This window comes from Erinaceus europaeus, unplaced genomic scaffold (assembly GCF_950295315.1).
Source record: "Erinaceus europaeus unplaced genomic scaffold, mEriEur2.1 scaffold_461, whole genome shotgun sequence".
NCBI classification, from domain to species: Eukaryota; Metazoa; Chordata; class Mammalia; order Eulipotyphla; family Erinaceidae; genus Erinaceus; species Erinaceus europaeus.
This window is the reverse complement of record NW_026648061.1, coordinates 29,110-92,511: the sequence shown is the minus strand read 5'-3', so window position 1 is coordinate 92,511 and position 63,402 is coordinate 29,110. Positions and strand designations below refer to the sequence as shown.

The 63,402-nt window shown below is 50.3% G+C and overlaps 2 protein-coding genes across 9 annotated transcripts; one reads left to right on the top strand and one right to left on the bottom strand.

Annotated features, from left to right (window-relative positions):
• Positions 1–2,693: 2,693 nt before the first annotated feature.
• On the top strand, positions 2,694–19,997 carry LOC103125287 (MBL associated serine protease 2; the record flags this gene model as incomplete). The annotated part of the gene is made up of 7 exons (XM_060184696.1): positions 2,694–2,894; positions 2,985–3,132; positions 6,800–6,918; positions 12,732–12,810; positions 17,307–17,438; positions 17,932–18,006; positions 19,164–19,997. Coding segments are annotated over 7 exons (1,518 nt in total), but the record flags the coding sequence as incomplete, so codon positions are not given.
• Positions 19,998–20,986: 989 nt separating this feature from the next.
• On the bottom strand, positions 20,987–29,272 carry TARDBP (TAR DNA binding protein). 8 transcript variants are annotated; one of them, XR_009548111.1, is made up of 8 exons: positions 28,993–29,272; positions 27,895–28,138; positions 26,323–26,486; positions 25,910–26,050; positions 24,410–24,580; positions 23,689–24,112; positions 22,889–23,037; positions 20,987–22,166 (listed from the first exon to the last, which is right to left on the bottom strand). XR_009548111.1 is itself a non-coding variant. In XM_060184693.1 (7 exons), the coding sequence occupies exons 2-6, from the start codon at positions 28,130–28,132 to the stop codon at positions 22,891–22,893; spliced, it is 861 nt and encodes a 286-aa protein (XP_060040676.1). In that variant the 5' UTR covers positions 28,133–28,138; positions 28,993–29,272; the 3' UTR covers positions 20,987–22,166; positions 22,889–22,890. The 8 variants fall into 8 exon arrangements, 7 of the variants coding, with proteins under 7 accessions (XP_060040676.1, XP_060040673.1, XP_060040674.1 ...); XM_060184693.1 differs by lacking the exon at positions 23,689–24,112; XM_060184690.1 differs by lacking the exon at positions 20,987–22,166 and having other exon boundaries at positions 22,187–23,037.
• Positions 29,273–63,402: the final 34,130 nt, after the last annotated feature.

The following is a 63,402-nucleotide window of genomic DNA, read 5'->3' as shown; positions in this document are numbered from 1 at the left end:
TACCCCTCCCATCATTGACTGGACAGAGACGCCCAACAATCAAGAGGGAGGGAGAGATAGAGAGAGACACCTGCAGCCCTGCTTCACTACTCGCAAAGCTCTCCCCTGCAGGTGGGGGGACCCAGGGGCTTGAACCTGGGTCCTTGCGCACTGTAACCTGTGCACTCAACCAGGTGCGCCACCATCCAGTTCCCTCTTATTATTTTATTTGAACTTTTCCCCTTAAAATATTTTATTATTTTTAATAAATAAAATGGGAGTTGGGCAGTAGTGCAGCGGGTTAAGCTCACACGCAAAGCACAAGGACCAGCATTAAGGATCCCAGTTCAAGCCCCTGGCTCCCCACCTACAGGGGAGTCGCTTCACAGGCGGTGAGGCAGGTCTGCAGGTGTCTGTCTTTCTCTCCCCTCTCTCTGCCTTCCCTCCTCCCTCCATTTCTCTCTGTCCTATCTAACAAAGGGAACATAAATAATAACAATAATAACTAAAAACAAGAGCAACAAAAAAGAGAAAATAAATTTTAAAATATATATTATTATTATTATTTACCCAGAGCACTGCTCAGCTCTGACTCTTGGTGGTGCTGGGGATTGAACCTGGGTCTTTAGATTCGCAGGCACAAAAGGCTTTTTTAAAAAAAATTATTTATTCCCTTTTGTTTCCCTTGTTTTTATTGTTGTTGTTATTGATGTCATTGTTGTTGGATAGGACAGAGAGAAATGGAGAGAGGAGGGGAAGACAGAGAAGGGGAGAGAAAGACAGACACCCGCAGACCTGCTTCACCGCCTGTGAAGCGACTCCCCTGCAAGTGGGGGCCCGGGGGCTTGAACTGGGATCCTTACGCAGGTCCTTGCACTTTGCGCCACATGTGCTTAACCCACTGCGCTACAGCCCGACTCCCATGAAAGACTTTTTGTATGATGGTCTGTTCTCTCTCCCAGCACCTTTTTCTTCTTTGTTTAAATTCGATTTATTTACTTTAATGAGAAAAATACAGAAATATACAGGAGAGAGAAAGACACCAGAATATGGGAAACTGGGGAATGTTATGCATGTACAAACTATTGTATTTACTGTTGAATGTAAAACATTAATTCCCCAATAAATAAATAAATAAATAAATAAATAAATAAATACACCAGAGCCCTGCTCAGCTCTGGTTTATGGTGGTGCTGGGGATTGAACCCGGGACCTGGGAGCTGCAGGTCTTTTTGCAGAACCACTGTGCTGTTCCTAGCCAGGCCATCCTACCCTTCTTGAGGGGTCTGCGGCCAGCTCCAGGGCCGTGGGGGGGACTCAGTCTGGCTCCAGTGTCTCCCTCCCTCCACATGCGCAGCTCACACAGCCGATCATCCTGCAGCTCAACACAGCCCCCTGCCCCCACCAGCTGGGTGTCTCCCTTTCTCTGTTCTCTCTTTCAGAGAAGAGCCTCTAGCCTCCCCTTCCAGGCCGCCTGCCCAGCAGGTCGGAGCCAGAGAGAGAATCCGCTGAGAATTCTGCTACCTGTGGCCCCCACCTACCCCCAGGACCCGACAATAAACCTGGCTGCCCCCCCACCCCCCATGGCTCTGTCTCTCTGGGGAAGGGTGCTGGGTGGGTGGCGGTGCGTCCTAGTGGGGGTGGGGAGGACCTCGTCCACTCCCTGGGACAGCCGCTCCTTTTCCAGAAGGGCCTGCCCTGCACCCATCTCTCCTAAGGCGTGTGGTGTGTGAGGCCCAGCAAAGCGTGAAGTCTGTCGGCTCCGCGGGGGCCCAGGGTCTGAGCCGGGAGCATCCTTGGGCCCTGTTCCCAGAGCACCTTGGAGTCTGATCAGGCTACGCTGGAGCCCTGGAATTGGGGTCTTCCCGGGGACCTGGCAGCGGCTGAGTGCTCTCAGTCCAGTGCGTCAGGACCTGGGTTCGAGCCCCCGGCCCGCCCCCTGCCCCTGCAGTGGAGGAAGCTTCCCCAGTAGTGAAGCTGGGCTGCAGGCGTCCGTCTGCTCCTTCCTCTCCCCCTTGCCTCTCAACTTCTCTGTCTCTGTTGGGTGATGGTAGGAAAGAGGCTCTCAAGAGACATCTGCCCCTCTGCCCCACGGGGAGCAGCCACACAGCGAGAGCCCCTTTCTCGTTTCCTAGGCCACCAGCTCCCGTTGGCCAGAGCCGCAAGCCGGTGGGCACAAGGGGCCTAGACTCCAGAGTTCCCTCCCCCGCCCCTGCTAGGCCACCCCTGCAAGGGTGGGTGGGCAGAGCCCCCTCTGAGGCTGGGGTGGGGGCAGGGGAGGCTAGGCTGGCCCGAGAGGTGTGGACGGGGGTTCCCTAGACAATGAACTTGGGAGCTGGAGCTGGTGGGCAAGGGCCCTCAGCCGGATTCCTGGGCTAGTAAGGAGTGCCCCTCCTCTGGGCACTTCCTCCCTCCTGGCAGAGGCTGGACTCTGCCCTCACACCTAGGGCCGTCAGTCTGGCCTGTTGGAAGCCTCGAAGCCTTGACTGGACTCTGTGTCTCTGGAGGTGTGAGTGGGAGGGGGCCCAGAACTGAAACCCAAGCACTGCCTGTTACGGAGAAAACCCCTCCCTCGACTTCCTCCCAGCTCTGGGGTGAGGCCTGGCCTCTGAGCACAGAGCACCAAGCTGGCAGGAGACAGCCGTGGTCAGCTTAGACCTCGCCCACCCGCTGTCCCTCCCCTCTCACGCCCCCTCTCCCTCTCTCTCTCCCCCCCAGCCCTGTGTTCAGGCCAGGTCCTCACCCAGCGGTCTGGGGTGCTCAGCAGCCCTGAGTACCCCCAGCCGTACCCCAGACTCTCCAGCTGCAGCTACCGCATCCAGCTGGAGGAGGGCTTCAGCGTCACCCTGGACTTCGTGGAATCCTTTGACGTGGAGACACACCCCGAAGCCCGGTGTCCCTATGACTCGCTCCAGGTCTGCTTCCTCAGACCCACCCCCCCCTGCTCCCACGGCCTCTGGGTGGCCTGAGGCGCCAGCAGGGTGTGTGTCCACGTCTGTCCGCAGATTCAAGCAGGCGGGGAGGAGTACGGCCCGTTTTGCGGGCAGACGCTGCCCAGCAGAATTGACACCAAGAGCAACGCCGTGAACATCTCCTTTGTCACCGACCAGTCAGGGGACAACACCGGCTGGAAGATTCACTACAGCAGCACAGGTGCTCAGGCCTCGGCCTGCTTTTAAATATTTATATATTTATTGATTCTCTTTTGTTGCCCTGTTGTTTTATTGTTGTAGTTATTATTGATGTCGTTGTTGTTGGATAAGACAGAGAGAAACGGAGAGAGGAGGGGAAGACAGAGAGGGGGAGAGAAAGACAGACACCTGCAGACCTGCTTCACCGCCTGTGAAGCGACTCCCCTGTAGGTGGGGAGCCGGGGGCTCGAACCGGGATCCTTACGCCGGTCCTTGCGCTTTGCGCCACGTGTGCTTAACCCACTGTGCTACCACCTGACTCCCTCTGGCTGCCTTTTAAAGATGTACTCATTTTATTTTAAAGTAGCAAATTATTTTCATTTTTTTCATTATCTTTATTTATTTATTGGATGGAGGCAGCTGAGAGGGAAGGGAGAGAGGGAGAGAGAGAGAGAGAGAGAGAGATAGGAGATACCTGCAGCCCTGCATCACCAATTGCAAAGCTTTCCTGCAACAGGTGGGGGCCGGGGGCTTGAATCTGGGTCCTTGTGCCCTGTAACCTGTGCTCAGCCAGGTGCGCCACCACCCAGCCCCTTGTTATTTTAATGAGAGAATCAGAAGAGCCCTGCTCAGCTCTGACTGATGGTGGTGCTGGGGATTGAAGGTGGACTTCAGAGCCTCAGGAAGGAAAGTCTTTATTTTATTTTACCTTATTTATTACTGGGTAGAGACAGAGAGAAATTGAGAGGGGAGGGAGAGATAGAGAAGGAGAGAGACAGAGAGACACCTGCAGCCCTGCTCCACCACTCGTGAAGCTTTCCTCCCTGCAGGTGGGGACCGGGGGCTTGAACCTGGGTCCTTGTGCACTATAACATGTGTGCTCAACCAGGTGTGCCACCACCTCCCCATCCGTGTGTGTGTGTGTGTGTGTGTGTGTGTGTGTGTGTGTGTACCTTTACACCAGAGTTATTGCTGGGCTTCAGTGCCTGTGTGATGAATCCACCGTTCCTGGTGGCTTTTTTTCTTTCTTTTATTTTGATAAGATGGAGGGAAATTGAGAGCGGGTGGGGAGATAAAGAGAGACACCTTGGGCGGGGGTAGATAGCACAATGGTTATACAAAGAGACTCTCATGGCTGAGCCTCCAAAGTCTCAGGTTCAGTCCCCTACACCACCCTAAGCCAGAGCTGAGCAGTGCTCTGGTAAATAATAATAATGATAATGATAATAATAGTAAAGAGAGACACCTGCAGCCCTGCTTCACCACTTGTGAAGCTTCATCCCTGCAGGTGGGGCCGGGGATTTGAACCCGGGGCTTTGAGCGCTCATGTGGGTGTCCCACCTCCCGGCCCGTACCCAGAACTCAGAACCTCGTGCTTGAGAGCCCAGTGCTCCTGCTCCACTGCCCAGACACCCAAAATGCTGTTTCTTTACATTTAAGTTTTATTGATTCATATGAGACAGTTGCACATGAGACAGAACTCAGGGGCTGGGTGGAGGTGGCACACCTGGTGGAGCGCACATGTCACAGGGCACAAAGACTCGGGTTCGAGCCCCCGGTCCCCACCTGCAGGGGGAGAGCTTTGTGAGTGGTGGAGCAGGGCTGCAGCTGTCTCTGTTTCTCTCCTCCCTCTACTCCCTTTCCTCTCAATTTATGGCTGTCTATCCAATAAATAAAAAGAGATAATAATAAAAAAAAATTTAGAGAGAGAACTCAGTGACACTCTGGGAGAGGTGGTGTTCGGGTTCGAACTGGGAGCGTCTGACATGTGGATCCTGCTCTGCCGACTTGAGCCACTGTCCACACTGTGGCTGAGCTTCTGTCTCTCTGGGGTGTCCAGGGGGCTCTGTGCAGCTGCAACGCCTGCTGGAAGGGGCAGGGAGGGGCAGGGAGGACAGGTCCCTGCTGCCCCCTCAGGCTTTTGGCTGGGCCTGAAGAGGGGACCAGTGAAGACAGATGAAGATTTTAAAAAATATTTATTTCCTTTTGTTGCCCTTGTTTTTCATTGTTGCTGTAGTTATTATTGTTTTTGTTAGTGATGTCATCGTTGTTGTACAGAACAGAGAGAAATGGAGAGAGGAGGGGAAGACAGAGAGGGGGAGAGAAAGACAGACACCTGCAGACCTGCTTCACCTCCTGTGAAGTGACTCCCCTGAAGGTGGGGGGCTGGGGGCTCGAACCGAGGTCCTTATGCCACTCCTTGCGCTTTGCACCACGTGCGCTTAACCTGCGGCGCTACCGCCTGACTCCCTAGATGAAGACTTTTTATTAAGTGAGTCAAAAGGCTTAATTAAAGCCCACAGACCTGGGGCCAGGTGGCGCACCTGGTTAAGCGCTCACACTACAGGGCACAAAGATCCAGGTTCAAGTCCCTGGTCCCCACCTGCAGAGGGAAAGCTTCACAAGTGGTGAAGCAGGGCTGCAGGTGTCTCTCTGCCTATCTCCCTTCCTCTCTCAATTTCTCTGTCTCTATCCAATAATAATTTTTTAAAAAAAGTCCTTGGACCCCATGTGAGCTTTGGGAGGCAGGGAGGACCTGGGACACGGGGCTGGAGCTTTGTGCCAGCCCGGCAGCTCCAGGAGCAGTGAACTAGACGGCCAGGCCGGGCCTGCAGGCTCCGATTGTGATCGTCTCTGGAGCTGAGGGTGTTCTTTTTTTTTTTTTAAGATTTTATTTATTTATGAGAAAGACAGGAGGAGAGAGAAAGAACAGACATCACTGGCGCACGTGCGCTGGGGATTGAACTCGGCACCTCATGCTTGAGAGTCCAAAGCTTTACCACTGCACCACCTCCCGGACCACAGAGCTGAGGGTGTTCTTGTGCCTCTCCAGAGAGGAAGGGCACCTCTCACATGAAGAAAAGATGGGAGGGAGGAGGGAGGGAGGCAGAGAAAGGGAAGGAGAGGGAGAGCGAGAGCGAGAGAAAGAGAGAGAGAGAGAGAAGCACGTCACCACTCTGACACCTGTGATGCTGGGCATTAGACTTGGAAGCTCACACTTGAGTCCAGTACGTTGCCCACTGTGCCAGCACCCGGCCCTGGTTTTCTTTCTTTCAAAAAATTTTAATTAGGGAATTGGGCGGTGGCACAGCGGGTTAAATACAGGTGGCACAAAGCACAAGGACCGGCATCAGGATCCCGGTTCGAGCCCCCGGCTCCCCACCTGCAGGGGAGTCGCTTCACAGGCGGTGAAGCAGGTCTGCAGGTGTCTGTCTTTCTCTCCACCCTCTCTGTCTTCCCCTCCTCTCTCCATTTCTCTCTGTCCTATCCAACAACGACGACAGCAATAACCACAACAATGTTAAACAAGGGCAACAAAAGGGAAAATAAATAAATATAAAACGGTAATTATCTTTATTTATTGGAGAGAGATAGCCAGAAATTAAGAGGGAGGGAGGTGATAGAGAGGGGGAGAGACAGAGAGACACCTGCAGCCCTGCTTCAACTCCTGAAGCTTCCCCCTGCAGGTGGGGTGGTGAAGCAGGTCTGCAGGTGTCTGTCTTTCTCCCCCCCTCTCTGTCTTCCTCCCTCCTCTCTCCATTTCTCTCTGTCCTGTCCAACAACGATGACATCAGTAACAACAACAATAATAACTACAGCAACAATAAAAACAACAAGGGCAACAAAAGGGTAAATAAAAAAAGGTTAAAAAAAAACAAAAAGAACCAATAGGCTTGGTTCCCCTGCAGCCCAGCCTTGTCCTGACCCTGTGGCGCCTCCTCATGGCCACATCTCGCCCATGCAAGACAGATACGTCCTGAGGGACAGCTTCTCCGTCTCCTGTGACCCTGGGTACGAGCTGCTGCGGGTGAGTTGGTGCCAAGTCAGTGGCACAGAGCAGGCAGGACGCCTCAGAATGTGTGCACTCAGCATGTTTAAAATCACTTTTCAAGGCTAGTTTGTTTGTTAGCGAGAGAAATGCAGAGCAAACCAGAGCAGTGTGTGTGTGTGTGCGCGTGTTTGTGTATATATGTGTATGTGTGCGTGTGTGTATGTGTGTGTATATGTGTATGAGTGTGTGTATATATGTGCATGTGTGCGTGTGTATGTGTGTATATGTGTATGTGTATGTGTGTATGTGTGCATGTGTATATACGTGTATGTGTGTATGTCTATGTGTGTGTATGTGTGTATAAATGTGTATGTGTGTATATGTATATATATATGTGTATGTGTATGTATGTATATATGTGTATATGTGTATGTTTATGTGTGTATGTGTGCATGTGTATATACGTGTATGTGTGTGTATGTTTATGTGTGTGTATGTGTGTATAAATGTGTATGTGTGAGTGTATGTGTGTATATGTGTGTATATGTGTGTATATATGTGTATGTGTGTATATGTGTATGTGTGTATATATGTGTATGTGTGTATATGTGTATGTGTGCATGTGTATATACGTGTATGTGTGTGTATATTTATATGTGTATGTCTATGTGTGTGTATGTGTGTATAAATGTGTGTGTGAGTGTATGTGTGTATATGTGTATGTGTGTGTATATATGTGTATGTGTGTATATATGTGTATGTGTGTGCGTGTGTGTATATGCGTGTGTGTGTGTTCGACTAGAAGCTGGCACAGTGGGCAGAGTGTCGGACTCGCAAGTATGATGTCCCAAGTTTGATCCCTGGCATCACATGTAGCCCTGAGTTCACTCCAATGTTGGTTATTACTCCAGGTCCCCTGCATTGCTTAACGCTGTGGTCTATTTACGTAATCACTGTTGTGTCTGAGACCCGCCCTGCCTGCAGGGCATTGGTTTAATCCTCACTGTTAGATGGAAGCCTGCTACCTTTGTGCCCCCTCTCCTAGTCGTTATCCCCCCCCCCACCTGCCACTTCTGCCTCGGAAGATATAAAGGCAGATTCTTTTCTGATTAATAAACACATTGCATTGCGTTCCGCTCAGCCATGAGAGTTCCTGGTTCCTCTCCCGCGTTGCTGAGTAGGCAGCAGCCTAGGCTGGCTCCGGCAGAGTTCTCTCCAAACCAGAGAGCACGTGCCCGGGAAGAAATACCCTCAGGCTAGCCCGGCAGTCCCCCCAAGATGACACACACACACACACACACACACACACACACACACACACACACACACACACATATATATATATATGTTCTCTGGGTCGAGGGTGAGAGGCAGAGATAGGCAGGGAGAGACAGAGAGAAGAGAGACACCGTAGCGCTGGTCCATCCGTGAGTTTCTCCCCTGCAGGGACTCCCACATACTGAGCTGGGGCTTGAACCTGGGTCCCTGCTCCTGTCCCAAAGATGCATATGTCTGGTGAGATGAAACAGGGAAATAGCCCGTCAGCTCAGTGACTTCCTTATCACCGAAGAGCAAGCTCAAGTGGTCCGGGAGGTGGCGCAGTAGGTGAGCATGGGGCCCTCAGGCAGGAGGTCGTGAGTTCAGTCCCCAGCAGCACTGTCCCATCAGCCTAGTGTGCCTGATCTCCCTCTCTCTCTTTGCACCTATCTTCCTCATGAATAAATAACACAGCTTAAAAAGTAAAAATAGGGAGTCGGGCGGATAAGCACACATGGCGCTAAGCACAAGGACAGACCTAAGGATCCCGGTTCGAGCCCCTGGCTCCCCACCTGCAGGGAGTTGCTTCACAGGTAGTGAAGCAGGTCTGCAGGTGTCTGTCTTTCTCTCCCCCTCTCTGTCTTCCCCTCCTCTCTCCATTTCTCTCTGTCCTATCCAACAACGAACGACATCAACAATAACGATAATAACCACAACAAGGCTACAACAAAAAGGGCAACAAAAGGGGAAAAAAATGGCCTCCAGGAGCAGTGGATTCATGGTGCAGGCACCGAGCCCAGCAATAACCCTGGAGGCAATAAATAAATAAATAATAAAAATAAAGAATAGGGTTTGAGCCCCCGGTTCCCCACCTGCAGGGGAGCCGCTTCACAGGCGGTGAAGCAGGTCTGCAGGTGCCTGTCTTTCTCTCCCCCTCTTTGTCTTCCTCTCCTCTCTCCATTTCTCTCTGTCCTAGCCAACAACAACAACAATAAAACAAGGGCAACAAAAGGAAATGAATAAATATTTTTTAAAAAAAGGTAAAAAAAAAAGAATAGAACTCAATGACAGAGGACCTAGTGGGGGTCCTATTGTTATGTGGAAAACTGAGGAATGTTATACACATACAAACTATTGTGTTTACTGTCAAATGTAAAGCATTAATCCAATAAAGGAAAAAAAGAAAGAAAAAAAAAGAAAAAGAAGAAACAGTATGGCTAATCCAGCTTTCAGAGTGAATGTCTCCACTCCATCATTTGGAAAAAGTTTTTTTTTTTAATTTATTTAATTTTTTTGAGAGAGATGCAGAGAGAGACACACACAGAGAGAGAAACACAAGAACACTGCTCAGCTCTGGCTTATGGTGCTGCAGGGGATTGAACCTGGGACTTAGGAGCCTCAGGCATGAGAGTCTGTTTGCATAACCATTATGCTGTTTCCCCCCACACCCTTAAAAAATTTTTTTTGAATATTTATTTTCCCTTTTGTTGCCCTTGTTTTTTATTGTTGCTGTAGTTATTATTGTTGTTGGATAGGACAGAGAGAAATGGAGAGAAGAGGGGAAGACAGAGAGGGGGAGAGAAAGACAGACACCTGCAGACCTGCTTCACCGCCTGTGAAGCGACTCCCCTGCAGGTGGGGAGCCGGGGGCTCGAACCGGGATCCTTATGCCGGTCCTTGTGCTTTGCGCCACGTGTGTGCTTAACCCACTGCGCTACAGCCCGACCCCCAACCCCTCATCTTTTTCCCTTCCTCCCTTCCTTCCTTCCTTCCTTCCTTCCTTCCTTCCTTCCTTCCTTCCTTCCTTCCTCTCTCTCTCTCTCTCTTTCTTCCTCTCTCTCTTTCACCAGAGCCCTGCTTAGCTCTGGTTGACGTTGGTGTGGGGAATTGCATAACCATTATGCTACTCTTCCTGCACCCCCCACACACACCTTAAAAGCTTTTTTTTTTTTTTTTTTGTATTTTTTTGTTTACTTTCGTATTGGATAGAGACAGAAATTGAGAGAGAAGGGGTATAGAGAGAGACACCTGCATCAGCACTCGTGACACTGTCTCCCTGCAGGTGGGGACCAGGATCTTGAGCTCAGGTCCTAGCACAGTGTAACGTGTGTGCCCTACCAGGTGCACCACCACCCAGCACCTAGTCTTTAAAATTTTTATAGAGAGAGAAAGAGGAAGAGAGGGAAGGATCAAAGGTCTTTCAAGTGTGGTGGAGGCTGGGTTTGAACCTGGGTTGACCAGGAAACCAGTACACTGTTCATACTATTTTGTCAGCCCATAAATAGTTTTATTTTATTTATTTTCTTTTAAATATTTATTTGCTTTTGCTGCCCTTGTTTTATTGTTGTAGTTTTTATTGTTATTGTTGTCATAGTCATCATTGTTGGATAGGATGGAGAGAAATGGAGAGAGGAGGGGAAGACAGAGAGGGGGAGAGAAAGACAGACACCTGCAGACCTGCTTCACTGCCTGTGAAGTGACTCCCCTGCAGGTGGGGAGCTGGGGGCTCGAACCGGGATCCTTACGCCGGTCCCTGCGCTTTGTGCCACGTGCGCTTAACCCACTTCGCTACCGCCTGACTCCCTCATTTTATTTATTTATTTATTTATTTATTTATTTATTTATTTATTTCCAGAGCACTGCTCAGCTCTGATTTGTGGTGGTGCAGGGAATTGAACCTGGGACTGTGGAGCCTCAGGCATGGGAGTCTGTTTGCATAGCCATTATGCTGTCTACCTGCCCCCTCATTTTACTTTTTTGAACCTGAAAACTCTGTCTGTCTGTCTCCTAGTCTCATTTTACTTTTTAACCCTTTTTGGAAAGCTGGCTCTGGAACAGCTTTGGTCTGTTCACCACCACACGGCACTGAAGCAACGCAGACTGAGCTCCCCTGTGCCCTGTGCTGCCACTCAGCCTTCGCTAAATTCTTCTGGTCACCCGAGGACTTTCCGGGCTGCGCCCCGGGGCCCGCAGAAAATTAAGTGGCCCTAGGAAGCAGCACATTCTGCAAAGTTATAAATAGTGCAGTTAAGGGAGGGGAGGCAGTTTTTAAACATGCTTAGTGCGTTACTTTAGGGGCACAGGTGAGAGATTACTGTGACCTCTTTATGGCCTTCAAAATCATCACCAAATCCCAGTGGCCAAAAGTAATAACCTCAGAATGCCAGCTAACCATGTGAGCTGGTCGGTCCTTGGAGGGGTGACACCAGACATACAGACAAAAGGGAGACACTTTTCCCGCTTTGCAAACTTTCCCACAACTCTTAGACCGCCAAGCAGGTCCATTTCTGGACTGGAAGGTGGCACCGTGGGTCTAGTGCTGGACTCTCAAGCCTGTGGCCCTGAGTTTGATCCCCGGCACTGCGTGTACCAGAGTGAATCTCTCTCTCTCTCTCTCTCTCTCTCTCTCTCTCTTCCTCTCTCATTAATAAACAAACAGACCTTTATCAAATAATAAAAAAGAAGTTAGTCTATGGACATAGCATAATGGTTATGTAAAAAGACTGGGGGAGGGGGGGCAGGCTGTAGTGCAAAGTGCAAGGACCGGCGGCGTAAGGATCCTGGTTTGATCCCCAGCTCCCCACCTGCAGGGGGTCACTTTCCTTAAAGTTGTATTTATTTATCTGATGGGACAGAAAGGAATTGAAAAGGGAGAGGGAGGTTGGGAAGGAGGGAGTCACCTGCAGCTTCAGTGCTAGCAAAGCTTCCTTTTGCAGGTGGGGCTGGGGCTTGAATCCGGGTCCTTGTGTTTTAAAAAATTATATTTATTTATTTTAATGAAAGGGGGTGGACAGTAGCACAGCAGGTTAAGCGCACGTGGTGCAAAGTACAAGGACCGTTGGAAGGATCCTGGTTCGAGCCCCCAGCTCCCCACCTGCAGGGGAGTTGCTTCACAGGTGGTGAAGCAGGTCTGCAGGTGTCTGTCTGTCTCTCCTGCCAGTCCCTGTTCAGGGCGCCATTTGCCGGGCTGGGCTAGCTTCATGGGCGGTAGAGAGACGACCAGGGACTCCTGGCCGAGCTGGGAATGCAGTTCAATCTTTATTGATGAGCGGGGATGCAGTTCAACAATCTAATCTCTAATCACAATTCTGTCCTATATATCTCTTGAGGCGGAAGTGTCAGGAAGAGGAAGTAAGTAGGATAGGAGGTGGGGAGAACCAGTGAACCAGTGGGGATTAAACCAATGATTATGTAAATAGACAACAGCCTCAAGCAATGCAACAGAAGGGGTCTTAGAAGCAGGATTTAGAAGCAGACCAACACTCTCCCCCTCTCTGTCTTCCCTTCCTTGCTCCATTTCTCTCTGTCCTATCCCACAACGACAGCAATAACAACAATAACAACGATAAACAACAAGGGCAACAAACGGGAAAAAATAGCCTCCAGGAGCCTCCAGGAGTGGTGGATTTGTAGTCTCTGGAGCTGTTCTTTCATTCTGTCTTCCTCTCACCAGAGCGCGGCTGTGCTGGGCTGTGTGTCCCGGCCTCTTGGGGCATCTCCTGAGGTGCAGAAGGGGAGCCCCCGAGGCAGCTCAGCTGTGGCCGGTGACCGGCTGCCCAGAAGGACACTGACATTGCCCGTCTCCTCTCCAGGGCCCTTTGGCGCTGAGGTCATTCACGGCAGTGTGTCAGAAAGATGGCTCCTGGGACCAGCGGATGCCAGAGTGCAGCGGTATGGTATGGTCACGGCTGCCCCGGCACTGCTTCCGGCTGGCCCGGCCCTTGCCTTCTCTTCCTCCCTCTTCTCTTCCCTTCCTCGTCCCTCTTTGTCATAACTGCGTATCTTATTTATTAGAGACGGAAGCTGGGAGGGAAGGTGGGGGAGACAGCATAATGGTTCTGCAAAAAAGACTTTCATGGCAGAGGCACCCAAGGTCCCAGGTTCAATCCACAGCACCGCCACAAGCTAGAGCTGAGTAGTGCTCTGGTTTAAAAAAAAAAAAACAAATAAATAAAAAAAAGTTGGGGGGGAGGGGGAGGCGGAGATCATGATGGAGAGAGAGAGAGACACTTGCAGCCCTGGGGAGTTCCCCACAGGGGAGCTGGTGACTGGAGGCTGGCACTTGGGACGTGCGCTACCCTTCTTCCCTGCCTCCCTTTCTCCATTCCTTTTTATCTCCTTGTTTTTTTGTTTTTTTTTAATTTATTATCTTTATTTATTGGAGACAGCCAGAAATCAAGAGGGTGGTAGAGAGGGAGAGAGAGAGAGAGAGAGAGACGCCCGCAGCCCTCCTTCACCACTTGCAAAGCTTTCCCCCTGCAGGTAGGGACCAGGGGCTCGAACCCAGGTCCTTGCACATTGTAATATGAACGCTCAACCAGGTGCGCCACCACCCAGCCCCTCATCTCCCCCCCCTCTCTCTATATATATATAATTTTTATTATTTTTATTTTTTTAACCAGAGCACTGTTCAGCTCTGGCTTATGGTGGTGCGGGGGATTGAACCTGGGACTTTGGAGCCTCAGGCGTGAGAGTCTGTTTGCATAGCCATTATGCTGTCTACCCTCCACCCATCATTTCCCTTTCTTTTTAAAGATTTTATTTATTTATAAATGAGAGAGATAGGAGAGAGAGAGAAAGAGCTGGCCATCACTCTGGTCGGTACATGGGCTGCCAGTGATTGAACTTAGGACCTCATGCTTGAGTGTCCAATGCTTTAACCACTGCGCCACCTCCCAGACCACTCCTTTCTTTCTTTCTTTCTTTCTTTCTTTCTTTCTTTCTTTCTTTCTTTCTTTCTTTTTAAACCAGAGCACTGTTCAGCTCTGATTTATGGTGGTGCCGGGGATTGACTTTGGAGCCTCAGACATGAGAGTCTGTTTGCATAACCATTATGCTATCTACCCTCCGCCCCTTTTTTTAAAAAAAAAAAAAAATCTTTTTTTAATCTTTATTTATTGGGTAGAGACAGCCAGATATGGAGAGGGAAGGGGGTGATAGGGAGAGAGAGACAGAGATAACCTGCAGCCCTGCTTTACCACTTGCAAAGCTTTCCCCATTTGTAAGTGGGGACTGGGTGCTCGAACCTGGGTCCTTGCGCACTGTAATATGTGCACTCAACCAGGTGCGCCACCACCCAGCCCCTCACTCCTTTTTTTTTTTTTTTAATTATAGTTATTTTCCCTTTTGTTGCCTTTGTTTTTTATTGTTGTAGTTATTATTACTGTTGTTGATGTTGTCCTTGTTGGCTAGGACAGAGAGAAATGGAGAGAGGAGGGGAAGACAGAGAGGGGGAGAGAAAGACAGCCACCTGCAGACCTGCTTCACCGCCTGTGAAGCGACTCCCCTGCAGGTGGGGAGCCAGGGGCTCGAACCGGGATCCTTATGCAGGTCCTTGTGCTTTGTGCCACCTGTGCTTAACCCGCTGCGCTACCGCCCGACTCTCCTTCACTCTTTTTTAAGATATATTTGGGTTCGCAAAACAGCTCACTTGGGTAGTGTACTGAGTGCGCATTGAAGGAAGCCTCAGTGCTGTGGTGTCTGTTTCTCTTTGGCCCTCTGTCTCTGCAAAGAAAAGACTTGTGTATTTGGAGAGAGAGACAGAGAGAGACTGAGCGTCCCTCAGGCAACATGCAGTGTTGGGAAATGAACCCAGGATCTCTTGCTGGAGGGTCCAACACTTTATCCACTGCTCCACCTTCCAGGCTGTTTATTTATAGAGACAGTGGGGGGGGGGGAGAGAGATAGAGACACCACAGCACCAAAGCTTTCTTTCCTTTTTTTGCCTCCAGGGTTGTCACTGGGGCTCGGTGCCTGCACTATGAATCCACTGCTCCTGGAGGCCACTTTTTCCTTTTGTTGCTCTTGTTGTTTATCATTGTTATTGTTGTTGGATAGGACAGAGAGAAATGGAGAAAGGAGGGGAAGACAGAGAGGGGGAGAGAAAGACAGACACCTGCAGACCTGCTTCACCGCCTGTGAAGAAACCCCCCGAGCCAGGGGCTCGGACAGGGATCCTTGTGCTTTGCGCCATGTGTGCTTAACCTGCTGTGCCACCGCCCAGCAACACTCCCACCCTTTTTTTAACCAGAGCACTGCTCAGCTCAGGCTTACGGTGTTGTGTGTGATAGAACCTGGGACCCTGGAGCCTCAGACATGAAAGTCTTTTTTGCATAATAAGATGTTTTCCCCACACCCCTGTGGTCTCTTAAAAAATTATTTTTTAATTTGATAGGACAGAGATAAATTGGGATGGAGAGCTAGGGAGAGAGACACTTGCAGCCCTGCTTCACCACTCATGAAGCTTTCCCCCTGCAGGTGGGGACTGGGGTCTTGAACCTGGGTCCTTACACACTGTAACGTGAGCTCAACTGGGTGCACCACCGACCGACCAGCACCCCCCCCCCCATTTGCTTTAGTCAAGCTTGGCCTTTTAAAATACTTATATCCAAAGTTGGGAGGTAGGGAACTACAAGTATTTAAAAAAATATTTATTTATTTATTCCCTTTTGTTGCCCTTGTTTTATTGTTGTAGTTTTTAAAATATTTATTTCCTTTTGTTGCCCTTGTTTTATTGTTGTAGTTATTATTGTTAGTGATGTTGTCATTGTTGGATAGGACAGAGAGAAATGGAGAGAGGAGGGGAAGACAGAGAGGGGGAGAGAAAGATAGACACACCTGCAGACCTGCTTCACCGCCTGTGAAGCGACCCCCCTGCAGGTGGGGAGCCAGGGGCTCGAACCGGGATCCTTAGCTGGTCCTTGTGCTTTGCGCCATGGGCGCTTAGCCTGTTGTGCTAGCGCCCGACTCCCCACGTCAACTATTTTAATATACACAACCCTACTCTATAAAAGTAAATTGGTGGGAGTCGGGCGGTAGCGCAGTGGGTTAAGTGCACGTGGTGCGAAGCGCAGGGACCGGCATAAGGATCCCGGTTCGAGCCCCCGGCTCCCCACCTGCAGGGGGGTCACTTCACAGGTGGTGAAGCAAGTCTGCAGGTGTCTGTCTTTCTCTCCCCCTCTGTCTTCCCCTCCTCTTTCCATTTCTGTCCTATCTAACAACAACAATATCAATAACAACAACAATAACTACAACAATAAAAACAAGGGCTACAAAAGGGAAAATAAATAAAAATTAAAAAAAATTAAAAAAATTAAAAAAAAAGTAAATTGGTGTGTAATCCTTCAAGCAACGGGACTCACAGGGGTGGGAGAAAGCATATGGTTATGCAGACTTGCAGGGTGAGGTGGTGAGGCCCTGCACCACCACAAACCAGAGCAGAGCTGCTCTCGTTAAAAAGAAAAGTCAAGGGAGTCGGGCGGTAGCGCAGCAGGTTAAGCGCAGGTGGCGCAAAGCTCAAGGACCAGTCTAAGGATCCCGGTTCGAGCCCCCGGCTCCCCACCTGCAGGGGAGTCGCTTCACAGGCGGTGAAGCAGGTCTGCAGGTGTCTGTCTTTCTCTCCCCCTCTCTGTCTTCCCCTCCTCTCTGCATTTCTCTCTGTCCTATCCAGCAATGATGACATCAATAACTACAACAATGAAAAACAACAAGGGCAACAAAAGGGAAAATAAATAATAAATATAATTAAAAAAAAAAAAAAGAAAATCATTTCTTAAAAAAAAAAAAAAAAAGGTCAAGGGGCCGGGCGGCGGTGGCACCGCAGCTTCAGTGCACGCGGGTCCGGTCCCTCCTTTGATCCTGGTCTCTGCCCGAGCGGCGCCTGGCAGTGCAGGCGCCATGTGCTCCGTCTGGAGGCGGCTGGGCGGTACCGTGCCCGTGAGCCCCTCGGAGCCGGCCCGCCAGCGGGGGCGACTGTGCGTGCGCGTGTGCGGCCGGCACCAGCGGGCCTTGGGGTCTCCACCTGCAACCGGGTGCCCGCCTGGCCCCCTCCGTGGAGAGCGCAGAAAAGCTTCAGCGCTGTCTCCCACTGAAGGGAGTCACAAGTCCCCCTCCTTCAGAGAGGCTCTGAAGTCCCAGGTTCAAACCCACCCCCCGCCACACCAGAGCTAAGCAGTTCTGTGGTAAGAGGCGGCTTCTTACTCCTCCTCCCCGGGTACCCCCCCCCAGGCCTGCTCACTGGGTGGGAACGGGGTGCGAGGGTGCTCTGAAGCCCCACCGTCGTAGATGGCAGCACCTCCGGGGTGAAATCGAGTGTCCACCGGAGAGGGAGACACACCGTCCGTCCGTCCGTCCGTCAGTCTCCACGTCCTCTCCTGTGTCTCTCTCAGTGGTCGACTGCGGCCCTCCTGATGGTCTGCCTAACGGCGAGGCCGCGTACCTGTCAGGCCCAGAAGCCACCACGTACAAAGCCGCGATTCAGTACCGCTGCAAGGACTTGTACTCGATGAGAGCTGGTGACGGTGAGTAGGATCCATGCTGAGGAGAGGAGGGGCGACACTCAGGACTCAAGTTGGCACCACCTCAGAATTAAGGGGAGCCATTCTTTTTGGCTGAGGCGAGAGAGGATTCAGAGGCACTTCTCCACCTACTGAGTGAGTGATTGCAGTGGGAGGCGAGAATCTGAAGAGATCTCACCTAGTAAGTGACGCCCACACACAAGGCGAGGCACATGTCCCCGATGGTTTACTCTAACAAGGCAGACCTCATCACCAAGCATGCTGAGGCCTTGGTACATATTCAAGTCGCACGTCTAAAAGGTTTCCACTTTTTACCGCAGGCAAGAGCGGTAATGTGGAGACCGTCTTATTTATTTATGAGATCATGGAACATGGTGATGCAGACACCTCAGTGTCCCAGACATTCAAAACCAACATTTTTCAAGGGGGTATTCGGGCAAGTAACAAGCACTGCAGACATGCAGTTAGACATTTCTGCTTTCCCAATGATTTGCAGGGAAGTATCTGTGTGAGGCTGATGGATTCTGGACCAACTCCCAAGGAGAAAAATCACTCCCAGTCTGTGAGCCTGGTAATGGAGACATTTATCCAAGAAATTGGTGATTGATGGGAGTGGAAGCGGGGAGGAGACAGTCAGCAGCTGTGGTGAGCAGACACGTGACTTCTGCACCGGGCCCCTGCGCCAAGTGTGTCCTCATCAGCCCCTGCCAGGCGAGAGGCTGTAGGTGTCGATTCTCCCAGGAATGTGATCACTTTTGATCTTTCAAGACAAAGATTTTTTTTTCTTTAAATTTTTAAAAAAATATTTATCTATCCCCTTTTGTTGCCTGTTTTATTGTTGTAATTGTTGTTGTTGATGTCATTGTTGTTGGATAGGACAGAGAGAAATGGAGAGAGGAGGGGAAGACAGAGAGGGGGAGAGAAAGACAGACACCTGCAGACCTGCTTCACCGCCTGTGAAGTGACTCCCCTGCAGGTGGGGAGCCGGGGCTCGAACCGGGATCCTTACGCCGGTCCTCGCGTTTTGCGCCACCTGCGCTCAACCTGCTGTGCTATTGCCCGACTCCTGACAAAGATTTTTAAGTATCTAGACCCATTTATAAATGATTTCCTGTGAGTTGTGTTTCTTCTCTGTGAAAATGCTCTTCAAACCCAAAAGCTTTTAATATTTCCCTAGGTAACTGTTTTCTAGGCTATCTAGTTTTTAAACATTAATGCAATCTGCCTTTTAAATAGTACTTATTTTCTTTTCAAACCAAACTTGGCTCTGAAGTTACAGTTGAGTAATTAAAAAATCAGAAGGTTGTAATAAATGATGTTATTTAGCTTAGTCAAAAACACCGTTTTAGTCGACACAATATTGGTACATCTTAATACAAGTACTGTGCCAAAAACAACAAGACCTGTTCGATTCATGAATGTTTCCTTAGCAATCTACAATCTACTACCTGGAAAAACCCACCAGACCCAAAACACTGAGCTTGAAGGTTCCTGGCTGTACCTGTGACATCCCGCCTTTTAAAGCAATCACATTTTCCAGGCCGGGTGGTGGTGGCGCACCTGGTTGGGTGCATGTGTTACAATGCACAGGGACCAAGGTTCGAGACCCCAGTCCCCACCTGCAGGGGGAATGCTTTGCGAGTGGTGAAGCAGGGCCGCAGCTGTCTCTCTCCCTGTCACCCCCTTCCCTCTCAATTTCTGGCTGTGTCTATTCAATTCTCTCCTCAGTCTGTGGGCTGTCCACCCGCACCACGGAGGGCCGCATCTTCGGAGGGCAAGCCGCAAAGCCGGGCCACTTCCCTTGGCAGGTGCTGCTGGCGGGGGAGACGCAGGCGGCGGGCGCGCTCCTGGGCGACAGCTGGGTGCTCACGGCGGCTCACGCCGTGTATGAGCAGAGAGGGGCGGCCGGTGCCTTGGACATCAGGATGGGCGTCCTCAGGAGGCTGTCGCCCCAGCACGTGCGAGCCCGGGCCCAGGCCGTCTTCATACACGATCGCTACACCCATGGCGCCGGGTTCGACAACGACATCGCGTTGATCAAACTGCAGGACGCCGTGGCCATCAGTGAAGACGTCCTGCCGGTCTGTCTGCCGAAGGAAGCGGCAGAGTCCTTTGCGGGGACGGGCGACATCGGCACCGTCTCTGGGTGGGGACTGACTCAGAGGGGCTTTCCGGCCAGGAACCTGATGTTTGTGGACGTGCCCGTCGTCGACCACGGGCAATGTGCTGCCGCTTACGAGAAGGCGGCCTACCCCGGCGTCCGGGTGACGGAGAACATGCTCTGCGCGGGCGTCGAGGGCGGGGGCAAGGACAGCTGCCGGGGGGACAGCGGCGGGGCGCTCGTGTTTCTCGACGACGAGACCGAGAGGTGGTGTGTAGGGGGCATAGTGTCCTGGGGCTCCATGCGCTGTGGGGAGGCAGACCAGTATGGGGTCTACACAAAAGTGGCCAACTATCTTCCCTGGATCAGGAACATCACTAGTAGTTTCTAATTTGTCTTTCATCAGAAACGGCTGCTTGAAACTATTAACTATTGAACTATTAAAACAGTTTTGGCATTTATGTGACTCGAGAAGCATCACTAAGGCCTCGTGGTCCGGGGACGGTCGTAGTGACTGGAGCTCACCTCAGCAAGCCTGGGCTTAATACCTCACGTATTGGCCGTTGGCATTTCTGTAAAACTGTCTTGTTCTTGAATCTCTCCTACTCTTTTCTTTGTACTTGTTTTTACTAGTCCCCTAAGTGAGCTTCAAATAGGTTAGAGCTGTTGGCTCAGGAATTACCTTGCATTCTAGTTTTGCTAGTGACTCATTTCCACACTAAAACCCAACACCATAAAATAGTGATACATACTTTTCCTAAAATATTTATTTACTAATGACAAACATAGGAGGAGAGAACCATTCTGGTCCATGTGCTTGCTGCTTGAGTCCAGTGCTTTATCCACTGCACTGCGCCACCTCCTGGACTGCACGATACACACTTTTCCACTCAACAAACGGGCAAGACAAGAGCAGCTCTATCTCAACTGTCAACGTTCCAAAGGAAATTCTGATGACATACTCAAGTCTCAGTCTGACCCAGTGCTTCAGCTGTGAGGCTGATGCAGCACCTGAACCAAGTCTGTTCATGTTTCGAGCCAGCCGAGGCTTCCCACGAGGTCTGATGCCAGGGAAGGCAGTGGCGACAGCAGTCTTTCCCTTTTCCTTCTGACAGAGACCACGACCTCCACGGGCCCTGAAGCGGCCGAGTACCCAGCCCTCACTCAGGAGGAGTTAGCTCCCGGCTCAGCCATCAAGGTACTCCACACACACGGTCTGGTTTAATCAACGTCATTTTCCAAGGACCAGACTGAAGTAAGTTCTACTCAACTGTAAACCCTCAGTTCTGTTCCAGCCAGGCAGTCACCGCTTTGTCAACACCGTCCTCGGGTTCTAGGCTGACTTCACCCATGCACCAGAGCGGAACGGCGAGACTCATGTTTTAAAACGACTCGCAAGCATCTCTGTCACATCAGGGAAGTTTTACCAGTAAGACTCCAGACACTGAACTGTGGTGGCAACAAAACATTTTATTCAACTGGTTTCCAGGTCTTTCTTGCTCTCTCTTTTTCAGAATGAATGCATTTAGATGACCAAACAGACTTAACTTACGCAGAGGTCAAAGCCCGGAGCTAAGCGGGGCCAGAGGCGCCTCCAGTGCGGACAAGTGGACTTACCGGCTCCTTGCAGCCTGCTGTTATCTCTGCGGTCCCGAGGGCAGAAAGCATCCTAGTGCCACCACACTACTGCTGCTGCAACAGTGCAAGTGCTAGGGTGCGAAATTCACACGCACAGGGTTCAGGTCACGCGGTGTAGGTGCAGAGAGAGAAAACAAGAGCCTTTACAGAGGAAACGGCTGACGCAACAGTGCGGAGAGCAGGCCTAGCAGGCGGGCCCCTTCCTAAAGTCAGCGACAAACCGCTGAGCATCTTTAGACACAGACCGTCAGTCTCCCCATGAAAACGGAGCTCAGCCCGCACGCTTGGGAGTTACACAGGAAGTACAGCCGAGCGTGTGGTGGCCATGCCGAGGGCCCAGTCTGCTTCGGCCCGTGCCCCCCGCCCGCGGAGGACGCAGAGCCCACTCACTAACGCCCCCCCGGCAGGCAACCTGCTCTGCCAGTTCTTAAAGCTCTCAGCTTCTGAATGGACTTCAGGCACAAGATCGCTTGTGGGCCCTTCTAGTTGACCCCTACTGCGATTAATTTCACTTTTCAGATGCTGAACTAGGAAGACGCAGACACCCCCTTCTTTGAAAGGGACAGTGCTTTGCTACAAGCACCTGAAAGTAATTCCTGAGCCCGCTGCCCCAGGGCATGACCTCCCCATGGAGATTCAGCCTGGCCATGTAAACAGAACATCACCCAATGCACAGAGGCACTAAGAAAAGAGCGGGAGGGCGCTGCTTACCATTTTAGGTGTGGTCACCAGACTTATTTAAAACTAGACTTGAAAAGAAAAAGAGAAAAAAAAAAAGCTTTTCACTTTGGGCAATGCAAGAACAAATAGCAATTAAGTCTGGGTATCAGGTGTCAATGCATGACAGGTGGTGAATCCATTTGACTTGAGACAACTTTTCAAATCAGTTTATTTGAAGCAAAATAAACTATTGTCAAGAAACTTTATGAAAGTTCCATCTCAAAAGGGTCAAAAAAGGGGAATTAACTGCTATGGATTCTTTGCATTCAGGGCTGCAAAACAAAGACACATATTATTTAAATCAGTTTTATTTAAGAATTTCCAACATTGACAACTCTTATAAAAAGCATTCAAGCACAGGACACAGAACTGCAGCAAACAGCATTCTTAGGAGTAGCTAACAGACATGAGAACTTCCACCCTCCTGGGAGTCACCCCGGACTCCCCGGTGAACTCTGCTTCAAGTACTCCTGCAAAGCACACAAGCTCAGCCCATGTTCTCACCCCAGCAGCTTCAGTTCACATGACCACACTTGCATGTCAGTGACAGGAGAGAACACACGCCATACAGCATTCGCAGCGGCTGACGGGGGCCGGCAAGTACAAGTATCGTTTCACGGAACACATTCAACTGGTGTGGGGAACCCAGGACAGAACTCACTTCAAGTCTTCCAACAGAGGCGGACGTCTGTCCTTTGAATGCAAAGACATTCGTCCATCCTTTGCTATCACCGCCCTCTGCACACTCTCTCACCAGAGCCACAGGGTTGAGAGACACATCTCGCCCAGTTCAGAGTATCCAAGACGCACCACAAGGCCCCGCACGCGCTCCGTCCCTCGCTCACACCAGCCTTTCATGCCTCGGCACCACCATCAATCCACACAAGGTCTCAAAAGTCCAAGCAGCCTTCTGGTTCCATATCACAGCCTTGCGTTCACAGCGTGGATACGACTCCATGAAATAAAGAGTAGCGGATAAAAATGGAACACCCACCGTCAGAGACGCAGCCTGTGCGGTGCGATGGCGGTGGCGGATTCTCGAAGGAGAAAGCGTGTAGACAGAAGCTGTCCTGCGGCACGGGGAGTTGCTACAGCACTACGCTCAGTAAGTGCTTCTTCCACAGACATTTGAAATGAGATGAACTGCAGAGATCAAACGAAGGCTTCCTATTGTACTTTTGCATACGGAGGGGGAGACAGGGTTAACAAGCCAAACAAAAGCAGCGGACAGGGACAGGGACAGTGGGACAGCAGGTCTGTCCCCGGAGACCTCCCTAAGGGAGAGTCTGGGTGGTGGGGCTCAAATCCAAACAAGGAGAAAGCGATGTAGTTCTAACCAATGGTTTCCGTTCTGAACATGCAAAGAATTCACTCGACAAGTCCAGGGGCAAAGTATCACAGGAGAAACCTTTCCATAGACACTGTAGTGTTGGTTCACCAACCAGGCAGACAGCAGCTCACTCCCAGACACTCAGTATTCCAACCCTTGTGTAACAAAACCTAGAAAATTCTTTTACTTCTTCCTTTTCTAAAGAAAAATCTCAAAAATACTGCTGAATATACTCCACACCCAACAAACCAATTTTGGAAAATTCTTAGGACGTACGTATTTTACAATATACTTACCACGTGAGTCTAGAAAAACCGGAACCCCACCAGCCCGCACCGGCTACCTGTGGCTCACTGCCTACATGCCCCAGCCGGAAGACTTGGAGTCCATGCTGGACCCGAAGCCGCCGTTAAAGCCACTGCCCGAGCCCGCGTTGGATGCCGACCCCCAGCCAATCGCCGCACCTGAATTGGAACCGCTGTAAGAATTGTTCCCAGAACCGAAGGCCTGGTTTGGTTCCCTCTGCATGTTGCCTTGGCTCTGGTTGTTCCCCGACGGGCCCGACTGATTCTGCTGACTGGCTAACATGCCCATCATGCCCCAGCTGCTCTGCAGTGCCGCCTGGGCCGCGGCCATCATCGCCGGGTTGATGCTGAAAGCGCCGAAGTTCATCCCCCCGCCCATGTTACTGCCCTGGTTGTTGCCCAGCCCGGCCCCCCCCCCTCGACTGTTCCCAAAGCCGCCCTGGTTCCCAAAGCCACCTGGATTACCACCAAATCTTCCACTGCGCTCTAACTGCCTATTACTATTGTGCTTAGGCTCAGCATTGGATATATGCACGCTGATTCCTTTAATGATCAAGTCCTCTCCACAAAGAGACTGGGCAACCTATAAGAGATGGGAATGTGAACAGGAGATTACACCGCTGCTCGGACATCAGGGCAGCAATCAAACCGAGGCGAGACTTGAGGGAAACAAGCGAGGATGCCCCATCGTCACACCGGCCACGGGGCGTCAGCGGCAGGGTGGCCGCAGCAACCGCTGTACGTGGCCTCCAGGCCCCTTTACTTCAGAGACCCACCGCCGATAGCTACCCCAGGACGCCATGCTCCCCGGGCCGCGGACACCACCCCAGGACGCCACCGGCCGGGCAGAAGCTCCGAGAGGAGAGCCCTTGCCTAGTACCTGGTCATCTGCAAAGGTGACGAAGGCGAAGGCCCTGAAGGGCTTGGGGATGAAGACGTCCACCACCTCCCCGTACTGGCAGAAGAACTGACGTAGCTCGTCGGCCGTCATGTCCTCCGTGCAGCGCCCCACAAACACCTTCCGGCTCCGCAGGGGCTCGTCTGGGCTTTGCTGATCGAGGTCGGGGGAAAACACGAGAAAGAAACCGTCACCGTGCAGGCAGAGACGGCGGCGTGGGGCTGCCCAGTCCACGCCCGGGGGCCCTCTCGCATGGTGTACAGGAGGGCCGGCCGCCTCGCTGCTCCCGCACAGAAAGGAAGCCGCTGCAACAGAGCCACGCCCTCTGAGGCCTGCGTCTGGCCCAGCACTCACTGACTTCAGTGAGACAGGAAGGTGAGGGGCCGGGTGGGGCACATGTTACAGCAGGCAGGGACCCAGAATTCCTGGTCCTCACCTGCAGGGGGGAAGCCAGCAGGGCTAAGTGTCTCTCCTTCTCTATCTCCCCCTCCCCTCTTCATTTCTGGCTGTCTCTATTCAGTAAGGTCGTAAAAAATAAATGTGAAATAGAGACATGGGGGGAGGGGGGAGGCGGGACAAGATGGGGACCTGGAACAGCGGCACAGCCGGAAGAGTGCACATGCTGCAATGAGCCCCGGGCCCCACGTGTGGGGGATGGGGGAGCTTCGGGGAAGCAGTGCAGCAGGTCTCTCTCTCTCTCTCTCTCCCTCTCCCTCTTCATTTCCCCCCTCCTTCTAGATGGCTGTTTCTACCCAACAGGCCACACAGCACGTCAGCGCTTGAGCGGGTGGCGGCGCTCCAGAGGTGACTCGAGGCCCTGGGCTCTGCACCCGCTGCCTTCCTGAGGGGCAGTGAAGCGTACCCCAGGCACCCCTTTAGCTGGACCCAGGAGCGACGACCACTGAAAGCCGGGCTAACAGAAACTAACAGACAGGCTGTTTCTTCTGTGCTGCCTGCTCGGAGCAGGTCAGGCCTTCTAAGGCTCAGCAGGAAGGACAGTACCCCGCGCCAGAGGCGCCAAGTTCATCCCTGGCATTCAGAACTCTAGAGCCAGGTGGTGCCGTGCTGCCTACTGTGCCAGGCTGTCTGTCTCATGAAAATACCAGTATCCCGAGTCTTTAGCAAGAGGGAGGGAGGAGGAGCAAGCAAGCCCCACAGACTTCAGGAGCACCGCCTGTCCTCATGGAGCTGGGGACAGAAGCTTAGTGCAGGGCACTGTGACGCGTGTGCTCAGCCCTCACCTGGCCCCAGAGAGTGAGAGGCCACCTGGCTGCCTTCAGCACATGCGGGCTGAGTTGGACCTGGCTTGGCGCCATGGAAAGCAGCACGCGAGCCATGCGAGCTCCGTCTATAAGATCCCTTTATGAACGCAGAGGGAGCGCACAAATGTCACTCAGACCCTCAAGCCCGAGCCCACACCTCGTGCGCCGGCCGCCCAGTGAGCCGGCTCAGGTCCTCGCGCAGGGGAGGGAGCGTGAGTACCTTGGAGTTGGGCAGCTTACAGTCGCACCACCGCCCGTCTATCATGTGCCGCTGAGACATCACCTTCACCTGGGTCTCATACTCCGTGAAGCGCACAAAGCCAAAGCCCTTGGAGTGGCCGGTCTTGATGTCTTTCTTGACCTAGAAAGACAGATCGCTCACAGTCACACAAACTACACACATACCACAAGCCAGAGTTCCCCGCACACCTACTGGCTTCAACAGGACACGGCTGGGTAAGCGTCACTCAAGCCAGTCTGGAGGTGAAAGCCACTTATGTAACAGGGACGCCGAGCCTCTGCATACCGTCATGCCACTCCCCTCCCGAGTAGTTCTGCACAGAGAAATCTAGCAAAACGTCTCAGAACTGCCCTGGGCGCTCATTCACAAGTGGGGACAAAGCTGCTGGCTACCTGAACCATCAGGACTTCTCCAAAGGTGCTGAAATACTCTTTGAGATCCTGTTCGGTTGTTTTCCAGGGGAGACCCAGGACTATTAAGTCCGATGTTTTCTGGACTGCTCTCTTCACCTTCACAGCTGAAGAAGCGTCGGCTTCGTCCATTTTCCTTTTGTTATCTGCAAGCAGAAACCATTAAGACTCCACACTCTTGAGCCCCGGCTCCCCACCTGCAGGTGGTGAAGCAGGTCTGCAGGTGTCTTGCTCTCTCCCTGTCTCCCCTCCTCTCTCCATTGTTCTGTCCTATCCAACAACAGCAGCAATGACGACAATAATAACAACAACAGTGGCAACAAAATGGAAAAAATGGCCTCCAGGAGCAGTGGATTTGTAGCGCAGGCACCGAGCCCCAGCAATAACCCTGGAGGGGAAAGAAAAGAAAAAGAAAAAAAAAGGACTCACACTCAATACTTCTTACGCCTGGAAACTAGAAACAAAAACAGCCTAGTGAAATGAAGACATTTAAGACGTCACCAAAAGTAACGCTGGATCGCAAGGACAGAATAAAGGGTTTCTCGTGAAACCTAGCGATTCCCATCTTCCAATTCTGCAGTGCTGGTTTACTCATTAATTTTAACCAGAGCACTGCTCAGCTCTGGCTTGCGGTGCCGTGGGGAATCGAACCTGGGACCTCTGAGCCTCAGGCATGAGTCTTTTTGCATAACCATCATGCCGTCTCCCGGCCCCGATTCTGCAACGTTTCTAGATTACAGCCGCAGCCCTGCTCCTCCACTCACAAAGCTTTCTCCCTGCAGGTGGGGACCGGGGGCTTGAATACGGGTCCTCGGTCCTCCTGCCGTGCGCTCAGCCAGGTGCCAGGTGCGCCACCGCCTGCCCCTCGCACTCTCCTTTCAAGAGGCCTGTCAAAGTCGGCTCTGCTACTGCGACTAAGATGCACTGAGCGCGAAACAAACAGGCTGAGAAGAACGGCACTTTTTTGCCTTGTGACGTATTTCCTGACGGCACCGCTCACCCCTGGCTTGGCTTACGGTGGTGCGGGGGCCTGGACCTGGGACTCTGCCCTGCGCCGCCATGACACTGCCCCTGCCTGCCCCACTGACCTAGTGACCTGCCCTGCCCGCTCGTTTCTCTAGCCGCGGGCACGAGGGCCTGTGAGAGGACCCGGGTCCAAGCCCCCCGGTCGCCACCCGCGGCAGCTCCGCGAGTGGTGCAGCAGCGCTGCGGGTGCCCTCCCTGCCCGCCCCACAGCCAGAGGGCGCGGACGGACAGAGGGACCGGCCGGTCACACGACAGTACAGGTGGCACCCAGGGCCGTGCCCGCGGGGGATAAGGACGGATGGACACAGGGACTCTGAGCAGCGAGGCCCACAGACCCGAGGACGGACAGATGGACGCATAAGGCCAAGGAGGGCCGGATGCACGGGCCCAAGGGTGGACAGACGGACGCACAGGGCTGAGGAGGACCAGACAGATAAGACGGAGGGCTGGACAGACAGACACCTGCACCTTTGGGGTAGCTGACCACGCACACCACGTCGCACGGCCCGCACACACCCGCACCCGCACCTTTGGGGTAGTTGACCACGTACACCAGGTTGCCCCAGCCTGCGTCCGGCGCGTGCAGCACGCCCTCCGCCAGCCGCACCCCGCGCATGCACTGGGACACCGGGTTGCGGTAGCGCAGCCCGCAGGCGCCCGGGAACTGCGCGGTGACGGTGGACAGCAGCACGGTGCCGTCGTCCTCCGACGGGATCTCGATGGGCTCGTCGTTCTCATCCTCCGTCACGCGGATGTACTCCGACATGGTGCTCTGTGGGCGGGCGGGTTAGCGGGTGAGCGCGGGGTCCGAGACGCGGGGCCTGGGGGCGCGGGGGTCGGAGATGCAGGACCTGGGGTTCGGAGATGCGGGTCTGGGGGTGCGGGGGTCGGGAGTCCGAGACGCGGGCGCCGGAGATGCGGGGCCTGGGGGTCGGAGATGCGGGTCTGGGGGTGCGGGGGTCCGAGACGCGGGCGCCGGAGATGCGGGGCCTGGGGGCGGGTGAGCGCGGGGTACTAGACGCGGGGCCTGGGGGCGCGGGGGTCGGAGACGCGGGGCCTGGGGGCGCGGGCGCCGGAGATGCGGGGCCTGGGGGCGCGGGGGTCGGGGATGCGGGGCCTGGAGGTGCGGGCGCGGGGGTCGGGGATGCGGGGCCTGGGGGCGGGTGAGCGCGGGGGTCGGAGATGCGGGGCCTGGAGGTGCGGGCGCGGGGGTCGGGGATGCGGGGCCTGGGGGCGGGTGAGCGCGGGGGTCGGAGATGCGGGGCCTGGGGGCGGGTGAGCGCGGGGGTCGGAGATGCGGGGCCTGGGGGCGCGGGGGTCGGGGATGCGGGGCCTGGAGGTGCGGGCGCGGGGGTCGGGGATGCGGGGCCTGGGGGCGGGTGAGCGCGGGGGTCGGAGATGCGGGGCCTGGAGGTGCGGGTGAGCGCGGGGGTCGGAGATGCGGGGCCTGGGGGCGCGGGGGTCCGAGACGCGGGCCTGGGGGTGCGATGGGGCCTAGAGGCGCGGGGCCCGCTGGGGCCTAGGGGCGCGGGGCTGGGGGCGGAGGGCCCGGGTGTCCGGGGTTGGAGGCCCCGGTGCCGCCCGCCCGCCCGCACCCGGGTCCCCGCGCGAAGGGCGGCGCCTCACCCGTGGGCCGCGGCGACGAAGCGGGAGAGACGCGAGGCCGCGAGAACCAGCCGCCGCCACCGCCGGGCTCGCACAAAATGGCGCCGGGCCGCCTCCCCCGCCGCCGCCGCGCCCACCGCCCAGGCCTGGGGGGGACACGCCCCGGGGACCCCGCCGCCGGCCGCCCGCAGACGCCGCGCTCTCTCCCCAGGGGCCGCGCCCGCGCGCGAGACGGACCGGCCGGACGCCGGGATGAGCCTCGGGCCCGAGACGCCGAGGGCCGTGGGTTTCAGCGGCCACCGACGCCCCGCACCCCCCCCGCGCGCCGCGCCTGGTGGTTCCGTCCGGCCAACCGCCGGCTCCGAGACTCGCCGCGGCTCGGTCGGGCTCGCGAGATTTGAAAAAAGCTCGCGAGACTAGCGGGGGGCGGAGCCAGGAGAACGCGGGGCGGGGCGGGGCGGGGCTGGGAGCCGCGGGGCGGGCCCGGAGGCGTGGGCGTGGCCGGGCGGGCTGGGCTGCGCCGCGTCGGGCGGGGCGGGGCGGGGCGGGGCGGGGCGGGGCGGGGCCTTCCCTGGCCTCCAGGGTTTTTTCTTTCCTTTTTTGGTATTTTCTGATTTATAGAGACAGCCAGATGTTGACAGGGTAGGGGTATCGAGAGACAGGGAGACGCTTGCAGCCCTGCTTCACCGCTCATGAAACTTTGTCCCCTTGCAGGTAGCACTCGAACCCGGGTCCTTGCGCACTTAGCATGGGCACTCAACCGGGTGCACCACCATCCGGCCTTCTCCAGATTTTTTTTTTTTAATTTCTTTATTGGGGAATTAATTTTTACATTCAACAGTAAATACAATAGTTCATACATGCAGAACATCTCCCAGTTTTCCACATAACAATACAGCCCCCACGAGGTCCTCTGTCATCCTTCTTGGATCTGTGTTCTAACCCCCCAACCCAGAGTCTTTGACTTTGGTGCCATACACCAACTCCAGTTCAGGATCTACCTGTGTTTTCTCTTCTGCTCTTGTTTTTCAACTTCTGCCTGAGAGTGAGATCCTTCGAGAGGAAGTTTTTAAAAACATTTTTTGGTATTAATTTTATAGAGACAGCCAGAAATCGAGAGGGAAAGGGGAGACAGAGAGGGAGAGAGACAGAGACACCTTTAGTCCTGCTTCACCACTCCTGAAGCTTTCCCCTGCAGGTGGAGACTGGGGGCTTGAACCCAGGTCTTTCACTTGACATCTGCACTCAGCCAGGTGCACCACCAACCGGCCCCCACATTTATTCTATTAGTGACATAATAACGATTAACAAAGTTATAAGATCCCAGGGGTACGATGCCACTCAGTTCCCACCACCAGAGTTCCATGCCCCGTCCCCTCCTCTGGAAACTTTCCTATTTTTTATCCCTCTGGGAGGATGGACCAAAATTCTTCTTTTAAAATTTATTTTATATATTTTTAAGTTTTATTATTTAATATAATAATAATATTAATATTGTAATATTAATATTAACTTTTAATATTACAAAATTAGGGGGGCAGCTGGTGGCACCCAGTTAAGTGCACTTAATACGAAACGCTAGCCCCCGGCTCCCCACCGGCAGGGGAGTCGCTTCACAAGTGTCTGTCTTTCTCTTCCCTTCTCTATTTCCCCTCCTTTCTCCATATCTCTGTCCTGTCCAATAAAATGGAAAAAATGGTCACCAGGAGCAGTGGATTCGTAGTGCTGGCACCAAGCTCCAGTGATAACCCTGGAGGCAAAAAAATAAATAAATAAAACCCAAAATGCCAAAATTATAACATGACAAGGGTGTTACCCTGCACTCTTCCCACCCCCAGAGCTCCGTGTCCCCACTCCCTCCATTCACTGGAAGCTACAGCAGCTCTCCCAAGGCTGCAGAGGTGGGTTGATCTATAGATCCTATAGCTACCTGTCTAGATCTAGATAGATTTGCCCATTTCCCGTGGCCCCGTCTTCTCTTCCTTTCCAGGTCACCCTCCTTTCCCCCCTTTTCTCCAGGTCCTGATGGAGTTGGGGTTCAGAGCCCTCTGGTCATCTCCCCCTAACATTTCTCTCCCTCTGGGAGTCTGGAGCAGAATTATTAGTATTTTTTTAATTCTTAAAAAACTTATTTTTTTGTTATTGGATAGAGACAGAGAGAAATTGAGAGAGAAGGAGGAGATAGAGAGGAAGAGAGTCAGATAGACACCTGCAGACCTGCTTCACTGCCTGTGAAGCGACTCCCCTGCAGGTGGGGAGCCGGGGGCTCGAACCAGGATCCTTATGCCGGTCCTTGCACTTTGCGCCACATGTGGAGCAGAAGGTGGGAGTTCTGGCTTCTGTAATTGCTTCTCCACTGGCCATGGTCCTCCAGATTTGAGCTTGGTTTGAGAAGGCCTGGGAGTTAGGCCCCTTTGTCTCCAGTAATTTCTCACTGTGGTCTCTGATCTCATTTACTCTCTCTTTGCCTCCATCTTAACACAGACACAAAAACTAGCAACAAAAAAACTAAGAGTGCCTGGGTCTCCTTTTCCTAGCCAAGCTCCGCACTTCTTCTTCTTCTAGCGTTTGCCCTTCTTCCGTAGCCAGTCAACAGCGTCAGGTTGAGCTTGTTCTAAATAACAGCACCTACTACCCACCAGCCGCTCTGGTCACTGCCCCCAACGATCTGGTGTGAAGTATCTTGCCTGAGGTCACCCAGGTAGTAAACTGTGGACCTGGGGTTCGAATCCTAATCCTGCAAACACTAAGACACAGCTGAGAGCAGTGTGTGACCTCTGATTCAGTTCCATTAGGTACATTCCACCTCAATTGGCAACACTTCGCCTTCCTTCCTTCCTTCCTTCCTTCCTTCCTTCCTTCCATTTATTTATTCTCCTCTGTTGCCCTTGTTTTATTGTTGTTGTTGATGTCATTGATGTTGGATAGTACAGAGAGAAATGGAGAGAGGAGAAGACAGAGACAGGGAGAGAAAAACAGACACCTGCAGACCTGCTTCACCATCTGTGAAGTGACTCCCCTGCCGGGGTCTCGAACCAGGATCCTTATGCTGGTCCTTGCACTTTACACCACCTGCACTTAACCCGCTGCGCTATCGCCCGACTCCCCCTTCCTTCTTTCCTTCCTTCCTTCCTTTTCTTCCCTCCCTTCCTTTTTTTCATTATTTCTTTCTTGCCAGGGTTATCGCTGGGGCTCAGTGCCGTCATCCTGGCACTATGAATCCTCTACTCCCAGCAGCCAATTTTTACATCTTCTTTTTTTATTATTTGTTATTTTTATTTGATAGGACAGAGAGAAATTGAGAGGGAAGGGGAGATAGAGATGGAGAGAAAGACACACCTGCGTCTCCCCTGCAGGTGGGGAGCGGGGGCTTGAACCCGGGTCACTGAGCATGGTGAAATGTGCCCTTGACTGAGTGTGTCCCTGCCCGGCCCCCTGCAAGTCCATCTCTGATGCCCGCTGTTCACGTATTTGCTTTCATGGAGGCGGTGGGCATCCACACTGGCCCCCGAGGCCTGCAGGGCACGTGCTTTACCACAGTGGGCTGTCTCCTCAGCTCTGCTGTGGAGATGAACCAGAACACGCCTGAACTAACCTGGGGAATAAGGAAAGACCCACGGAGGACACACCGGCAGGGTGCCAGCCCCCAGGAGCAGCCCTGCTCTGAGGGCACAAGGCTGGTCGGTAGCCATGGCTCGCAGCACTGGCTGGACCCACAGGGCCCTCGCAGCCTCAGGCCGCCCGCCGGTCAGGGACAAGTCTGCTTTGATCACCCGGTCATCAGGGGAGGACTGCGAGGCCTAGGGGCCTGCGGTTCCCCTGAGGTCAGACACTTGGTTAGCACTGTTTCCCAGCTCACAGATTGCTATAATTTATCCTATCCAACAATGACAACAGCAATAATAATAATAACAACAACAACAATGGCAACAAAAAGGGAAAAAACAGCCTCCAGGAGCAGTGGATTCATAGTGCTTGTACTGAGCCCCAGTGATAACCCTGAAGGCAAAAAATAAAATAAAATAAAATAAAACAAATGCAGGCCCTGGAGGTGGTTAAGGCATTGGGGTCCTCAAGCATGAAGTCCTGGGTTCCAACCCAGCATGGCGCCTGGTTCTCTGGTTTTCTGGTTCTCGACTCATTTCTCTCATAAATGACTATTAAAAATAAAATGAGTGTTTGCGAAAGGTAGACGTTGGAAAGACCGAAAGAGGATGTGGCACCGTCCAGGAGGCTCTACTGGATGACTCCTTACCACAGCACTGCGCCAGGGGCCACACTGGAGGCTTCATGCCGGCGCTTCTGCCCCAGAGACACCATCCTGCCTCCGGCTTTTAAATCCAAAACATTGGTGGGGCAGCATAATGGTTATGCAAAGAGACTTGTCAGGCCTGAGGCTCCTAAGTCCCAGTTTCAGTCCCTGCACCACTCACTATAAGCCAGAGCCGAGCAGTGCTCTGGTTTAAAAAGAAAAAATTAAATACAGAACACTGACTCTGGAGTCGGGCAGTGGCGCAGCGGGTTAAGCGCAGGTGGCGCTAAGCACAAGGACCAGTGAAAGGATCCCGGTTCGAGCCCCCGGCTCCCCACCTGCAGAGGAGTTGCTTCATAAGCAGTGAAGCAGGTCTGCAGGTGTCTGTCTTTCTCTCCCCTCTCTGTCTTCACCTCCTCTCTCCATTTCTCTCTGTCCTATCCACCAACAATGATATCAATAACCACAACAATGTTAAACAACAAGGGCAATAAAAGGGAAAATAATAAAAACAAACAAAAAACCCACTGACTCTTTTCTTCTTTGTGACAGCAAGATCTCAAGCATCTGTGATCTCACCACTCTGGGCCACTTTTTTTATTCAGATGGAAGAGACTGAGACACAGGAGACCTCACAGCCCTGGAGCTGCCCATCACTGCAGCCCCTCCCACGCGCTGCCCAGGCTTGAATCTGAGGTTTACACGTGGCAGTGCCGGCACTGCCTGGCGAGCTCTCTCTCTCTGGTCCTCAAGATACTGATTTTCAAAATTAGCTGATTAATTTGAGAGAAAGAAGGAGAGAGCATGAAGCATGAACAAGAGAGCTTCTGTGTGGCACCAGGGATTAAACTCACGACCCCCAGCTCCAGTGTCCAGCCCTTTGTCTCCTGTAGCACTGCCTGGGCCACAGTATTCACTGTTGACATTTTACTCATTTATTTACTTTCCTTTATTTTCAAGAGGTTCTAGCCAGATGGCTTGTTGAGTATAGCACACTCTGGACCCACCAGTGTGGTACCCGGGTACTAATTCCCCCTCTGTAGCTGTTTTCCCTGGGTGTTGCCACACCAGGATAAAGGTAACTGTGCTGGGGTTAGGTGAGGTGGTCAGCACATGTCCTGGGCCGGCCAGGTTGCTGTGTCACCCCCACCAGGGCCGTCTCAGGCCTTGTTGAAACCAAAGTTGACCCCTTGGTCAGCACAGTCAGGCCCAGACCTCTAGGAAGTCCCTCTGCAGAGCGGGAATAGTTATCGTTGGTGTTTGCCAAAGATCACAGAAGACAGTGGGGACCGGGCGGTGGTGCTTGTGGCTGGACACACATGCGCAAGGACCCGGGTTTGAGCCCCCAGGCCCCACCTGCAGGGGGAAAGCTTCATGAGCAGTGAAGCAGGGCTGCAGGTGTCCCTCTCTCCCCCACCCTCACACCTCTTCCCACTTGATTTCTGTCTTTATCTAAAATAAATAAATTAATAAATAAGGTAATTAAAGTGAGGGGCCAGGTGGTGGCGCACCTGGTTGAACACGTTACAGTGCACAAGGACCCGGGTTCGAGCTCCCGGTACCTCCCCACCTGCAGGGGGAAAGCTTTACAAGCGGTTAAGCAGGGCTGCAGGCGCTTCTGTCTCTCTCTCCCTCTCTATCACCCTTCCTTCTTGATTTCTGTCTCTGTCGAATAAATAAATAAATAGAGTAAAAAAGAAAAAAGACATTTAAGATGAAAGTCAGCGGACATTCCAGCCCCAGAAACACAGACACCGCGCGCGTGTGGGTGTTGAGAGGTTGAGAGGAGCACAGTGCGCCAGACGGAACCTGCATTCCGCTCAGGAGACAGCGAGTGAGCGCTGTGAGCCAGAAGCCGTCACGGGGGCGACTCCTGTGGTCACCAGGAAGCATGTGCTGCCCGCACACTTGTTTCCTCAGGACACACATGGGTCTGAGGCCATAGAAAAGACTCCCGGCTTGGTAGCATTCCAGTGACCCTTGGCTTGGGTGACCGCAGAGGGTGACCCAGTCCATGCGGCTGACAAGCGTATTAGGAGGCATTGGACGTTGAGGTGAGGAGGGAGGACGGGTTCTGTCTGGGGCCGAGCCAGGCTCGAAGCTTCTCCTGGACGCCACACGGGGCCATTAGCACGTGTACTTCTGGTCTTGTCACTGAGGGTAGCGTGAGTCCCAGACCGCCTTCCAGGCTGCCTTGTTACTGGAGTTGGATCACTGAGATGTTCTCTGAAGCTTGCAAGTGGTTGCTACATGCTTTTGGGGCAGAGTCCCTGCTTCCCTAGGACCGTTCACTTAATGGTTTTTAGCGTCCACCGATTTTATTTTTTTTCCCTCCAGGGTTATTGCTGGGCTCGGTGCCTGCACTATGAATCCACCACTCCTGGAAGCCATTTTTCCCCCTTTTGTTGCTCTTGTTGTTGTAGCCTTATTGTGGTTATTATTATTACCATTGTTGATGTTGTTCGTTGTTGGATAGGACAGAGAGAAATGGAGAGAGGAGGGGAAGACAGAGAGGGGGAGAGAAAGACAGACACCTGCAGACCTGCTTCACCACCTGTGAAGCGCCTCCCCTGCAGGTGGGGAGCCGGGGGCTCGAACCGGGATCCTTACGCTTTGCGTCATGTGCGCTTAACTGCGCCACCGCCCGACCCCCCCCCCCCCTTTTGTCTTCTGTGCAGATCTGTTAGATAATTTTCATTTCCAGTTTTTTAAATTTCTGGGAACTTGACCACCTTCTCTCTCCAGCCTCACGTCAGCGGGCAGGTCAGGACTTCTTCACATGCTGGCAAATGGCTGTATTCTGCTCTCACACTTAACTGGCAGACTGGCTGTAGGGAGAGTTTTAGGGGGAAAACCATTTGTAAGATATTTTGTTTATTTATTTGTTGGATAGAGATAGAGAGAAAATGACATGATAGAGGGCATTAGAGAATAAGAGAGAAAGACAGACAGACATTGCTTTACTGCTTGGAAAGTCTCCTGCACAGATGGGGATCCGACTCTTTGAATTTTGTCAAATGTTTGTCTACCAAATATGTCACCTGACTGATTGGTGGTGCAGGGGGTTGAACCGGGGCTTCGAAGCCTCAGGCATAAGAGTCTTTTGTATCACCATTATGCTGTCTCTCTGCCCCCTTTATTTATTTATTTATTGGATAGAGACAGCCAGAAATTGAGAGGGAAAGGGGAGGGAGAGAGGGAGAACAACAGAGACACCTGCAGTAGCAGCAGTGAGTTAAGCACAGGTGGCACAAAGCACAAGGACCGGCATAAGGATCCCGGTTCGAGCCCCCTGCTCCCCACCTGCAGGGGAGTCGCTTCCCAGGCGGTGAAGCAGGTCTGCAGGTGTCTGTCTTTCTCTCCCCCTCTCTGTCTTCCCCTCCTCTCTCCATTTCTCTCTGTCCTATCCAACAATGACAACATCAATAACAACAATAAGAAAAAAAAATCAGGGGCAACAAAAAAGGGAATAAATAAATATTAAAAAATATTTTAAAATAAATGAATAAATGAATAAACATTTAAACAAGAAGGAGAGAGAGAGACTGACTGCAGCATCAAAACTTCAGTTCAAAACTCAGTGCTCTGCAGGCTGGGCTTGAACGGGGGCCTCTTGTCATATCTAAGCCTGTGTACTTGCCAGGTGTGCTGTTTCCTGAGCCTGTGTTTTCTTTTTCCTCCCCTCCCCTCCCCTCCCCTCCCCCCTCCCCACCCCTCCCTCCCCCTCCCCACCCCTCCCCTCAGCTCCAGTCCTCATCCCTTTCCCTTCCCTTTCCCCCCATTCCTCCCCTCCTCCTAGTGAGAGCACTGCTCAGCTCTGGCTCAGGCACAAAAGTCCAGTGCGAGGACTGGAGAGAGAGCATAGTGTTCTTCCTTCCTTTCTTCCTCTCCCCCACCCTTTAAGATCTTTATTCATCTACCCATGGAAGAGATAGGAGTCTCCTCCTGTCTGAGACAGAGAAAGAGAACCAGGCCATCGCCATGGCTCCTGCGCTGCTGGGGCTTGAACTCGGGCCCTCCTGCGGCAGAGGCCAATACTGTATCCACTGCGCCACCTCCCAGACCACTATGCAGAAATTGTTTCATGCCTGAGGCATCAGAGCTTCCAGGCTCAGTCCCTGGCACCACCCTACGCCAGAGCTGGGGGAAAAAAGCCTGATCCCCAGCCACTGTGCTCTTTGCAGGGGTCTGTCACCCCCATTTGCAGGCAAGGAAACTGGCCCAGAAACCCCAGGACCCGGGCTGGGGTGTCGGGCTTCACCCAGACTGCCTGACACCTGGCTCTCAGCTCCCAGCTCCTGCTTCTCACAGTTTTGCCAACACTCCACCTCTCTCATTTCTCCTGCTCTAATTTCTGTCATTCTGATGAGGGTGAAGTGCTCTCCTGTGATGTTTCAATTTGCATTTCTCCGGTATCTAGTGGATTTGAATATTTCTAGGATCTGGGCCCTTACTTGTGAATTTGCCTCTTGAGCTCACACTAACACACAGAGAGAAGGGCCACAGGAGTTTGAGCGACGGCTCCCCCTTTTGCAACTTGAGGTTTCCGTCCCCCGAGGGGCCGAGGGGTGGGGGTGGGGGGGGCCTTGGCGCCCAGTGTCTCGTCCAGACCACCCAGGGCTCCGTTCAAGCCTCCCCAAGCTAGGCACCTTCCTGTTTCTTTGTAATTATCATCGACTACCTCCCCGGCCCCTGCTTCTCTCCACCAAGAGCTGCTCTTGGCCTCATTTTCCTCCTCTGTGAGATGGAGGCTCGTGAGGGGATTGAAGTGTGTGGCACTGTGCACATGCCAATATTATTCTCCCTGTCAGTGCTTGAGAAAGAGAGAGAAGGAGCCATCACGAGGCGGCTCTCACTGTGAAAGGGGATCTGACCCCACAGGCAGGCGTGGGCATCTGCCTGCCCTGCGCTTGCATGTCATAGCGGGGTGGTGCTTTTAAATTACATATTTATTTATTTATTATTAGATACAGAGAGAAACTGAGACGGCAAGGGGAGACAGAAGGGGGAGAGGCAGAGAGACACCTGCAGCCCTGTTTCACCACTCAGGAAGCTTCTTTCCTGCAGGTGGGGACCTGGAAGGGCTTGAACCCAAGTGCTTGTCTCTAAGCTCATCTCCTAACGTCTACTGACAGGGTTTCCTCTCGTCTTGTGTGTCTGTTGCATATCGGTGGCCCTGATGGCTGGTGAAGTCTACAGAGTCCTCCTCAGAATGACATCTGCACATGCAGAGGACACGCATGGAGTCACCCAGTCACCATCCCAGTGCCCGTTGACAGAGGAATGAATAAACAACACGGGTATCCCGTGGTCTGTCTGTCCTTCAGCCTGTGAAAGGAAGGACCTTCTGAGGCCCGCTACAGGGTGGCTGGGCCCCGCGGTGTGGTGGTGAGTGAATCAAGCCACGTAGCTTGATTCTACTGCAATGAAGTCCGAGAGTGGTCACATTCAGAGAGACAGGAAGTAGCTGGTGACTACTTCCTTGGAGGAAGAGAAGTATGGGCGCTAGTGTCTGACGGAGGCAGACTGCCACTCGGTGCATGGCCAGGGTTCTGGAGACAGAGTGGTGAGGACAGGTCTGTGGGCTTCATCTCACTGAGGTGGACGGACACTTAAAGGTGGCGGTGGGCCGGTCAAGCCACTCACGTGGCCAGTGTGCTGCTTTGTCTGTGTGCAGCCTGGGCCCATCTTCTTGAGGGAAGTCTCATTGCTGTGGTCTCTTTCATCCTTTCTCTTTCTGTCTAAAAAAAGGAGGGGGCAGGTGGTGGTACACCTGGGTAAGTGCTCACATTACAGTGTGCAAGGATCCAGGTTCGAGTCCCTGGTCCCCACCTGCAGGAGGGAAGCTTCACGAGTGGTGAAGCAGGGCTGCAGGTGTCTCTCTGTCTCCCTCTCTATCTCCCCCTCTCCTCTCCATTTCTCCCTGTCTCTATCCAGTAATAAATAAATAAATAAATAAATAAAGGTTGAGATAGTGAATTTTAAGTTCTGTATATTTTACTACAAGTAAAAAATAAAAAGTTTTCACAGAAAAAAGTAGAGAAAAACTCAACTACCAAAATATCAAGCAAATGAATGATATCATCATGTAAATCCCATTTTAATAGGAACTAAATGGTGATATGTTGATTCACTGCTGTAATTCAAAACTAGTGATACCTACGAAAGACCTCTGGGTATTTTTTTTTATTTCTTTATTGGGGCATTAATGTTTTACATTCAATAGTAAACACAATAGTTTGTACATGTGTAACATTTCTCAGTTTTCCATATAACAATACAACCCCCACTAGGTCCTCTGTCATCCTTCTTGGACCTGTATCCCCCCCACCACCCACCCCAGAGTCTTTTACTTTGGTGCCATACGCCAATTCCAGTTCAGGTTCTACTTGTGTTTTCTCTTCTGATCTTGTTTTTCAACTTCTGCCTGAAGGCATTTCTGTAACAATTGTCAAGCCACAGAAAAACAGCTGCGATTTCTTCTGGGGCCGGAACAAAGCAGTTCTGTAACATGACACGTGGCATCCTTTCGTGACAAGCACCTGCTCAATTCCAGTTCTGAGGTAGTGTGAACAGTGGGCCGAGAAGCTTGGTTGGTGGGCAGGTAACAGGACATGTGTGCGTGATGTCCTGGGGCTGCATCCCAGGCACTGTCTGCTTTAGACTGGTGCTCTTGGGGCCTGCTTTTCATAAGATAAGCCAGCCAGTTAAATGGTGGAGGGGGGCAGAGAAAAGGAGAACGGGGCTCACTCTAGACCACATATTGCTAGGGATTGAACTTGGGGCCTCATGCTTCAGAGTCCAACGCTTTATCTCCTGCACCATCTCCTAAGCTGCATAAATAAATCCTTTTTTAAAACAGAAGTTAAGCAGCCAGACGGTGGCACACCTGTTAAGTACACAAAGATGCAGGTTCAAGACTCTGGTCCCCACTTGTGGGGGGTGGTGGTGGCGGCGGGGGGGAAGCTTCACAAGTGGTGAAGCAGGACTGCAGGTGTCTCTCTGTCTCTCTTCTTCTCTATCTCTCCTCCTGGCTGTCTCTATCCAATAATAAATAAATAAATAAAATATTTAAAAATAAAGATGAAGTTAATGAAAGTAGATCTGTAACTTTTCTCAAATCGAAGTCCAAGAACCCCGAATTCCATAGATGAATCTTGAAATGAATCCTAGGTAAGAACCCCAGAATCAGATGCTCTTTCTAGACCTACTCTCAACTCTGAGTACATCTTCCCAGACAGTATTTTTAGCCCGCCTCCTTGCTGACTATCAAGCTTAAGCAAAAATCACTAAAGTCATAGGCCCCATTCCAGGACCTGCCTTCACCACAGAGCAGCCATGGTGGGGACTCCCAGCTCTCTGGAGGGAGGCCGGTCAGCCTGCTCTGCCCCTCGAGGAAGATGGGTCCTGACAGGAGAGCAGCCTAGAATGTTCCAGCTGTGACCAGGGACTGCGAGCTCAGGCTGACAGGGACGCAGAGGGCACACGGGCTCCTGTGCTGAATGTGAACAGACACGGGCCCTGGGTCAGGTGGGTGGGTAAACAGTTAATTTTATTCATAGATATTCTTCAAGTTTGGGAGCTACTCTTTGCCCTAATCCAACTTTGTAGCCCTATGCTCAACTCTGACACCATTTCCACAGACAATATATTCGTCCAACTCCATGTTAGCTGTCAAACTCAAGCGAAAACTATGAAAGTCATGGGCCCCTGGGAACATATGTAAAGTGGCCTTCCTAGCTTCTTATCACCCTAAAATCCCTGCTCTCATCTGCTCTATCACTACCTTTGGGCTCTTATTTATTTTTAAAAATTTATTCATATTTATCTATTATTGAATAGAGACAGACACTATGAGAGGGTGGTGGGATAGAGAAGGAGAGACACAGAGACACCTGCAGCCCTGTTTCACCATTCATGAAGCTTTCCCCTGCAGGTAGGGACTAGGGTCTTGAACCCGGGCCCTTGCACATTGTAGTATATGCACTTAACCAGGTGCACCACTACCTGGCTCCCGGGTTCCTATTTATTAAACCATTCTATCTCACTGCCTTTCAGCCACCAGGTTGCAGATGCTGCCATGACACCATCCTGACTCCCTGGGTAGACGCCCTCACCCGTGTGTCCTGGAGCCTCCCCTCCTCAGAGCCCTGCCCCACGAGGGACAGACAGACACAGGCTGGGGGTGTGGGTCCACCTGCCAACGCCCATGTCCAGTGGAAAAGCAGTGACAGAAGCCAGAACTCCCACCTTCTGCATCCCCATAAAGAATTTGGGTCCATATTCCCAGCACAGGACACATGTTAGGGGAAGATGATCAGAGGACTCTGAAACCCAATTCTGTCAGCACTCACAGAGAGAAGAGGACAAAGGGAGGGACATTTGGAAGTAGTAACAGGTATAGGAACTTAGAAAGGAAGAGAAGACAGGACCATAGAAATAATGGAGATATATATACACACACACACACACACACACACACACACACACACACACACATATATATATATGAATAATAGCCCATATCTGTGACCTTGGGAGACCCTCTGCAGGTTCCAGTGGAGGGGTGGGGACACAGAATTCTGGTGGTGGGAATGGTGTGGAATTGTACTCTGATCATTTTATAATTTTTTTCCCTCCAGGGTTATTGCTGGGGTTTGGTGCCTGTGCTAAGAATCTACTGCTCCTGGTGGCCATTTTTTCATTTTTGTTGTTGCTATTGCTGTTGTTGTTGGATAGGACAGAGAGAAATGGAGAGAGGAGGGGAAGACAGAGAGGGGGGAGAGAAAGACAGACACCTGCAGAACTGCTTCACCGCCTGTGAGTGGACCCCCCCCCCCCGGTGTGTCCTTGTGTTTTGCACTCTGTGTGCTTGACCTGCTGTGCCAGTGCCTGGCCCCTTATTTTATAATTTTGTAAATCACTAAAAAAAAAAATAAAAAAAAATCAGGTGCTCTCTGTTAACTCCTTACACCTATGCCTGACCTGGGAAGCACTCCACACCTGGAGGCCCTTGCCCACAGAAAGGCCCTCTCCATCCTGGTAGGGAGGGTTGGTGGAAGACTTGCATCCTGCTTCAGGGAGAGATTAAGTCTGCTCCTCAGAGGAGATGAAATTGCTCCACACAGAGCAAAGGAGAAGTCCATGTTTCTTTTTCTTTTTTTTAAGATTTTTAAAAAATTTATTATTCCCTTGGCCCCACACCTATGGACATCTAATCTTTGACAAAGGGGCCCAGACTATTCCATGGGGAAAGCAGAGTCTCTTCAACAAATGGTGTTGGAAACAATGGGTTGAAACATGCAGAAGAATGAAACTGAATCACTGTATTTCACCAAATACAAAAGTAAATTCCAAGTGGATTGAGGACTTGGATGTTAGACCACAAACTATCAGCTACTTAGAGGAAAATATTGGCAGAACTTTTTTCCGCATAAATTTTAAAGACATTTTCAATGAAACAAATCCAATTACAAGGAAGACTAAGGCAAGTATAAACCTATGGGACTACATCAAATTAAAAAGCTTCTTCACAGCAAAAGAAACCACTACTCAAACCAAGAGACCCCTCACAGAATGGGAGAAGATCTTTACATGCCATACATCAGATAAGAGTTTAATAACCAACATATATAAAGAGCTTGCCAGACTCAACAAGACAACAAATAACCCCATCCAAAAATGGGGGGAGGACTTGGACAGAATATTCACCACAGAAGAGATCCAAAAGGCTGAGAAACACATGAAAGAATGCTCCAAGTCTCTGATTGTCAGAGAAATGCAAATAAAGACAACAATGAGATATCACTTCACCCCTGTGAGAATGTCATACATCAGAATGGCAGCACAGTTTGTAATAGCCAAAACCTGGAAGCAACCCAGGTGTCCAACAACAGATGAGTGGCTGAGCAAGTTGTGGTCTATATACACAATGGAATACTACTCAGCTGTAAAAAATGGTGACTTCACCGTTTTCAGTCGATCTTGGATGGACCTTGAAAAAATCATGTTGAGTGAAATAAGTCAGAAACAGAAGGATGAATATGGGATGATCTCACTCTCAGGCCGAAGTTGAAAAACAAGATCAGAAAAGAAAACACAAGTAGAACCTGAAATGGAATTGGTGTATTGCACCAAAGTAAAAGACTCTGGAGTGGGTGGGTGAGTGGGGAGAATACAGGTCCATGAAAGATGATGAATGACATAGTGGGGGTTGTATTGTTAAATGGGAATCTGGGGAATGTTATGCATGTACAAACTATTGTATTTACTGTTGAATGTAAAACATTAATTCCCCAATAAAGAAATAAATTATTTAAAAAAATATATATGAACTACAAAAAAATTTATTATTCCCTTTTGTTGCCCTTACTGTTTTTTAAAATTTATTTTATTTATTTATTCTCTTTTGTTGCCCTTGTTCTTTTATTGTTGTAGTTATTATTGTTGTTGTCGTCGTTGTTGGATAGGACAGAGAGAAATGGAGAGAGGAGGGGAAGACAGAGAGGGGGAGAGAAAGACAGACACCTGCAGACCTGCTTCACTGACTGTGAAGCGACTCCCTGCAGGTGGGGAGCCGGAGTTCGAACCGGGATCCTGACGCCAGTCCTTGTGCTTTGTGCCACCTGCGCTTAACCCGCTGCACTACAGCCTGACTCCCCGCCCTTACTGTTTTATTGTTGTAGTTATTGGACAGGACAGAGAGAAACAGAGAGAGGAGGGGAAGACAGAGAGGGGGAGAGAAAGACAGACACCTGCAGACCTGCTTCACCACCTGTGAAATGACTCCCCTGCAGGTGGGGAGCCGGGGGCTCGAACCGGGATCCTTATGTTGGTCCTTGAGCTTTGTGCCACGTGCGCTTAACCCACTGTGTTACCGTCAACTCCTTGTTTCTACAGCCCAGCTTGTCGGCTGTCCCCTTCCTGCTGCCCAGGTCTTTGGGGTGTGTGCTCTGTGACTGACTGGTCGGGGAATGTTTCTACACAACTATAGACCTGTTTCCTCACCTGTAAAGTGGTGGTGGCAGTGCCTGAGGTGGGCGAATTTCAAATGCCTTGGAACTTGGCGGTTGGAGTCAACACCTTTGAATAATCTTTGGCCTCTAATGCGATGGTGACCTGTGAGAGAGTCAGTGGCTCCAGCTGCTGGAAGAACAGCTCTGTGAGTAGAAGAGCCCTGAGTTCAGGAGGGATGTCACCGTGTCTCAGCTGCAGTTAATAAATTAATAAACACAGTTTAATAAAACCTTGGTGAAACTGTGTGGGGGTCATGATTTGACCCATTCTCAGGGTTTCTAACCTTTTGAGTCAAAGTGATTTTGTAAAAGTGACATTCACCAGAGAAATGCAGATAAAGACAGCAATGAGATGCCACTTCACTCCTGTGAGAATGTCACACATAAGAAAAGGTCACAGCAGCAAATGCTAGAGAGGTTGTGGGGACAAAGGAACCCTCCTGCCCTGCTGGTGGGAATGTCAGTGGTCCAGCCCCTGTGGAGAGCAGTCTGGAGACTCTCAGAGGCTAGAAGTGGACCTGCCCTGTGACCCTGCAATTCCTCTCCTGGGGACAGATCCTAAGGAACCCAACACACCCCTCCAAAAAGATCTGTGTGCACCTGTGTTCACAGCAGCACAATTTGTAACAGCCAAAACCTGGAAGCAGCCCAGGTGTCCAACAACAGATGAGTGGCTGAGCAAGCTGTGGTATATATACACAATGGAATACTACTCAGCTGTAAAAAATGGTGACTTCACCATTTTCAGCCAATCTTGGATGGAGCTTGAAAAATTCATGTGAAATGAAATGAGTCAGAAACAGAAGGATGAATATGGGATGATCTCACTTCGGGCAAAGTTGAAGAACAAGATCAGAAAAGAAAACAGAAGTAGAACCTGAAGTGGAGTTGGTGTATCGCACCAAAGTAAAAGACTCTGGGGTGGGTGGGGAGAACACAGGTCCAAGAAGGATGACAGAGGACCTCGTGGGGGTTGTATTGTTATGTGGAAAACTGGGAGATGTTCTGCATGTATAAACTATTGTATTTACTGTCCTATGTAAAACATTAATTCTTCAATAAAGAAATTAAAAAAAAAGTGACATTCACATGGAGTTGGGCGGTAGCGCAGCGGGTTAAGCACGCGTGGTGCGAAGCGCAAGGACCGGCTCAAGGATCCAGGTTCGAGCCCCCGGCTCCCCACCTGCAGGCAGGTCCCTTCACAGGCGGTGAAGCAGGTCTGCAGGTGTCTGTCTGTCTCTCCCCCTATCTGTCTCTCCCCTATCTGTCTTCCCCTCCTCTCTCCATTTCTTTGTCCTATCCAACAATGACGACATCAATAACAACAACAACAATAAAACAAGGGCAACAAAAGGGAATGAATAAATAAATATAAAAGAATATATATATTTTTACATGACAAAACCGTAACATTTATTCCTATAACAGTCAAAAGGATCATTACCAACATAAGGACCTTGGGGTTTTTCTGTTGCCATAGGTGCCAGAAAAAGAATATTTTTTAAAAAAGTGACATTCACAAAGGGAGAAATGAAATTTGAGCTCAACTGAAAATAATCCAAATGAAACCACTTTCTTTTCAGAATATCCAAGGTCGGAGTCCCTGCTGTAGGTGTGCATGAGGGCTTGTGAGAGTGTGTGAGGGCATGTTTGTAAGGGGATGTGGAGGGGTGTGTGTGTGTGTGTGTGTGTGTGTGTGTGTGTTTGTGTGTGAAAGACAGAGAGAGACAGTGGGGGGAGAGAGGCAGGCAGTGGCGCACCTGGTTAAGCACACTCATTACAGGGCATAAGGACCCAGGTTCAAGCCTCTGGTCCCCACCCGCAGGGGGAAAGCTTCACGAGAGGTGAAGCAGGGCTACAGGTGTCTCTCTCTCTCCCCACCACCCCTCTCAGTTCCTTTCTGTCTCTATTCAATAATAAATAAATAAACAAAAATAACAAAAAAAAGAAGCCAGAACTCCCACCTTCTGCACACCAAAAAAAAAAAAAATTATAATGGGGTGGGGGGAGAGAGAGAAGGAGTGTGTGTAGAAGGAGGGGAAGTGGGAGTCGGGCGATAGTGCAGCGGGCTAAGCGCACGTGTCACAAAGCACAAGGACCGGCATAAGGATCTGGGTTCGAGCCCCCGGCTCCCCATCTGCAGGGGAGTCTCTTCACAGGCGGTGAAGCAGGTCTGCAGGTGTCTGTCTTTCTCTCCCCCTCTCTGTCTTCCCCTCCTCTCTCCATTTCTCTCCTATCCAACAATGATGACATTAATAACTATAACAACAATAAAACAACAATGGCAACACAAGGGAAAATAAATAAATGTAAAAAAAAATAAAAAGGGAAAGGGAAGTTAGGTTGAAGTGGGAAGAAATTTTCTTTCTCACTTCCAGTTTCTTCTCCTCTTCGTAACGTTTGAGCCAGAGCTCTGGGGGCAGCTTTCCTGAGTGAGCTGAGGGCCCCTGGTCCTGCTGTGTGAAGCCTTCAGAGGACGAGGCCTCTCGCTGTCCGCACCCTCATGGGTCCTTTCAGAGGGCTGGGCAGCCCTGTGGTCAAATCTCATTTGCTTCTGTTGTGCCTCACAGCTGTGTCTGACCTCGGACCCAGGCCCCGCATTGGGACCATCTTGACTCCAGTTTCCAACCCAGGTGTCTTCTCAGGCGGGGCGGCAGGAGCGTGGGCTGGAGGGGGAAGCTGGTCTCTGGTCAGGTGTCTCATGAAGGCCTCACTGTGTCTGATTCTCTGTCAACACCAGGGCCTGCAGTTTCTGTGTGAGCAAGTCCGGTCAGTGACCCGAGGCTCCCAGGCACACGTGCCTGACCCAGGCCATCTCGCCGGGATTCTGCCAAACCAGGAACCTGAGGCTGCTGCTGGGAGGCTGGTAGTCTGCACCCATGGGTGCTCCTCTGTGGCTCCACCCCCAGGCGTTGCTGGAATGGACCCTGCACCTCCCTGCACAGCCTACTCTCACTGCCCACATCTGCTTCAGAGCTTTCATTTCTCTTTCCCCTTCTCTTCTCCTTTCTTTTCCCTCCCTCCCTCCCTTCCTTCCATCTTTCCTTTCCTTTCCTTTCCTTCCCTTTCCTTTCCTTCCCTTTCCTTTCCTTTCCTTTCCTTTCCTTTCCTTTCCTTTCCTTTCCTTTCCTTTCCTTTCCTTCCTTCCTTCCTTCCTCCCTCCCTCCCTTCTCCCTTCCCTTCCCTTCCCTTCCCTTCCCTTCCCTTCCCTTCCCTTCCTTCCTTCCTTCCTTCCTCCCTCCCTCCCTTCCTTCCTTCCTTCCTTCCTTCTTTCCTTCCTCTCTTCCTCTCTTCTTCCCTTCCCTTCCCTTCCCTTCCCTTCCCTTCCCTCCTTCCTCCCTCCCTCCCTCCCTCCCTTCCTTCCTCTCTTCCTCCCTTCTTCCCTTCCCCTTCCCTCCCCCTTCCTTCCTTTCTTCCTCCTTACCTTCTTCCCTTCCTCCCTCACTCCCTCCCTTCCTCCTTCCCTTCCCTTCCTTCCTTCCTTCCTTCCTTCCTTCCTTCCTTCCTTCCTTCCTCCCTCCTTCCCTCCCTTCCTTCCTCTCTTCCTCCCTTTTTCCCTTCCCCTTCCCCTTCCCTCCCCCTTCCTTCCTTCCTTCCTTCCTTCCTCCCTCCCTTCCTCCCTCCCTCCCTTCTCCCTTCCCCTTCCCCTTCCCCCTTCCCTTCCCTTCCCTTCCCTTCCCTTCCTTCCTTCCTTCCTCCCTTCCTTCCTTCCTTCCTTCCTTCCTTCTTTCCTTCCTCTCTTCCTCCCTTCTTCCCTTCCCTTCCTTCCTTCCTTCCTCCCTCCTTCCCTCCCTTCCTTCCTCTCTTCCTCCCTTCTTCCCTTCCCCTTCCCTCCCCCTTCCTTCCTTTCTTCCTCCTTCCCTTCTTCCCTTCCTTCCTCCCTCACTCCCTCCCTTCCTCCTTTCCTTTCCTTCCATCTTTCCTTTCCTTTCCTTTCCTTTCCTTTCCTTTCCTTTCCTTTCCTTTCCTTTCCTTCCCTTCCCTTCCCTTCCCTTCCCTTCCCTTCCCTTCCCCTCCTCTTCCCTTTCCTTCCCTTCCCCTCCTCTTCCCTTCCCTTCCCTTCCCTTCCCTTCCCTTCCTCCCTCCCCCCCTCCCTCCCTTCCTTCCTTCCTTCTTTCCTTCCTCTCTTCCTCCCTTCTTCCCTTCCCTTCCCTTCCCTTCCCTTCCCTTTCCTTCCTTCCTTCCTCCCTCCCTCCCTTCCTTCCTTCCTCTCTTCCTCCCTTCTTCCCTTCCCCTTCCCTCCCCCTTCCTTCCTTTCTTCCTCCTTACCTTCTTCCCTTCCTTCCTCCCTCACTCCCTCCCTTCCTCCTTCCCTTCCCTTCCCTTTCCTTCCTTCCTTCCTTCCTTCCTCCCTCCTTCCCTCCCTTCCTTCCTCTCTTCCTCCCTTCTTCCCTTCCCCTTCCCTCCCCCTTCCTTCCTTTCTTCCTCCTTCCCTTCTTCCCTTCCTTCCTCCCTCACTCCCTCCCTTCCTCCTTTCCTTTCCTTTCCTTTCCTTTCCTTTCCTTTCCTTTCCTTTCCTTTCCTTTCCTTTCCTTTCCTTTCCTTCCCTTCCCTTCCCTTCCCTTCCCTTCCCTTCCCTTCCCTTTCCTACCTTCCTTCCTTCCTTCCTTCCTTCCTTCCTTCCTTCCTTCCTTCCTTCCTTCCTCTTGTCCCTCCCCCGCCATTGTGAACATTGTAACCACAGAGCTGTAACAGAAACAGAGCAGCCAGGCAACACAGATGGCCAGGGCTGGGCGGAGAGGCGGAGCAGTGGAGGTTGGGGCCTGGCTGGGTCAGCGGGGCAGCTGCCATGGGGCAAGGGGGGTGGCAGGGGTCTGGCCCGGGTGAGCAGAAGTGGCAGGAGCCCAGCCGGGTGGGGTGTTCAGACTTGCTCAAACAGACTGCTGGTTCTGGTCTTCACGGAGGATCAGACATAATGGGAGGACGGCTGGGGGGTGCTGAGGGAGTCTGCTGGGCAGGGGCAGAGTAGGGAGAGAACTTTCACCTTTGATGGAGCGCCCTGTCTTTCCTGCCTGGAATCTGCACTTTATTTATTTATTTTTCCCTTTTGTTGCCCCTGTTGTTGTAGCCTTGTTGTGGTTGTTGTTGTTGATGTCGTTCGTTGTTGGATAGGACAGAGAGAAATGGAGAGAGGAGGGGAAGACAGAGAGGGAGAGAAAGACAGACACCTGCAGACCTGCTTCACCACCTGTGAAGCGACTCCCCTGCAGCTGGGGAGCCGGGGGCTCAAACCAGGATCCTTACGCCGGTCTTTGCACTTTGTCCCACGTGCGCCTAACCCGCTGCGCTACCGCCTGCCCCCCCCCCACACACTTTATTTATTTTCTTTTCTTCCTTTCTTCCTGGCTTTCTCTCTCTCTCTCTCTCTCTCCTCAGTGCCTGCATAACAACTTTATTGTTCTTGGAGGATACTTGTTTGTCTTTTTCTTATAAAGGCAGAGAAATATAGAGGGAGTGAGAAAGAGAGATGCTGACAGCACTTCTGCACTGCTTGTGAAGCTGCCCCCTTACAGATGGGGACCAGGGCCTTGGATCTGGTTCCTGGAAATAACAGGTGTGTCCTATTGGGTGTGCCACCACCCTGTGTCTCGGCTTTTTCTTTCCTTGTGAATTTATATAGGCTCCAAACTAATCACCTTCCTTCCTTCCTTCCTTCCTTCCTTCCTTCCTTCCTTCCTTCCTTCCTCCTTCCTTCCTTTCTTTCTTTCTTCCTTTCTCTCTCTCTTTCTCTTTCTTTCTTTCTTTCCTTCTCCTCCTCCTCCCCCTCTTCCTCCTCCTCCTTTTTCTTCTTCTTTTTACCAGTAGCTTTTGGCTTATGGTACTATGAGAGCCTTTTTTTTTTTTTTTTTTTGCTTCCAGGGTCATTGCTAGGGCTCGCCATGAATCCACTGCTCCTGGAGGCCATTTTTCCCATTTTTGTTGCCTTTGTTATTGTTATTATTGGTGTTGTTGGATAGAACAGAAAGAAATGGAGAGAGGAGGGGAAGACAGAGGGGGAGAGAAAGACAGACACCTGCAGACCTGCTTCACTGGTCCTTGTGCTTTGTGCCATATGTGCTTAACCACTATACAACCACTTGGCTCCCAAAAGATTTTTTTTTCCAAAACACTGATAAGCTCTGGCTTATGGTGGTGTGGGGAATTGAACCTGGGACTTTAGAGCTTCAGGCATCGGTGTCACTGTGCATAACCATTATGCTGTCTATCCCCGCCCTTCTGTTCCTCTCCAAGTGACATTTATACTTGTTACTGCATCCAAATTCCCCTCGCCTTTTCCTCCTCTCTCTGGTTTCTGATGGAGTTGGAGTTCAGAGCCCTCTGGTCATCTTTCTCCCCTATCAGTTCTCCCCCTCTGGGAGTATGGACCCAGGATCGTTTTATTTTTTATTTATTTTATTTTTTAAAATATTTTTATTTATTTTTATTTTTTAGGACCCAGGATCTTTATGGGGAGCAGAAGGTGGGAGTTCTGGCAGGTCCTTGTGCTTTGCTTTGGGAGGAACAGCAGGTGGGAGTTGTGGCTTCTGTCACTGCTTCTCCACTGGACATGGGTGTTGGCAGGTGGATCCACACCCCCAGCCTGTGTCTGTCTGTCCCTCGTGGGGCAGGGCTCTGGGGCAGGGAGGTTCCAGGACACACGGGTGAGGCCGTCTGCCCAGAAAAGCCAGGTGGCATCATGCAACTTGGTGGCTGAAGGGTGGCAGGATACAAAGCAGGACAAAATGATTAAGAACAGGAACCAAAAAGTAGGGGTGGAGCAGATGAGAGTAGGGGTCTTAGGGTGGAGAGAAGCCAGGAAGTCCATTCTAGGCATGTGGACAAACATGGGTCCTGTGACAGATTGATGCAGTAAATGGTTAATTGTATTTATATATTTTCTTTTCTTTTTTGTATTTATATATTTTATTCAAGTTTGGGAGCTTCTCTTTGCTCTAATCCAGCTTTCTAGCTTATGCTCAACTCTGACTTCATCTTCTCAGATAGTATTTTCAGGCCACCTGCATATTAACTATCAGGCTTAAGCAAAACAATCACTAAAATCACGAGATCTAAGGGACATACCTAAAGCAAACTTCCTGGATTCTTACCACTGTAAAATCCCTATCCTCACCTGCTCGATCCCTACTTTCTGGTTCCTGTTTGTTAAACATTTTGTTCTGCTTCATATATTAACTGCCTTTCAGACACCAAGTTGCAGACACCACCATGACGCCATCCTGACTCTCCTGGGCAGACGGCCTCACCTGTGTGTTCTGGAGCCTCCCCTCCCCAGAGCCCTGCCCCACTAGGGACAGACAGACACAGGCTGGGGGTGTGGGTCCACCTGCCAACACCCATGTCCAGCGGAGAAGCAATGACAGAAGCCACAACTCCTACCTTCTGCTCCTCCCAAAGCAAAGCACAAGGACCGGCGTAAGGATCCCGGTTCGAGCCCCCGGCTCCCCACCTGCAGGAGAGTCGCTTCACAGGCGGTGAAGCAGGTCTGCAGGTGTCTGTCTTTCTCTCCCCCTCTCTGTCTTCCCCTCCTCTCTCCATTTCTCTCTGTCCTATCCAACAGCAAACAACATCAACAATGGTAATAATAATAACCACAACGAGGCTACAACAACAAGGGCAACAAAAGGGGGAAAAAATGGCCTCCAGGACCGGTGGATTCATGGTGCAGGCACCGAGCCCAGCAATAACCCTGGAGGAAAAAAAAAGAAATGATGATCAGTCCATATTTGTAACTTTGGGAGATGCAGTTTGCAGTGGAGGGAATGGGGACACAGAACTCTGGTGGTGGGAACAGTGTGGAGTTAGACCTTTTATTCTGTAATTTTGTAAATCATTTATAAAAATAAAATAAAACTTGTATTTATTCATTTATTTAAAATTTATTTATTTATTTATTTTCCCATTTGTTGCCCTTGTTGTTTTTTATTGTTGTTGTCATTATTATTGTTGTTGTTACTGATATTGTTGTTGGATAGGACAGAGAGAAATGGAGAGAGGAGGGGAAGACAGAGAGGGGGAGAGAAAGACAGACACCTGCTTCACCACCTGTGAAGCGACTCCTCTGCAGGTGGGGAGCCGGGGGCTTGAACTGGGATCCTTCCGCCGGTCCTTGCGCTTCAGGCCACATGCGCTTAACCCGCTGTTCTACCGCTGGACTCCCATATTTATTTATTAATGAAAGGCTGGTGGGAGATAAAGAGGATGCCAGACATCACTGGCACATGCAGTATCCTGGCTCCAACCTAGGACTTCATGCTTGAGAGTCCAGTCATTTATCCACTGCTGGGCTGGTCTTTCTCTTTCTCTTAAAATAAATTCATTGTGGGGGCGGGCGGTAGCACAGTGGGTTAAGCACACATGGTGTGAAGCACAAGGACAGATACAAGGATCCCAGTTCAAGTTCCCGGCTCCCCACCTGCAGGGGAGTCCCTTCACAGGCGGTGAAGCAGGTCTGCAGGTGTCTGTCTTTCTCTCCCCCTCTCTGTCTTCCCCTCCTCTCTCCATTTCTCTCTGTCCTATCAAACAACAACAACATCAACAACAGCAATGACAACAACAAGGGCAACAAAATGGGAAAAATAGCCTCAGGAGCAGTGGATTTGTAGTGCAGGCACTGAGCTCCAGCAATAATCCTGGAGGCAAAAATTAAATTAATTAATTATTATAAAATACCTCCTGACCTTTCCCATGAACGCATGCCCAAGGTTTGCTGACTGTTACCTAGAGAGCCAGCCCAACCTTACAGCCACGCCAAAGGAGAGTCCACAGACCCACTCACAGATCGCAGACAGGGATGTGCCATGAATTTGCTTAGTAGATTCAAAAAATGGTTCGATAACCACAGGTCAATAACCAGCTGCAACTCCATCCAAAGCCACATGAGTTTTTCTGGACAGAACGCTGGCGTTATTATCAGTTTTCAATGACTCAGAGTTGCGGAATCACTGGGGAATAACAGAAAGTGTTCATCTGAGGAATCCTGGAGCGTGTTCCAGCTGACGCCCGGGCTCTGGTGGAGAAACGATGTACTGTGCACACTACCTCCCACTGAACCATGCACTGGGCTCTCAGGCCTCCTGCCTGACTCAGCTCTGCCCCAGAGGGTACACGCTCAGAACAGCGCTAGATCCTGGAGGCCCTCCTTGGGTCCTACTTCGATCATTCACTTTTCTTCTGCAAACCCAAGACTAGTTTTGTCTCTTTTTGTATTTTTTAAAAAATATTTATTTATTCATTTTCCCTTTTTGTTGCCCTTGTTGTTTCATTGTTGTAGTTATTGTTGCTGTTATTGATATCTTTGTTGTCGGTTCAGACAGAGAGAAATGGAGAGAGGAGGGGAAGACAGAGAGGGGGAGAGAAAGACAGACATCTGCAGACCTGCTTCACCACCTGTGAAGCGACTCCCCTGCAGGTGGGGAGCTGGGGGCTCGAACCGGGATCCTTACGCCGGTCCTTGTGCTTTGCGCCACCTGCGCTTAACCCGCTGTGCTACAGCCCGACTCCTCTTTTTGTATTTTGACTTTATTTTATTTTTTTGCCTCCAGGGTTATCACTAGGGCTAGGTGCCAACACTACAAATCCACTGCTCCTGGAGGCCATTCTTTCCATTTTTAAAAAATTTATTTATTGGAAAAATTAATGTTTTACATTCGACAGTAAGTACAATAGTTTGTACGTACATAACATTTTTTTCCATTTTATTGGACAGAACAGAGACATTGAGAGGGACAATATTATCAGTTTTCAGTGACTCTAAGTGCAGAATCGCTGGGGAATAATGAAAAGTGCAGAGAGACAGAGAGACAGAGAGACAGAGAGACAGACAGAGAGACACTTGTAGCCCTGCTTCACCAATCACAAAGCTTTCCCCTCCAGGTGGGAACCAGGGGCTTGAGCCCAGGTCCTTGCACACTGTAACGTGCACTCAACAGGTGTGCCACCACCTGCCTTCTCTGCCTCTGTCTTTCTATTTGAAAAAGTTGACCCAGAGCAGTGAAACCCTGGTGATGATAAAAGAGGGAAAAAAATAGTTTTTTTTTTGTTTTTGCCTCCAGGGTTATTGCTGGGGCTCAGTGACTGCACTATGAATCCACCGCTCCTGGAGGCCATTTTTTTCCCTTTTGTTGCCCTTGTTGCTTATTGTTGTTGTTATTATTATTGTTGTTGTTATTATTGCTGTCATTGGATAAGGCAGAGAGAAATGGAGAGAGGAGGGGAAGACAGAGAGGGGGAGAGAAAGACAGACACCTGCAGACCTGCTTCACTACCTGTGAAGCGACCCCTCTGCAGGTGGGGAGCCAGGGGCTCGAACTAGGATCTTTATGCCGGTCCTTGTGCTTTGTGCCACATGCGCTTAACCCGCTGCACTACAAACCAGCTCCCCCAATTAGTCTTTTAACACTGAGCTTCCCTACCCGCTCCGTATTGCAGAAGCACCGTGTTCTCTGAGGTGACTGCTTCCTGCCTGCTTGGCTTGGTCTTCCTGTCTTGGTCACAGTGCAGAGGCTCCGGGACACAGCTAAGGGGCTGAAGGAGAGAGAGCTCCCTGCAGCTGTTGGCGTGGCCCGGCCGACCCCCTCCTCCCTGGCTGGGCCAGGCTGGTCCGTGTTCAACGGGAAACTCTCAGGGAACTACCCCTTCAGGTCACCCCAGGACAGCCCGCACCTGCATTGGTGTTGAGACAGGCGAGCCAGTCGTGCTTTCACAGCCTGTGTTGGGCTCCCGTGTTGCTCAGTAAGCATTCTGATCAGCAGCTAGGGGTGTAGCAGCTATGTCCAGTCTCCCCTCTCTCAGTGAGACATGGGGGTGGCGTGGGGGGTGCTGAAGGGCTCCTGGTGGGTGGGGATCCTCTGACTTACTCCCAGCACTGGGGAATGTGCTCACTGGGGAGCTGGTTCTGCGTTTGGGGGGGGGTCCGTGTCCTTTTGCTCAGCCTGTGACAGAAGAACTTGGATGAAGACACCAGGGCCCAGGGATGGAAGGACTAGTCTCTGGAGCTCCTGAAAGTTGTGGAGAGACAAGGATCACAGCCCCGGCACTTGAAGCAGAAGAGAGACTGAGAGGCCCTTTGATGGGGCTGCTACCTGCTTCATTGCAGTTTTCATTTATGACTTATTTTAAAAATTTTTTATTATCTTTATTCCTTTATTGGATAGAGACAGCCAGAAATCAAGAGGGAAGGAGGGGATAGAGAGGGAGAGAGACAAAGAGACACCTGCAGCCCTGCTTCACTCGTGAAGTTTCCCCCTGCAGGTGGGGGCTGGGGACTCGAACCTGGGTCCTTGTGCACTGTAATGTGTGTGCTCAACCAAGTGCACCATCACCAGGCCCCTATGACTTATTTTTTTAAAAAATATTTACTTATTGGGAGTCAGGTGGTAGTGCAGTGGGTTAAGCGAACATAGTGCAAAGTGCTAGGGCCGGCTAAGGATCCCGGTTCGAACCCCGGCTCCCCACCTGCAGGGGAGTCACTTCACAGCCGGTGAAGCAGGTCTGCAGGTGTCTGTCTTTCTCTCCCCCTCTCTGTCTCCCCCTCCTCTCTCCATTTCTCTGTCCTATCTAACAACGATGACATCAATAACAACAATAATAACTACAACAACAATGAAAAACAACAGGAGTCTGGTGGTAGCGCAGCAGGTTAAGCACATGTGGCACAAAGCGCAAGGACCAGTTTAAGGATCCTGGTTCGAGCCCCCGGCTCCCCACCTGCAGGGGAGTCGTTTCACAGCCGGTGAAGCAGGTCTGCAGGTGTCTGTCTTTCTCTCCCCCTCTCTGTCTTCCCCTCCTCTCTCCATGTCTCTCTGTCCTATCCAACAACAATGACATCAATAACAACAACAATAATAACTACAACAACAATAAAAAGACAAGGGCAACAAAAGGGAAAATAAATGAATGAAATTAAAAAAAATTATTAGTGAGATGAGAGAGATAGAGAAGCAGTATCACCCTGGTACATGTGCTGCTGGGGATTGAACTCAGGGCCTCCTACTTGAGAGTCCATCATGTTACCTGTTGGGAACATGTGTAAGCCTGACAGAGCTTAAGGAGAACCACCCCATCTTTGGATGGACGTCTGAGAAGATAACCTCTTGGTAAGTCTCTCTCAACCGAGGTGAGCATAAGGGGGGAAACTCAGACTTGGTTCTTTCCTTCTTGACTCTCAGGCCCACAGATACCCCAGTACTTCCCTCCATTAACCACAGGCCACATGGCTGCAGATTCACTTATTCAAAGTCACCTTCTGATCACAGAAGAACACACCTTATCACACACTTCATCACACGCCTCAGACCCCAGACAAGAGAAATGCCAAACTATATGGCCTTTTGATATCCATCTTCTCTCTGTCTCACCCTACGGGTTTAACCCCTATGCTTCTCTCAGATACCTTTGGATAATTAAGTTGCTTGTGTCATGGAGAATAACTGTCTTGTATCTCATCAATTCCTGTCATACCAGCCCCCTACCTTAGGGGCATGCTGACCGTTAAGAAACCTGTAATTTCTGTCATATTTCAACAATAATTAATTTCATTGCTTTTCTATTTAACTCATGTCCACTTTGCTAATAAACGGACTCTAGGATTCTGGGATTCTAGCACTCAGATTCTAGGCATGCTAAGAGTCCCCTGGTGTCTTTTACTTCGTGTCACCCCTGTCATGAGCAAGAAAGAACCAGCCTGTTACCTTTCCCCTGGAGACCACCCCGCTGGAGAGGGAGAGAGATACCCCGAAAGTTACCTACTGTGACACCTCCCGGACCACTTCAGACTTACTTACTGCAGCTAGGGAGGGGGCATAGTAGCTGGATCTCTGGACTTGCAGACTTGAGTTTGATCCCAGGCATCAAATGTGCCAGAGAGATGCTCTCTCTTCTTCATTCTCATAAATAAATACATAAATTATGATTCTTATTTCTTACCAGAACACTGCTCAGCTTTGCTGTATAGTGGTGTCAAGGATTAAAACTGGGCCTCTCGATCCCCAGGCATGGGAGGGTTTGTCTGCTCCCTTCGCATTTGTATATTGATTTACTAATGAGAGAAAGATGGCATGATGCTGGAGTTGAGCTCAGGACCTCACAAGACCCACATGCTCTACCCGCTGTGCCGCCCCAGGCTGCTCATCTCCAGTGAGGCGGTGCTGGTGAGCTGAGTCCGCAGGACCACCCTCACTCCTGATGCCGGCTTCGGACGCTCTTGCTCGGAGGCTCCTGTGACCAGCCTCTGGCTTCGTCATTCAGTGAGGACTTATGGAACACAGAAGAGTCACGGATGTCAGTCACGAGTCATTAAGAGGACATCAATTGAGATGAATGAAGGTGGAAGTTGGGCGGTAGCACAGCTGGTAAAGCGCCGTGGCGCAAAGCTCAAGGACCAGCATTAAGGGTCCCGGTTCGAGCCCTCGGCTCCCCACCTGCAGGGGAGTCACTTCACAGGCGGTGAAGCAGGTCTGAAGATGTTTGTCTTTCTCTCACCCTCTCTGTCTTCTCCTCCTCTCTCCATTTCTCTCTGTTCTGTCTAACAACGACGACAACAATAACTACAACAACAATAAAAACAAGGGCAACAAAAGGGAAAATAAATAAATTAAATAAAAAAAAGATGAATGAAGGCACCAGGGCTCAGGGCAGCCTCCAGGCAAGATCCAGGGGTCACCTCCTGACTGCCCTTCCCCAGTGGAGCCGGGCCACGGTGCAGCCTTCTCCCAGCCGCGCACAGCTGGCAATAGAGTCTGGCAAGCCAGGGACGCTCACATGAACCTTGGGGGAGAGAGGGGTGTGTGTGTGTGTTGTTCTCTCTCTCTCTTTTTTTTTGCTAAGGGGGGTGATTTTCCCCACTTTATTGGGTGATTAGTGGTTTACAGTCAAAAGTAAGATATAGTCCTTGGTCCATGTGTGACATTTCTCAGTTTTCCACATCACACTCTAGCCCCCACCTCCCCTGCTGTCATGTTTCAGGACTTGAACAGTTGTTCTTTTTAAAATTATTATCTTTATTTATTGGATAGAGAGAGTGCCAGAAATGGAGAGGGTAGGGGGAGATAGAGAGGGAGAGAGACAGAGAGACACCTGCAGCCCTTTGAAGCTTTCTCCCTGTGATGGGGACTGGGGGCTTAAATCTGGGTACTTGCACCTTATAACGTGCAAGGATTATTATGCCATCTTATTTTATTTTATTTTTTTAATTAATTTTTTTATATTTATTTCTTCTTTCTTTCTTTTTTTGCCTTATTTTATTAAAACATTTTTTTATTAATTGGGGAATTAATGTTTTACATTCAACAGTAAGTACAATAGTTTGTACATGTATAACATTCCCCAGTTTTCCATATAACAATACAACCCCCACTAGGTCCTCTGAATCCTTCTTGGATCTGTATTCTCCCCACCCAACCACCCCAGAGTCTTTTACTTCAGTGCAATACTCCAATTCCATTTCAGGTTCTACTTCTGTTTTCTTTTCTGATCTTGTTTTTCACTTTGGCCTGAGAGTGAGATCATCCCATATTCATCCTTCTGTTTCTGACTTATTTCACTCAACATGATTTTTTCAAGGTCCATCCAAGATCGGCTGAAAACGGTGAAGTCACCATTTTTTACAGCTGAGTAGTATTCCATTGTGTATATAGACCACAACTTGCTCAGCCACTCATCTGTTGTTGGACACCTGGGTTGCTTCCAGGTTTTGGCTATTACAAATTGTGCTGCCAAGAACATATGTGTACACAGATCTTTTTGGATGGATGTGTTGGGTTCCTTAGGATCTATCCCCAGGAGAGGAATTGCAGGATCATAGGGTAGGTCCATTTCTAGCCTTCTGAGAGTTCTCCAGACTGTTCTCCACAGAGGCTGGACCAATTTACACTCCACCAGCAGTGCAGGAGGGTTCCTTTGACCCCCACACCCTCTCCAGAATTTGCTGCTGTTACCTTTTCTGATGTATGACATTTTCACAGGAGTGAAGTGGTATCTCATTGTTGTCTTTATTTGCATTTCTCTGACAATCAGAGACTTGGAGCTTTTTTTCATGTGTTTCTCGGCCTTTTGGATCTCTTCTGTGGTGAATATTCTTTTTTTTTTTTTTTAATTTTTTATTTAAGAAAGGATTAGTGAACAAAGGCATAAGGTAGGAGGGGTACAACTCCACACAATTCCCACCACCCAATTCCCATAACCCACCCTCTCCCATGATAGCCTTCCCATTCTCTAGCCCTCTGGGAGCATGGATCCAGGGTCGTTGAGGGTTGCAGAAGGTAGAGGGTCTGGCTTCTGTAATTGCTTCCCCGCTGAACATGGGCGTTGACTGGTCGGTCCATACTCCCAGTCTGCCTCTCTCTTTCCCTAGTAAGGTGTGTCTCTGGGGAATCTGAGCTCTAGGACACATTGGTGGGGTCTTCAATCCAGGGAAGCCTAGCCAGCATCCTGGTGGCATCTGGAACCTGGTGATTGAAAAGAGAGTTAACATACAAAGCCAAACAATTTGTTGAGCAATCATGGATCCCAAGTTTGGAATAGTGGAGAGGAAGTGTTAGGGAGGTACTCACTGCAAACTCTAGTGTAATCCTGCTTTCAGGTATATATTTTGCAGTAGTTTATGGATACGTGTGCACATAAGCTCTCTCTCACAGAAACTGTTGTATGTCTAGGTTATGGGACTTTGTTAGAAAGTGAACTACCTGAGATGAAATTAGAGTGTACTGTAAAAGGAAAGGTCTCACCCAAGTAATGAAGCTGAAGGGTTGTCATTCCACACGTGAAGTCTCTGGATACATTCTGAGGTGAAGCATGTTGAGATGGCAATCGTTGCTTGTGGTGAATATTCTGTCCAAGTCCTCCCCCCATTTTTGGATGGGGTTATTTGTTGTCTTGTTGTTGAGTTTGGCAAGCTCTTTATATATGTTGGTTATTAAACTCTTATCTGATGTATGGCATGTAAAGATCTTCTCCCATTCTGTGAGGGGTCTCTTGGTTTGGGTAGTGGTTTCTTTTGCTGTGAAGAAGCTTTTTAATTGATGTAGTCCCATAGGTTTATACTTGCCTTAGTCTTCTTTGTAACTGGATTCGTTTCATTGAAGATGTCTTTAAAATGTATGCGGAAAAGAGTTCTGCCAATGTTTTTCCTCTAAGTATCTGATAGTTTGTGGTCTAACATCCAAGTCCTTGATCCACTTGGAATTTACTTTTGTATTTGGTGAAATACAGTGGTTCAGTTTCATTCTTCTGCATGTTTCAACCCATTGTTTCCAACACCATTTGTTGAAGAGACTCTGCTTTCCCCATTGAATAGTCTGGGCCCCTTTGTCAAAGATTAGATGTCTATAGGTGTGGGGCCTCATTTCTGGGCTCTCAATTCTATTCCACTGGTCAGTGTGTCTATTCATGTTCCAGTACCAAGCAGTTTTGATGACAATGGCCCTATAATATAGTCTGAGATCTGGGAGTGTGATGCCTCCAGTTCTGTTCTTTTTTCTCAAGATTGTTTTGGCAATTCTAGATCTTTTCTGGTTCCAGATAAACATTTGTAGCATTTGTTCTATTCTCCTAAAAAATGTGGTTGGGATCTTGATGGAGATAGCATTAAATTTGTAGATGGCTCTGGGTAATATATTCATTTTGATGATGTTATTCTACCCACCCATGAACATAGAATATCTTTCCACTTCTTTGTGTCTTTTTCAATTTCCTTGAGTAGTGACTCATAATTTTCCAGTATACAAGTCTTTCACTTCTTTGCTTAGGTTTACTCCTAGATATTTTGTTGTTTTTGTTGCTATAGTAAAAGGAATTGATTTTTGGATTTCAATTTCTTCTAGCTTAGTGTTTGCATAGAGGAATGCCACTGACTTTTGAATGTTAATTTTGTAGCCTGACACCTTACTGTATTTCCTGATGATTTCCAAAAGCTTCTTGCTGGATTCCTTAGGTTTTTCTGTGTATACTATCATGTCATCTGCAAATAGGGAGAGTTTGACTTTTTCTCTTCCAATCTGTATGCCTTTAATTCCTTGCTCCTGCCTGATTGCTATGGCAAGAACTTCCAACACAATGTTGAATAGTAATGGTGATAGTGGGCAGCCCTGTCTAGTACTTGATCTGAGTGGAAATGCTTCCAGTTTTTCACCATTGAATATGATGCTGGCTGTAGGTTTACTATATATAGACTCCACTATCTTCAGGAATTTTCCATCTATTCCCATTTTTTTGTAGTGTTTTGATCATAAAGGGATGTTGTATTTTGTCAAAGGCTTTCTCTGCATCTATTGATATGACCATGCGGTTTTTGGTCTTGCTTTTGTTGATGTGGTGGATCACACTGATTGATTTACGTATATTAAACCAACCTTGCATGCCTGGGATAAACCCCACTTGGTCATGATGAACAATCTTTTTGATATACTGCTGTATCCGGTTGGCTAGAATTTTGTTCAGTATTTTCGCATCTATGTTCATCAGAGATATTGGTCTGTAGTTTTTGTTTTTGGTTGTGTCCCTGTCTGCTTTTGATATCAGGGTGATGTTGGCTTCACAGAAGCTGGCAGGGAGTATTCCAGTGTCTTCAATCTTCTGGAAGACTTTTAAAAGTAGAGGTATTAGTTCTTCTTTGAAGGTTTTGTAGAATTCATTTGTAAAATCATCTGGTCCAGGACTTTTATTTTTGGGGAGATTTTTGATAAATGTTTCAATTTCATTAGCTGTGATGGGCCTGTTCATGTTATCCACTTCCTCTTTACTTAGTTTTGGAAGTTGGTAGGTATCTAGGAAATTGTCCATTTCTTCCAGGTTCTCTAGCTTGGTGGCGTACAGTTGTTCATAGAAGCCTCGCATGATATGTTGAATTTCTGCAGTGCCTGTTGTGATATCTCCTCTTTCATTTACTATCCGATTTATTTGGGTCTTCTCCCTTTTTTGTTTTGTGAGTCTGGCTAAAGGTTTGTCGATTTTGTTCACTCTTTTGAAGAACCAATATTTACTTTTGTTGATCTTTTGTATGGTTTTCTTATTCTCAATGTTATCTATTTCTGCCCTAACTTTAGTGATTTCTGTCCTTCTGGTTGCTTTAGGGTTCCTTTGTTTTTCTATTTCTAGGTCTTTAAGATGTGCAATCAGGCTGTTTATTTGTGCCTTTTCTTGTTTCCTAATATGTGCTTGTATAGTTATGAACTTCCCTCTCAGTACTGCCTTAGCTGTGTCCCAAATATTTTGATAGCTTGTGTCTTCATTTTCATTGACGTCTCGAAACATTTTGATTTCTTCCTTTATTTCCTCTTTGACCCAGAAGTTGTTAAGAAGTGTACTGTTGAGCTTCCACATTTTGGGACTGTTACTAATCTTTTGTTGATTGTTAAGTGTTAGTTTAATTCCACTGTGGTCTGAGGAGATGTTTGGGATGATTTCAATGCTCTTGAATTGGCTGATGCTGTATTTGTGGCCTAACATATGGTCTATCCTTGAGAATGATCCATGTGGATTTGAGTAAAATGTGTATTCCAGTTTCTTGGGATGAATGACTCTGAAAATGTCCAATAGTTCTAGTTTATCTATCTCTTCATTTAGCTCCCTTATGTCTTTATTGATTTTCTGCCTGGATGATCTGTCAAGTTGAGAGAGTGGGGTGTTGAAGTCCCCTACTATGACTGTGTTGCTGTTAATATATTGCTGTAGCTCTTTCAGTAGACGTTTGATGTATTTAGATGACTTCTCATTGGGTGCATAGATGTTAATAATTGTTAAGTCCTCTTGATTGACTGATCCTCTGAGCATTAAGTAGTGTCCATTTCTATCTTTTTAAATCTTATCTATTTTAAAGTCTATCATGTGAGATATGAGGATAGCTGCTCCTGCCCTTTTTTGTGGGCCATTGGCTTGTATGATAGTTTTCCATCCTTTCACTTTAAGTCTGTGTTTGTCTTGTTGAATTAGGTGGGTTTCCTGTAGACAGCATATTGTTGGGTTGTATTTTCTGATCCATCTTCCTACTCTGTGTCTTTTAATAGGTAAATTCAGGCCATTGACATTTATTGATATCAAAGATTGAAGATATTTTAAAGCCATTCTTGTAGAGTTTTAGAGTGTTCTGATATATGTCCTATTTATGATGATCTGACTGTTTATAGAAGACCTTTCAGAACTTCTTCAGGGCAGGTTTGGTGATGGTTGATT

Bases quoted from the DNA above. Each gene is read 5' to 3' on its own strand.
- TARDBP (XM_060184689.1), bottom strand. From the start codon at position 28,132: ATGTCGGAGTACATCCGCGTGACGGAGGATGAGAACGACGAGCCCATC. The intron at 26,051-26,322 runs GTAGCCAGCAGC...CTGTCTTTCTAG, and splicing joins GAGAAGTCCTGATGGTTCAG to GTCAAGAAAGACATCAAGAC. The intron at 24,581-25,909 runs GTACTCACGCTC...GACCTCGATCAG, and splicing joins GTAAGCTGCCCAACTCCAAG to CAAAGCCCAGACGAGCCCCT.